The following is a 72089-nucleotide window of genomic DNA, read 5'->3' as shown; positions in this document are numbered from 1 at the left end:
TGTTCCATGTGTCTGTACTGTAAGTCTGTTGTTCCATGTGTCTGTACTGTCTGTTGTTCCATGTGTCTGTACTGTCTGTCAGTCTGTTGTTCCATGTGTCTGTACTGTAAGTCTGTTGTTCCATGTGTCTGTACTGTCTGTTGTTCCATGTGTCTGTACTGTCTGTTAGTCTGTTGTTCCATGTGTCTGTACTGTAAGTCTGTTGTTCCATGTGTCTGTACTGTCTGTTAGTCTGTTGTTCCATGTGTCTGTACTGTCTGTTGTTCCATGTGTCTGTACTGTCTGTAAGTCTGTTGTTCCATGTGTCTGTACTGTAAGTCTGTTGTTCCATGTGTCTGTACTGTCTGTTAGTCTGTTGTTCCATGTGTCTGTACTGTCTGTTGTTCCATGTGTCTGTACTGTCTGTAAGTCTGTTGTTCCATGTGTCTGTACTGTAAGTCTGTTGTTCCATGTGTCTGTACTGTCTGTTAGTCTGTTGTTCCATGTGTCTGTACTGTCTGTTGTTCCATGTGTCTGTACTGTCTGTTAGTCTGTTGTTCCATGTGTCTGTACTGTCAGTCTGTTGTTCCATGTGTCTGTACTGTCTGTTAGTCTGTTGTTCCATGTGTCTGTACTGTCAGTCTGTTGTTCCATGTGTCTGTCTGTACTGTACTGCTGTGTTTGTCTGTTAGTGTCTGTTGTCCTGTTCCATGTGTCCGGTGGTTAGAGAACATGTCCTCCCTGACCTCTGACCCCTTTGTGTACATATGAACATGCGAACATGCGAACATGCGAACATGAGCACATGAGCACATGAGCACATGAGAACATGAGAACATGAGCACATGAGAACATGAGAACATGAGCACATGAGCACATGTGAACATGTGAACATGCGAACATGCGAACATGAGAACATGTGAACATGTGAACATGCGTGTGCGTCTCAAAGCGACCCTGGAGCAGATGAAGTGTTCATGTGTCTCACCTCCTGTTTGTAGCCGCTGGCCTTCACCGCTCCCAGGATCAGCAGAGCGCCCACGATCTGATCAGAGACAAACCACCTGATGTTATTGATCAGAGACAAACCACCTGATGTTATTGATCAGAGACAAACCACCTGATGTTATTGATCAGAGACAAACCACCTGATGTTATTAATCAGACACAAATAACCTTACATTATTGATCAGACACAAACCACCTGACATTATTACTTTGATCCGACACAAATCTTAATTTATCTAACCCAACTTAACAAAATAAAAGCCACAGGAAATGTTTTTGTCCATCAGCCACAATGACTGGTCCATCCAGTAACTTGCCAGCCACTTTAACCGTTTCTCCAGCCAACTAGAACAGGACACCATTTTTTTATTATTTAATAAAAGTAAATAATAAACCCTAAATAGGATCAAATCTACATATTATGGTTGAATTTCACACATTACAACTGTGCTAATGAACTCGGTAATTTCTGCTCTATTGTATTTGCATCAGTGTGTGCTGGTTCTATTCTGTACTTTACTGTGCTTCTGCTTTTACAGTCATTCTCACACTGTATCACTAGAGGGAGTCCAGGCTCTAATAAACAGACAAACCTTCAGCTGGAGGGAGATCAGCTCAGCAACAAAACCTCCTTCTCAAAGCAGCAACTCACCGTTCTTCTGTCCTTTTCTACTTGGTTCTGCTCTTGTAAATCTTGTTGGATTATCTAGCAGGATTCTACTCTATTGCAGATCTTTACACCTGATAATGCGACGCATGGAAAATCCACTTCAACATGAATCTGTCCATGGAGACGTTGTATCTTTATTGATCTATTTGCTATAACATTTTCGTAATTACTAATTATGTTATCTTCATTACTCTGATTTCTATATGCTATTCTGTGCTGCAACAACCCAGTTCCCCCATGGATAGTATTCAAATTTAATGTAATTCAATTTCAATTCAATTTCAATTTCACATTTGGCAGACGCTTTTATCCAAAGCGACTTACACATGAGATTTGCATACAACACAAGCAAGTTTCGTATTCGTATTCGCATTCGTATGTAATGTAATGTAATCTAATTTAATCTAATCTGGTGCCACAGCTGTTGTTTGAGTTGCATTCATGGATGTTTGGCAGCTGTCGTTTTAATGTGTTCTCCTTCCCTTTGAAAGGAGGTTTGTGCTGCAAAGTAAAGTTCACAACATGAGAGAGTTGAGGAAGCCCTGGTTACTAACCGTAACCCTGCTGTAAACTGTGCTGAACTGCTGTAAAATGTTCCTCAAACAGGAGCGGTCTGCTCAAATTCTCTTTTTTCTACTTCTTAGCATTGTGTTACTGTCCTTCATGTTTGTACTTTGTTTGACACACACACACACACACACATCCACACACACACATCCCGTGGAGCTGAAAAGATCTTTCTGCAGTGAAGGTGAAGGTGAAACATTTGACCTTCAGCGAAACAAACTTCAACAATCTTCAACCTGAAATTTAATCTGTTTCTCCGCTGGTGTTTTTTGGCTTTATTCCATGTTCTGTTCCAGGAAGCCACTGTTTACTCAAGTCGGGAACAATGGATCTGTTTAGGAAAAATGCTTCAAACGTCATGCGTCATTCTTTTTTCAATGTTTTATCCACTTTCAATTTTATTCCACTTCTATCAATTGACACTTTACTATTGAAATATTTATATCCTCTTAAAATCATTCAACATAACTCCAAATGCTTATGTCCAAACACAAAAAGGTAAAACTGTTGAAATAAAAAAAAAAAGCTTAAATTAATGCCACATGAAGAACTGATGTGAATTCTGTTTTGGTGAATTTGCCCTTAAAGAGTTCAGTCTGTTTTAATTAATCAGCAGTTTCACCCAGTTCACTTGTCTCCTTTTTAACATCTTTGTTTTTAATTCTCTCTCTTTGAGCTTCACATTTTCTTTGACTCCTTTTTTCTAATCTCTTTTTTTGTGTTTTATCTGTTGTTGCAAATAAACTTCACTGAACCAAACTACTTTCAACTCAAAAAGTCTACATTTTTCCACGTCCTGCTCTTACACAAGTCTGTGCATCTGGAGGTTAAAATACTCAAAATATGGATTTTTAACCATCATTAGTCAACTATCTTAATGCAAGCTACTCTACTAGAGTGTGTGCCTTATAATTGGATTTGCAAAGAAACTGAAATAATAAAAACAGAAATAAATAGTTTTTCCACTTACCCCAAACAATACATTGAAGAAAATAAAAAGGCATTTCAGGCATCCATTGATTTTTCCCATCTTCCGTCTAATTAGTGACTATTACAATTGATTGGAAAGTGTGTAGGTAAAGTCCACTATCTGCTGTAGTCAACCAACGGCTGCTGTGACAAACTACATGCAGACTGCAGCTATATGTGCTGCACGTAGGATTCTGACTGCAGAACTGCAGCACATAGAAGAGTTTTCTCTTTTCAGACCTCTTTCACACAAGATGGACTCCAGCAGACTTAATGATGATGATAACCAATAATAACCAGGATCATAAGTGGATTTGTAACAGTAACCAATAGTAACTAAGGCCTTGTTGCATTAAAGTGTTTTTTCTCCCGCTCTTTTTGTGTGTTTCACTCTTTTTGCAGTGTTTCACGTTCAAATTACAGTTCCAAGCCACAAACCCGTCTCAACGTGCGTTCATGTAGGCGATCAGTAAATCTGCAATCGTTCTCATCCCCCTGCCTCGTTTTGGTTAATGCTCTCAAGATGCAAACTAAAGGTGACGCTATGGACTTTAGGCTACTTTACTATCTGTAAGCTATCCAAAATACTTTTAATAATCATAATTATTTTACAATTTATATGGTTTCTACCCATCATCCAATGTTGATTATGAAAAAATCCAATTAAAACTGTTAATGGCCAAAGCACAATTCGCATTTGCCTATTATTATTATGTCCTTTGTTTTTATGTTTTATTGTTTTTTACTATTTGATGGTCTTATTTTAACTATTTTACTCCTGTGAAGCACTTTGACTTTGCTCTGTGAAAGGTGCTATATAAACAAACTTTACTTACTTACTGACTTACCCTTAAGAAAACATAAATCCACCAGGGAAAAGTAATTTGATCGGCTCATTAGGCCATAAATTCTCCACACCTGCTGAATGATTAATGCTAGAGTTACAGTTACTAACCCTAACTAACTCTTCAGAGGAAGACCACACCATCACTGAGGTGTCTGGACTAAACAAGAGCATTTTATTTGGTAAATATTCAGAGGGCCGATGAAACAGAGAAGCTTCAGTTGGAGAAGAAGCTTGCTTTACTCCCAGACAGGATGATGATGTTACTGCCCTTCTTTATTTGAGTGATACAGTTTTTTTTCATTAGCCTATAGTCTGTTTTTTTTTTTAACTAATTTCGATTTTAATTAAAAGAATGTCACTTTTCATTTAGAAAACACTGTAAACACAAGAACAAGAACAAGAGAAGCATAATAAACACAAACTTAGGCAAGGAAAGAATTGGATGTGGACAATGTGTATTTGAGAACTGGATGTGCAAGAACTAATAATAACCCAAATCTTAATTGGACTTGTGGGAAATGGAGCGGATATTTGGACGTAAATTTGTAACATTTCTGACCTGCACTCAACAACTACCTCTGAAGGCACCTAACCTCCAGTTATTCCAGTAGAAAGCAGTCGAAGACTGTGTTGTACTGGTAATATGACCATGTAGCAGGATGGTGCAGAAAAAGAGAATGATGCTCAAAAAACAGAAGTCAAGGTTGAAAATCAGTGCAAAGTTCTGTGTGCAATAATCAGACCGCTACAACAGTGAAGGAATCATTTTCTCAACTTCCACAACTTGCAAACATCAAACTGTTTCCAGTGTTTCTGCTGCAGTGGAGCTCAGCAACAACATCAGCTGCTGATACAGAAAATTACAGTAACAGCATTTAACATAACTGGATAGAAAGAATAACAATAGCCTAAATTCCATGTAAAACAGTGGTTCCCTAACTTGAAGGAGCCCCAAACCCTATACATCCACATTGACCTATCCACATTGACCTAGACACATTAACCTATCCACATTAACCTATACACCTATACACATTAACCTATACACATTGACCTAGACACATTAACCTATCCACATTAACCTATACACATTGAACTATACACACTGACCTATCCACATTGACCTATACACATTGCCCTAGACACATTAACCTATACACATTGACCTATACACATTGAACTATACACACTGACCTATCCACATTAACCTATACACATTGAACTATACACACTGACCTGTACACCTATACACATTAACCTAGACACATTAATCTAGACACATTGACCTAGACACACTGACCTATACATATTGACTGATACACACTTTACACATGGTTAGATATTCTTTCTTATAATACTCTAGAAATTAAACTATTTCTCATTTGGCTGTGGAACCCCTGAAACCCTCAGAGGGACCCCTGGAGGTCCCTGGACCACACCTTTGGAACCACCGCTCTGTTTAGAACAATGATGTATCAGAGGAAACAAGCACTGCAAATGCACTAGAACTTCTGAATGAATTTGATTGATTGAATTTCTGTTGCAGCCATCTTAGCTTTTCAACAGAGATTACACCAGGAGCCGTCCTTTCTATACACTCTAGTTCTATCATCGTTTACTACAAGCCTTGCAGTGAGCGAAGGGCCCCCTCATGCGTGTGTGTGTGTGTGTGGGGGGGGGGGGGCTCCTTCCTTCCTTCCTGCTCCAACCCTCTTGGCTCTCCACAGCTACCAAGTCTGAAGGCCAATAAAATGTTCTTTGTCTTCACTGACACCGCCACTCCAAAATATAAAGTAAAAAAACATCCTCCAGATGCTCAAACAGTGAAAGTGACTGCATGGTGATTATTCTGGGATGTTGGACAAGTAAATTGTGAGTCTCTTGTCCTGAATGTCAGTATTGTTTGTTATTTGGATCCCATTAGCTTACTTCATAAGGTGCACTAAGAATTAAACAATACAGGACAGCACAGCATCAATTTACAAAAAGAAAATTAATGAAAGGCTTTATGGAGCAAAACAAAGTTACTAAACAGACTTAAAGTGGATACAAACAACTTCTCAACTTTCCCCCCGTTGTCCCCCTCTAGTGTTTCCAAGTGGTTTTGTTGTTTGCGCTGCTGTTGCAAAGACAACTGGATCTCTTTCTGTTAGAGTCTAGCTCTGTGCAACAGAACAAACCATCTGTCTGCTTATCAACTCCTTGATCAAAACACAATATAGTAACTTTCACCACTGCTCATTTTAGAAAGGCCACTGCAAGAAAACCTGTTCTTTGTTTAGATTATCAAACGGACAATGGATCATTTGTTTGTTTCTGTCTGCTAGCGTTAGCGTTAGCAACATGGCTAACGTTGCTAACGCTAGCTACGATAGCTAACGCTAGCAGCCAGAAACAAACATAGTTAGATGTTTGTTTCTTTTGTTCATAGATGTTTGTTTCTGGCTGGTCCTGGCTTCCTTGTAGCTCCTGGTTTGTTTTCTGGCTGCTAGCGGTAGCATTAGCAACATGGCTAACGCTACTGCTAGCAGCCAGAAACATTAGCAACATGGCTAACGCTACCACCAGCAGCCTGCTACTGTCCAAACTACTACTGTCCAAAGCAAGAAACAATCCCAATTTGAACTAGAAACCCCAATCTCAGTGCTATGATAGAGGGTAGTGTTTCCACTGTCACTGAGGTTGTTCCACCGTCCGCCATTTCCGCTACTGGGGATAGCTACCTTTTTTTTTTTTACTGGGGATAGCTACCGGACCTCTGTTGGTTGCGCAATGGATGACGCACTTCCTTTGTGCCGTAAGTCGAGCCTTCATTCTCCCAGGAGATCGAACCCGGTGGCAGACAGAGCTGCATAGTGAAAGCGAGGCTTATAGGAACCAATCTAAACGCCGATGGTGTCATTATTCTCTAGCTGTTACACTGTGCATCAACATTTACTTGATGATAAGTTAAAGCAAAAAAGTTGTCTATAGAGTCTTTAAAACAAAAGAAGCATTAAAATATTAGACATAGGAACAGTGGAATAATAATAAATAATTGACAGTTCATGGGGCTGGTGGGGGTTCAGGTTTGATAATGTTTATACTGCAGCAAAGCCTAAAAACCACCAGCATCACCCAGGCTTTAATGGTATTGATCGCCATGGTTACAGGCTGTCATGGGAGGCCACATTCATCACCAATGTGACCCTTTACTATTGAAGCCTTGTCCTGCTGGAGACGGTTAAGAACCACTTATCTACAGGATACTGGTCGGCTCCCAGTGAGCAGACTGTGATTGTATTGGAATGAATGAACTGTATGAAGAAGAGCTGGGAGCCAATCAAACCTTCCATTGAGAAATAAAGGTGAAGAAACGCCACAGAAGTGTTTTGGCTGAACTGGGTCGTCTATGGAATGTGTCGGTGTCTGCAGAGAACTGTTAAGGTTTATGAGTCTTATTGTTAAAGTGTTTATGAGAGGAAAACCTTGGCTTGTGAAAATCTACTGCATACCAGTCCCAGTCCCATCCCACTGAGCAAAAAAAAGACGTGATTTCAACGTTGCGTCTATGCTTTAGCTCTCATATAGCCCAGGATCATTACGGCTATGTATAGACCTATTTTAGACCAAGCAGTAAATACATTATTGCAATGAATAAACATCCAGACTGTTAAACCGCTGCTAGAGTCCGCACAGGTAATGTTTCGAGCGTGAGCTCTTCTTCAGGCTCAGAAGAGGGTTAGGGTTAGAAGAGCTCACGCTCAAAATGTTACATGTGGTGGTAATAAACACCATTGGAGCAATTTCTAGTGTGCAGACTCTATTTTGTAATAACTGAAAAAAGTGTTCAAAATGTGAATTGTACAAGAGATCTGCAACTTGAGTTGGTTGTATTGAGACTGTGGTGAGTCTGTGCATCATGGAAACATGGCAGTGGATGGTGAAGTGTACTGAGATGGTACATTTTAATGTTTTGAGCATGAGCTTGTCATGACCCGGCTCGTGAGCCATGACAAAGAAGGGAGATGCACAGTTTTAACCGAGAAAAGAATCACATTTATTAACAAAATACTAACAAATCCATACCAAAAAGGCATGAGATGTGTCAATCAGTACAATCAGTAGTGTCAGTGAGTGGATGTGTGAGAAATGTAGTGTAAGAAAGTGTTGTAAGGTGTAAACTAAAAGTTAACAAAACGGCGGAGCCAACCCAAAACAAAAAATGCTGCATCAGGGACTGGGGAGCGGTCCGATCTTAAATATCTTAAATACCCCTGAGACCGGCCATGTGCTCCCAGTTGCACTAATGTAGAAACTCTGCCTACCAGGGACCTGAGGGAAGAGACACACAGACAGGGAAATACACACAAACAGGCCCTGATAGAACAGGAGGGCCGTCAAAAAATCAAATCAAATCTAATCTAATCAAAAAAAATATTTATTTAAATTTGAAGATACTTCATAGGCTTGACTGTCTATTCAAAAAAAAAGATCTCCGCTCCTGCTCATTGACTTCTAGATGAGTTTCATTCAAAATCAAGAGATTTAGACCATTTTCTCACTTGTGAAACTCACTTCAGAAACAAGCCTCTGGTACCTCCTGCTCTCACATGTTTCTCACATGTTTCTCACATGTCTTAATATGCTCTCACTGTAGTGTCGCATTCTACAGATGAGATATCCTGCTTCTCTGTCTCCAGCACTTCTTACAATGAATGCAGATGTATATTCTCATGTGTATCTCTTTATTGAACCTGATGTGTTAATACAATATTGAGAACTGCTAAGTTTCTCCAGAGACAAATACAAAGTCATGTTGAGTAACAGATCTTTTCTAAGGGAATGACAGAATACTTCTGATTATTACGCTGAATTGATGTTCTTTGGCTGTCAAGATTAGAGCTGAATTTCAAAAGGACACCAAGACACTAGCAGGTAAAAGTGTGATTAATTAATTTATTAATTAATTAATGCTTTGTGGCAGCTCTTTTTGCATTTTGAATTGGTCCAGTTGAGAATAAATCAACATCAGGCCAAAGTGTTTCGCCCTCTGACCACTGCACCCAGTGGATGACAGCAACACTGATAAAGAGACAAGCCTTCAAAATATTTTCCATCTAGTCACTATAAATAGAACCCAGAGCAGCTCCAACAACAACACTTTGTCTTCTAAAACTCAACATCCTACTGCAACTTTCTCTTCTGGATATGTGTACAGACATGATTTTGAAGAAAGTTTTAATGGGTATGAACATATGAACATGGACCAAATGAAATAAAGTTTAGGAGTACGACTATGAAAGTCTTTGAAGACCATCTAAAGGGAGAGAGTGTAGGGAAATGGGCTTGTTGCTGGTGTGAATCCCCAGAGCAGCAAATCTGGGTAGGAAAGTCAGTAACAAAGCCTTTCCCCTCCCTCAAGCACTGTGAGGCCTCAAAGGGCAACGTTTGGCACAAAGTAGAATAATCCATTGCAGCTGTGGTGATCAGAGTCCTGCTCCTCACAGTCTGTATGTAACACAGTATCCACTAACTGTGTGCTGCTGCTATCAAAGCACATTACAGCCGTTGATCTATCTAACAATATATAGCCTTTGATGTGTTCTCACATCCATTCTATAGTAGTTTGTTCTATCACATCAGTTGCATTCTGGGTAGAAACCAAGACACTCACAAAAGTCCCAATAATAATAATAATAATAATGATAATAATAATAAACTTTATTTGTATAGCACCTTTCATACAAGAACGGCATGCATGAAAATAGACATAGAATGAGCATAACATAAGATGGAAAATAAAACCCACTGAATAATAATAAAAAATAAAGTTAAGAAATAGAGTACATAGAATGCATAAAATCAAGTAAAATACAACATTTTAAAAGAAGTGCAGCAGTGCATAAGTGAGAAGCAAGTGCAAAAAAAAAAAAGAGTTTAAGGCCTGTATCAGGAAAGTCATAGCTAGTTAAAGGCTAAAGTGAAGAGATACGTTTTTAGCTTTCTTTTAAAAATATTATTATCATGTAACACTATCTTGGCACAATCAGAGGTGATGTAGCACTTGCCTGTTCCAGCTCAGCCAATCAGTGTGGTTGGTGGTAGTTTTCTGTGGCTGTGCTTTTTTTTTAACGCCGGGGCTTAGGGTTAGATGTTAGGCTTGACGTAGGCAGAGTTAGCTGATATGAAGTGCAACAAAAAGGCAGCCAGCAGCTCCACAACAACCAGGGGAGTTGGTGAACAAAAGTATTAATAAGCAATGTAATTTATATTAAATCAAATAATGTCAGAAACAATAAAGAAACTCAGAGAGAGAGAGGATGTGTGCCTCTTTTGTCTTCCTCCAGCATCTTGTTATTGTTTTTAAGTCCAATAAAACTTGCAGCTGCTTGCCATCAGTAAACTAGCTTCACTGTTTGGTAGTAATAATAATATAATAATAATAATAAATGTATTTATATAGCACTTTTCTAAAAACGGTTTACAAAGTGCTTTACAGACCAGCATACAATCAGACAACACAGTACAGCAGCAATAAAGCAACAGCAAATAAAAGCAGTGAGAACTGTAAGACCAGTAAAAAAAAGCACAATAAAGTCAAATCAAAATAAGCTCAAGTAAAAGCATGTTTATAGAGGAATGTTTTTAAAAGGGACTTAAAAGTTGAGAGCGTTTTGGCTGATCTTATGAATAGAGTTAAGTCATTCCACAGTTTGGGCCCTCACAGCGAAGACCCGGTCTCCCTTTGAGACAAGTCGGGAGGTCGGTACCGAGAGAAAAGGCTTATCAGCTGTAGTGGATGCACCTTCATCATCATCATCATCATCACACATCTGGAAGGGCCTCGCATCCTGTGTGAATCTCTTCCCTGATAACAGATCAGGAAAGTGGTTGGATCGTAAAGGAGGTCACTGACCTCTTGGTAAATCACTCCATTTTCACTCTTCATGGATGGTACCAAGAAACAGATTCAGTAAACAACCATAAAACACCAACAGCCTGTCTCTGATAAGCCCCTAGGCTCCAGAGAGTCTGAAATGACAACCATTGGAATGTTGCCAAAATGAGAAGAAATCCGTGATACAGACTCATGAAAGTTTGGATATCACATTGTGATGGACTTTAATGTATGTCTGTAATTTTGTGTGTGACTGTGATGTTTTATATGATAGTTATTCATAGTATTCGTGTTGTGCATCTTTACATGGGACTTAGATGGCCATGTTTGATATTAAAATACTCAGTAATGTGTGCTGAATGCAATCAGGTTGATGTTATGACGGTAAAGTATATTGCATAGAACTGGGAGACAAAACCTAAGTTTTATGCATATGAAATGAGATTTTTCCCGCTGTAACACTACACACACTAACCCACACACACGCCCCCTCACACATCACAACAAAACCACATGCATACATGCCCAACGCGGATTTCACGCCTACGTGGTCATGAACACGTTACAGTGAATCTACACAACTTTGCCTTAAACTTTGTCTCGGAGACTTTGTCTCCGAGATTCGACTCAACATCAGCTCCACGAGCCAAGAAGAAGAATCTGCTTCACCCTCCAACTGGTGAAGTGAGTCTGCCTCATCTGCCTGACAAACACACACACAAACGCCTATCAAGCGTGTGTGTCCTGCGTCTGCTGCGACATCGCTATTCAGCTAAACCACAAATCTGACAATCATCGGATCCGCTGGTCGGCGAGAGCCTTGAGAGACCAGCACGTCATTCATCCAGAACTTCGAGTGGGTCAGCCTTGAGAGACCCACACACCACCGACTCGCCGAGTGTGCAGCCTGCTCCGCCCCGCTGTGACCCTGCCGAGTTCAACTCAGAATCATCATTGGATCTTCATCACCTACCAGGCCTGTTGAGCTGAGATTCTTCACAGCCTCCCAGACTCTGCGTGCCTCCTCCTCCTCCAGTCCCCGTCTGTGGCGTATGTATGATCATTGTCCGCTGGGCATCACGCATGCACTACACATAGTTATTCCATTACATGACACTCCACTTCATCCACTTAGTGTCTCCCTATGATTCGTAACTCAGCGCTCTGCAAGTCTGTGCATAATCAGATATACCTCCGTTATTGATTATTCAGCTTGTTCAGTGTTCAGGTATTATTGCCTTTGGTCCCACTTCTTAGCTGGGTCATATCCTCCAGCGTTCAATTTATATCACTGTGTGTTGATTACCTCATTACTATTATAAACGCATTTATTCATGTTACTCATTCACCACATTTCAATCGTATCTACCTCATATGCCTTTATTGATTTCACTGATTATTGAGTGTGCTTTGGTAGAAATAAATATATTCTTTCACATAAAGTCCTCTTTTGTGTTTATTGTCTGGGTTTAAATTCAAGCAAGCTCGGAATTCATTCCTTCAGATGAGACCAATTGATTTGTCTGCTATCTGGTGCCCCATTCTTTAAATTCTATTGAAACTAATTCTAAATTGTTTGATATCAGACACCATCAATACGTAACACCCACTACACAGCTGACCTGAGTGTGCAGACCGGAGTGTAGGGGGTTAAAGCTCAGAAATATAGGCTGGGGCCAGACCATTGACTGCTTTGTAGGTGATGAGTAAAATCTTAAAATCAGTCCTGAATTCTATAGGAGGCTAAAACAGGCTGATGTGGTCTCTCCTCTTGGGACCTGTTAACAGCCTAGCTGCTGCATTCTGGACCAACTGTAAACGGAGAGAGCTTTATGACTGATGCCCGAGTAAAGAGAGTGACAGTCCAGTCTAGAAGAGATAAAAGCATGGTGGATAAAATGACTTGATTTTTCTTATGTTCCTCAATTAAAAAAAACAAGACCGAACAACTTTTTTAACCTGAGCCTCAAAATGTAAATCAGAGTCAAAGAGAACACCAAGATTATGGGTGTAAGGCTTTACATTGGAGGATAGACAACCTAGGTCATTCTAGGGCCCTCTTTACACCTTGCATTAACATGCGTTTTGGGTGATCGGATTGCAATCGGATAGTTCTTGACCACATGAAAGTTCAGGTGTAAATGCACCCAAGACGCTTTGAGGACGGATTGTGATCTGATCGGCCAAACCACCTCCGGAGGTGGTCAGGGACGCATCGTGACCACACTGAACACAAGTGTAAATGCAATCGCGTTTTCAATCCACATACAACAACTACGTGGAGGAAATACGTAATCGCGTCGACTTTCGTCTTCGGCATTCCATCTTTTTTTTTTTTTTGGACCCACGCAAACGAGAGGAGGATGTGACGTTCGGTTGTTTGAGCTGGACAGAGTGATCAGATCTCAATCGGATCTCAATGTGGACACTGGAGACACATGTTAATACCAGGTGTAAATGTAATCAGGTTAAATCATATCTAGATACAATCTGGATACGAGACGCATGTTAATGCAAGGTGTAAAGAGGGCCTAGGTCTGTCTTTTCTGGGGCCCAGTCCTCGTGTTCATAGATCTGCCAAAAATAATCTCAAATGGACTCAGGACATTTCTCTTCCTGATTCCTGCTCATCTGTGTTAGGACTAAAGGTAGTGCCTTTGTCCATCTTAGTCCCGTTTCAGCACAACATTTAGCCAATTTATTTTTTAGAGTGCCTTTTTCTCTTTCAACACCACCTCCACTGGCTGGATGATATGCACAGTGGTATTTTAAGTCAATTCCCAAGAATTTGCTTACTGCCTGTAGAGCTTCATTTACAAAGTGTCTGCCATTGTCACAGCCAATTTTGTGTGGTATTCCCCATCTGGGAATTTCCCTTACCAGAGCTTTAGCTACTGCACTGGCGTCTTGTTTTGATGTGGGGAAGGCTTCCACTCATTTGGAGAACCTGATAACTATCACCACACAGTATTTCTTAACTTCACTCAGTGACAGTTGGATGAAATCAATTTGTAGGTGTTCAAATGGTTCTGATGGTGCTGGATGGCGTCATCTGCTGATCTCTCTCAGAGTTGTGTTTTACACAAACTAAGCATCGTTCACAATTTTTTTTGAGTAATTTGAGAAACCCTTTGTAAACCAATGTCTGTTTACTTCTTTCATCATTCCCCCTTTTGACACATGATCCACACCAAGTGTCAATTTAGCACAGAAAGGAAACAGACATTTGGGTAAACATGGTTTACCATCAGGGCTGAACCAAACCCCCCCTTCAACCTTTGAACCTGTTTTTTTCCACAGAGTTTTCTCTGCTTGTGTTGCTCTGCTTTGCAGATCTCTCAGGTCTGCGTCTGCTGTCACTTGCTGTGAAATACTGGCCAGCTGTGGGGATAACATTGTAACATTCAGCTCCGTTCAACAGAAATTTATTTTGGGAGTAGTACCGCTTCCAGTAAACCAGCTACCAGGGTGTGGTGTTTGATACTAGTCCCTGTAGATGTTAGAAATTTCCTATGTCTCCAGAATGCACCAAAATCATGTACTACACCAAATGCATATCTACTATCTGTGTAGATACTGACTGTTGTGTCCGTAACATATTTGCATGCTTCTTTGAGTGCCTTTAATTCTGCAGCTTGTGCTGAGAAATGGGAAGGAAGTGGTTCTGCTATCATAGTGTCATGTTGGGTAACCACAGCGAAACCTGCTTGATTTTTGTGTGTCAGTTGGCTTTGGGTTGGTTAGTGGAACTTCCTTCAGGTTAGGGTTAGGGGAGCAAACTTCCATTTTTGGTGCAACACAGTCATGTGGCTCTCCTTCATCTGCTGTGGGGAGAAGTGTAGCAGGATTTAGAACAGTGCATCTTTTTTCAGTGATGTTCGGCATGTCTAGTAATACAGTGTGATATCTCAGCCATTTTGCTGCTGACAGATGAGCTGTCTTTTGTTCAAGCAAAATGATAGAAACAGCATGTGATACTAACAGTGTTAAATCCTGATAGCCTACTAGGTCCCCAGAGGCTAAGACTGCTCTCAGACACCTTGGCAGGTCTGCTGCCACAGAGTCAAGTTTTGTTGAAAAGAATGCTACTGGTCTCATTTCCCGCCCGTGTTCTTGCAGCAACACTGATGTCATGTAGCCATTTTTCTCATCCACTGTCTGAGTGAATGGTCTGTTCATGTTTGGTAAGCCCAACATGGGCGTGGATTGTAATGCTTTTTTCGGATCCACAAATGCTTTTTCTGCGTCGTCAGTCCAAGTCAGTCATAAGCGGTCAGTCCCGCACCATGTGCTATTGCTGACAGAGGAGCTTCAATTTCTGCATAATTAGGTATCCACTGTCTACAATGAGAAGACATTCATAAAAAGGACATTACCTGTTTCTTTGTTTTGGAATATTTTGGATGGCTGTTACTCGTTTGGGAGAGAGGGATTTGCCCTCTGCAGTGATCACGTGTCCCAGGAAGGTCACTTCTGGCTGAACCAATTGTAATTTGCTTAAACTAGCCTTGTGACCATTATTAGCCAAGTGTTGCAACAGTTTTCTTGTGTCAATTTCACACGCCTCCTTTGTGGGCAAGCAAATCATCAAATCATCTACATATTGCAGCAAGGCACTTCCTCCCTTTTATGCAAATATAGCCGGCGATTCTGTGTAACCCTGAGCCAATCGGATCCACATATATGTGTTACCTTTTAAAGGAAAATGCAAACCAGTACTGGGATGTTTTGTGCACAGGAATACTGAAAAATGCATTTGCAAGGTCGACCACTGAAAACCATTTATTCTCTGGCGGCACTTGTGACAAAATGGTTTGTGGGTTCGGCACATTTGGAGCACGGGCAAACACCGCCTCATTTACTGCTTGTAAATCTTGAATGAATCTCCATTCATCAGGCTGGCCTGCATCTCTGATCTTTTTAACTGGAAAAATTGGTGTTCTGCCTCTTGTTTATATCTTGTTGTATATCACACTACTGACCATATATCACCCTACGGACTGAATGGTTGCTCTCTGTGGCCCTGACAGCCTTCCGCATGAAATAGACCGGAGAGAGAAGCTCCAGCCTTCCAACTGTTACAGTGGAACTCAGTGAGGTCAGTTGAGGACGCTGGTTGTACTGGGCAGCTCCCAGTGGCCAGTAGTGGAAGAATGCGGTTACACTGGGAAGGTACCAGCTCTGAAAGCTGTTGCCAAAATTTGCAAGACGTTCACAGGCAACTTGGCTGTTCAACACATCTTGTGTATATGAGCGTGTGTTTTTGTTATCCTCTCTGGGAGTGTGTTTTTCTACGTGTCAAGATACAGTATCTTTTCAACCAAGATAAAGCAAACAAAACATAATCCAGAATCCTAAATGGGACGGTGGGACTGTGAATCTGAGCTTGACCTAGGAAACAGTAGCTTAGTACTACACACAGGATCTCAGCAGTACTACTACTAAAACACGATAAGAACAGTAAAAGTTTGCAGGACAGTAGTTTACAGGTAACCACCCAGTTAGCTGGCTTCCTTTTATTGTTTTGCTGCTGCAGCTCTGTGAGAAACCTTGGGTGGACTGTATTATATAATTTCCTGTTCTCAGCCTGGCCGGCAGATGAACGATAGGCAGAATCTGATTAGCCGGGTTTGTTTACTGTTGACTGGGGTTAGGAGCTGTGCTTCTGTTTCTGTGCCTCTTAGTAAGCACTGACTCTGTCAGAGCCATTTTGAATTTCATGTGTCTTTCATGTTACTGCAGCTACACATTGCACAGAACCAGGTCCTGAATAGCAATGTTTAGAGCAAGGCACTGACACCGCCAGGGTTAGGGGTTTGATTCCCTGAGTGACTCAATGTTTAGAGCAAGGCACTGACACCGCCAGGGTTAGGGGTTTGATTCCCTGAGTGACTCAATGTTTAGAGCAAGGCACTAACAGCCATGTATGCACTCTGTGAGGCACTCTGGATAAAAGCTTTTGCCACTTGATACGCAACATGCAGAAGTTTTGCTCCGCCTCCCAGTGGATCAATGTTCTGCACTAAACACAAGGCTTTCATCTCTATGTGCATTCAAATACTGAGAAGTCTCTCCATAAAGATCCAGTGCAACAACTTTAATTCAGCAAGGAATAGCTTGTTTTGTATTTCTTTGGTGATTAACATCATTCTTTCAATTTTTGATGGTTCATCTAATTTGTAATGGCCTTTACTCTGCACTCAGCCAGTTTAGGGGGTAGAATAGAATGGCGATGACGCAGCAAGAAGGCCACACCTACAAAGTGCGGTACAAATTGAGTGTCAAAATGTGTCAAGCTTGTTAAGCATTTTGTGAGTTCCAGGTAATTAAATTATATGCAGTTGTTAGGTTAAGGGCAATTAACACCATATACATTTCACATCAATTATTAGAACACAGAAAAAGCAACCACAGAAAATGACAATTTTTTGCTTTGTCCATACAAATCAAGCGGGGTACATTTAGCACTTTGTGGTTGTGGCCCACATAAAATGTTGCACCATTCTTATCTATGGCTGCTTAGCATCACCCACTTTGTGTTCCATATCATGTCTGGCCCACGTTGCTATCAGTGTTAAATTATTTTTGGGGGAAGAAAAAAAGAAAAAAAAACAAGCCAAGGCTTTTCAGCACACAGTTCTGTCTCTGTCTCTGCCTTACTCGCTCACACAGACCAGTTCCCTCCTCCACTTAACTTCATTAGTGTGATAATATACATGTTCATGATGATGATCCAACAAACTGAATTATACAAATGGACTTGTCTAATGTAGACATCAGTGGGGCTCCTCTGCAGAGCGTTTGTATGTTTTCAACCAATCATGATTCTAAGCAGTGCTAGCCATTTGCTGCTGATTCAGTAACACAGTGTGAATGAAATCATTGTGTTTTTATTTTTCTTACTTGGATATAAAGTTTCCATGGTCATTTATGTGTTGAATGAGTTTCATAACCCTTTGACCCTTGAAACGTAACCCTAACCCTAATCCATTGTAGAATTTTAACAAGAAAAGCAACAAACTTAACGTAACCCTCACGGCAACAGCTCTCTCGTGATCATAGTGAGATCGAACAAGCCATTGCCATGGAGATACGCATTCCACATAACTGCAAACAACAAATATAAGCAAGTAAAAACAACTAGCAAGCAATTAAAGACAATGAATCAATATACAGGCTTCATGCCAGGGCAGGGTCAGGGTTAGGGACTATTAATTACATTACATACATATTTTGTGTTCCTGTCTAAATGGAGTTTAATCACTATTCAAGGTGACGGGCTGGGGCCTATCCCAGCATGCAATGGGTGGAAGGCAAGGAAACACCCTGGTCAAGAGTCCATCAATTGACAGCTGCTCTAAATAAAAGCCACTCCAAGAGATCAGGTGTTGATGACTTCTTCTGAGATGACTGGAATGTAGATCTGTAATCAGGAAGAAAGACAAGGACTGAATCTACCAAGAAAATTAAATCTGGTTTTTAGCTCTTTGTGGCCCAGGTCAGATCCTGTCATGCTTCCTAAGCAGAAAGAATAAACTCTATGAGCTCTGTTTACTTGAATCAACGGCACAAGGCGCAGTCAAAGGCACTTGCCATGAGCACACAGGGAATGGCGACAGATTTTTGGTAATTTCCTGGTCAGAGGAGTGCGGCACAGTTGTAAATGGGGTTGGATTAGGAGGAATACATTATCAGTAGGTGTGATGGCTGTGGTTCCAATCATAACCAATAAAATCACCTCTTTTCCTTCCCTGCAGCATCAAACTGTCAGAGTGTGTTTTGTCTATTTACAGAGAAATCAGATTCCATGTGGTTTCTCTCTGTTTCGACAAACAAGAGGGGTTTGGGTCTATGCCAATTAACCCTCTTTGGCAATCTGTTTTGTGTGTTTTGTTTTGTGTGATTGTGTTCACAATCTGATTTTAATGTGGACATGGTTAATGCATTTTAATGCCAGGTGTAAATGTAATGAAGGAGTAGATTCAGGAGATAAGGCAGGAGATAGCTCAGGGCTACCAGACCAGTTAAACTAGGGTTAGGGTTGGTTATTAGTTGCCTCAGCTAATGTGGCCCTTGGTAGACAAGGTACCTAAATCAAAAGGTTTAGAAGTTAGCTCCTATGATATGAAATGAGTTCCACAAACAAGTCCCATTGTGTTTTAGTGGTGTGGAGTTGTATCGGAAAGGAATTTTGGACAGAGGAATTCAAATGTGGAAGAGTAAGATTACAGAAGACACTGAGAGTCCAAGACCCAACAGGAGTGTAACACCTACAGCATCAGAGTCCAAAGACCCAACAGGAGTGTAACACCTACTGTATCAGTCTAAAGACCCAACAGTTAGGAGTGTAACACCTACAGCATCAGTCTAAAGACCCAACAGTTAATGTTATTTTACATTAGGTGACTATTAAATGAAGATGTCTGATGGCCCTGTAGATTTATGACATCACCCTAACTGTAACCCTCACGTCATTCATATTTTTTGTGGGTTAGTACCTCAGTCTTTTGACATCTGAATTGAGCTCCTATATAAATGCTTGCCCAGGATTATGGCACAAAGGATTGTTACATCACATGCAGTGTATTGGTGAATAAATTGTCTATATCTTATCTAAATGTAATTTGTATACAAGACACACGTATTGCTAGGTGGAATGGCGCTAGAGAGCTGAACATCTGATGTTTCCCACCTGTGTACAACCAGCCAATTATATTTATACACCAGTTAACATTTGGTCATGTAGTCATGGTTCGAGTTGTGCAATCAACAGTTTTCCTCATGTTTTTCCTATGAGATTTGCTGCTTTATTTCAGCCTTGAGTTTTTGAGGTTAATGCCCCACATCCTCCTCAAACCACCCACAAACATATAGCACCCCCCCCCTTCCTCCTCAAACCACCCACAAACATATAGCACCCCCCCCTTCCTCCTCAAACCACCCACAAACACATAGCACCCCCTCCCCACACCCCACCTACCCCGTATCCCACCACCAGGGAGGTGCTTAATTAATTTCTATGGAATATTTTGCTGTTGCCAATATCCATAGTTTCCATTTGCATATTTAACAACATATTTATTTTTCTCTGCAGGTCGCAACTTAACATGAAATCACAGTTTGAAAGAAATGGAGGACCCACTAGACCCACTAGCAAGGAGAAAGTTGGACAGAGGAAATCATATTTCCTCTTGAAGGAGTTGTCCTGTTCCTGAATAGGAGCTGCCAGAGACAGAAGGGCATAAAAACACAGAGAGGGGCACTTCCCTTTTCTATGGCATCAAACCAATAGTGTCACTTTTATTGTCACATGTTTATAGGACACTTGGGTTGGTTCCAGTTCTGTAGGTGAGAAGACCTAAGATCAGAATTCTCAAACATTTTATCATTGGACCAACCTTTGGTGAATGAGGTTGTACTGAAATGTTTTCATATTAAAGTATTCCTGATTTTGACCCTATAGAGCCAACTCAAGGCCCTCTGGGGTCCCTGGATCCCAGTATGGAACCACTGTTGTTGAGCAACACACTAACCAAGGCTCACACACCTCTGTCACCTACCTGCTGCAGGGTTAGTTTGTTGCATCATTGCTACCATCATGTGGCTGAAAAAGCCAATTGCACATAAAAATCATTTCACATTTGATTTAAAAAAAAAAAAAATGGTTATGCAGGTTGTTTTGTTTTAATAAGAGCTAACCCTTCTAACTTCCTGGACACATCAAATCCTGCCTGCCTCAGATGTATGAAAACATATTCTGATATACTAACCTGAATAAATCCAAGCCAAGGGACCCAAGTCTCAGGTCAGTATTGTGACATCTTCTGTTTTGCTCAGCTGACGAAGGACATTTTTTGGGACAGACTTCTCTAGACCCCCACCTGCCAAACCCACACCTGCTTAGGCCAAGTATCAAATCATTAATATTGGCACTGGAAGAAGGCACATTTGAATAAACATTTCATATACAGTATATATGAAAATGATTCATATGTTAGTATATGTAACCCTATTTATAACCCTATATTTGTTATGTTAATTATATAGTTTTTCAAAGGCCAGAACAACCACAACAACATATTCCAGCCATCTGTTTATGTTGCATCCCAGGATTTAGATAACGTTAACTAGTATCCAATAACAACAGCATAGTACACATAAACATGAGGGTTCTGCAGCTTTGCTAAGAGGCACTTCAGCAATTTTGGGCACTCTGTACCAGGGATTGAATCAACAACCTTTTAACTACTAAGCACTAGGGGTGGTACGATACACTCAGCTCACGGTTCGGTACAATACACGGTACAGGCTTCACGGTTCGATACAATGACGATATTTTTAACAAAGTTTAAATGGAAACAAATGACTGTAGAAGATTCTTTGCTTATTGCTTCGACATAAAATGTCAAAAAAACAATATTTTCAACTTGAAGTTTAACCTATTCCTACGAATAAAATAAATCAGCTTTTAACAACGGATGCTTGTCTAAATGAAACAAATTGTAAATTAAAATAAAATGTCCAAACAAGGATGTCCTCTTTACAATTTGTGCAAATGTCTGAACATGGTTGATCTAACATTCTCCAAACACTTTAGTTGGCCAGGCAGGCCACAAAACTTCAACTTAAATGAAAACAACAAATATGTTCAGACACTGATTTTCTAACCTAGGAGGACATGTTTTATTTTTTAAAGAAAATTAGCATGTCAGCATTTTCAGGCAGCAGCTCACACCTTTGACACACACTGCCAGAATTTGGTAGTGACAACCGAATTTATGAATGAGAATGAATTTGCATCTGTCTGGTCACACTGGAGCAGAGAGGAGTAAATTACCACTGTGTCTGTACAGATAATCTCTGTAACCATAGTAACGTTTACTTCAAACCAATATGGCAGCTACCACTGCCTGTGTTTTCAGTTTACTTGACACCACTAACACCAGTAACCAGAGGCGTCAATTATCCATAAGATCTTAATAAACCGCCACAGACAGCGGCATCATATTCTCTTTTTCCACCGCATGGACTTGATACTTTCAACCGCGACATTTGGGCCGAGACGCAGAACTGGAGGAACAACCGTTTAATATCTATGGGAACAACCGCAATGTTGAGGAAACAGACTGGATAGAAAATTTAAGAATGTCTCACAGCATTTACCTCCGTCTCTTTCAAAATAACGATGATAATGTTACCTAACGTAACGGGTGTATTTCCATTTCCTGTTGCACGCTACACACCTGGCTCATCCGGGTCTCGAGTGAACGTCGGTGAACGTTGGTGTCGATGATGTCATAACGCCAGTCAGGCAAACCAAACCAGTAGGATCTAGGATGCTGATTCCGCCCTCTGGCATTTAAAGTATGTAAATGAAAACAAAGAGTAGTCTACATTTTGGTGGCGCAGCTAATTGATAAGCTGTAGGCTACTTGATATCGCGAACCATTTTTCACCTACACGATGCCTATCATCACGTTTTTGGATCTCAAAATATCGTCCTACGATACATCGTTACATCCCTACTAAGCACCCTCCCCAGCTATCTTGTTAATTTGCTGCCCACTGACTACTTCAGCTTTGTTGTTTGTGCTGGCAGAGCAGCGGACAGGGGGTTACAAAAATTCAAAATTACATCAAAGACGTAGAGACTGAGAGTAAGTACAGGATGTGACAGAAACCACAGTAAGATGCAAACAGAGAGAGAAAGAAAGAGTCAGCTTCAAGACAATCGGTTTATTTCTCAGTCAAGTCAAACTTATTAATAAAGCGTTTTCAGCATGTTCCTTTACAGATAACAATGGACATAAATACAGATACAAACAAGAAAGGACAAACAGGCAGATATGATCCTCAAACGTCTGTGTCCACATCAAGTTCAAGGTTTGTAAATAAATATTTTGGTGTGAGTTTCTGCTCACACAGCAAACATTCACACACTTAAATATGTGGGAAGAAATTTGTACAAGTCCGATGATCATATCAGGCTCCTAAAAAACATAATTTGTAAAACGTTTACATTTGACATACGTAAATTACCTGCTGGTCACTTCATTGTACTGCAAGGTGGGCTGTATATGCATTGCATAATAATATTTACCTTAATTCGTTTAAAGAAAAATATTAATGACGTTGGTACCATTTTTTCCAACTGAGTTCAACCCTAAATGAAAATTAATAGCGTTGTTGAATTTTAAGTCTTAGTTAAAGGATAAAGCTGGTGTTTTTCAATGCATTTCTTACCATCAACAAATGCTATGAAAATAACAAAATCAGCAATGAATTTGTTTTGCTAACAAATCCTCATCCATGTAGCCGGTGCCCAATGTAGCCATCTCCCAGCAGCCATAGAACTCCATTGTATTAAAAACGATTAAAAACCCGTCTCATCACCATGCACCGGGCCGGACCACTTTTTCCTCAAACAACTTAATAAGCCGGCTGTAAACACGTTTTCCATCTCAGGAAAGTAGTTCCGTAGCACAGAAAATAGTCCCCGGTGTAATGAAGAATTTGTTCCCATTTGAATTTGATATGGTAATAACTACAATAGACTGACTTTTAATGGTAACAGTTATCAATTTTTAAAATTGAAACTATGTCTTTGTGAGCTGTATTTAAAGGTTTTAGCTTACAGTTGGAGCCAATGATTTCTGGGTTGAAGGCTAAACGAAATGTGGGAAGTCAGAAAATAATGGGAGGAGAGCAAACGCATTGTTGATATTGTTATTTTCATGGATTTGTTGACAATAAGAAATGTATTTAAAAACACCAGCCGTATACTTTAAGTCTCTATATTAAGAGGCTAATTATTGGTAGTAGCTTTAGTGTGAGAAATGAAAGATTCATTATCAACCCAAAAGTGTTTTATATTAAAGACAGGATAAGATATGATATAAAACGTCTGCTACAATAAGCAAACAACTGTCATGCAACCATGGCTGCACTGGCTTTATTGGAACACATGGAAATTCTGCTTTTAGGAAAGAGTTTTTAGAGACTGGGATGAAGGTTTTGCTCATGTTGTTGAATGGCTGGTGAGCCGCCAGTGGTTCCCTTGTTAGATCTATGGAACCACTAGAGGACACTCTGCAATGCCCTAACCCTTCCTGTCCATACTATGTACACCTGTCCATAGCCAGCTATACCCATCCATATCTGTCTGTACCTGTCCATATCTGTACCTGTCCACCTCTATCCATACCATCCATACCTCTCCATACCATCCATACCTCTCCCGACCACCCATACCTCTCCATATCCGTCCATACTATCCCTACCTGTTAAGTTCAAGTTCATTTATTTAGAAATCCCTTCAACCCTACATCTCATCTCCCAACCTGCAGTATAGACATTTTGCAATTCTGAATTAATGAAATCTGAATACAAAAATCTTCTCAGATGTTTTTTCTTAGGACAAACTCGTCTCTTCTTGGCCATATTTCAATCTATATAGGGTTCCCTGACATCATGTGATCTACTGTGTCATGATTTCTTCTGGGTTTGAAGTCAGGACAGATCTCAGTTAGTTTAAGTGAAATGTATGTGTCACTATGGACTGTGATACTGTCAGTTGTCAATATGGCTCTAATGTCTCCAGGACTAATTCCTGGTTATTAAAGTGATTCTCATTCAGGAAAGTAGTCTCTACTGGTGTAAAAGGTCGGGGGTCAGAGGTCAGGTTATGGAGGGTTTAGATTGATATTTAACTCATAATCACCAACAGTAGTATATGTTAATGTCAGGGTGGAGGGTCGGGGGTCAGAGGTCAGGTTAGGGAGGGTTTAGGTTGATATTTAACTCTGTTGTAGTCATCGACAGTAGTTTCTACTGGCGGCGTTCTCCAGTACTCCTCCAGACCCAACACCAGGGACAGAGCGATGGCCGCCATCTGCAACACACACACACACACACACACACACACACACACACACACACACACACAACACACTGAGTCAGGAGAGAGAGAGAGACAGAAGAAGAGATAATGTGTGTGTGTGTGTAGTATATTAGTATTGTATGGTATGGTATAGTTTATTATTGTATGGTATTGTATGGTTTAGTATTGTATGGTATGGTATGGTTTGGTATGGTATGGTATGGTTTATTATTGTATGGTATTGTATGGTTTAGTATTGTATGGTATGGTATGGTTTGGTATGGTATGGTATGGTTTATTATTGTATGGTATTGTATGGTTTAGTATTGTATGGTATAGTTTAGTCTTGTATGGTATGGTTTAGTATGGTATGGTTTAGTATGGTATGGTATGGTATAGTTTGGTATGGTATGGTATGGTTTAGTATGTTATGGTATGGTTTAGTATGGTATTGTATGGTATGGTATGGTTTAGTATGGTATGGTATGGTTTAGTATGGTATGGTATGGTATGGTTTAGTATGGTATGGTATGGTTTAGTATGGTATTGTATGGTATGGTATGGTTTAGTATGGTATGGTATGGTTTAGTATGTTATGGTATGGTATAGTTTAGTCTTGTATGGTATGGTATGGTATGGTTTAGTATGGTATGTTATGGTTTAGTATGGTATGGTATGGTATGGTTTAGTATGGTATGGTATGGTTTAGTATGGTATGGTATGGTATGGTTTAGTATGGTATGGTATGGTATGGTATGGTTTAGTATGGTATGGTATGGTTTAGTATGGTATGGTATGGTATGGTTTAGTATGGTATGGTATGGTATGCTATGGTGTGATGCAGTTTGGTATCTGGAGAAATAATCTGACAGAGGGCTGAAGGTGCTCCACCTCCACCTCAGCACCTCAAGGTGCAACTCAAAGCGCTTTTGTGATCATAGTAGTAGCAGAAGTGACAGTAGAACATCTTCATCCTCCACCTCAGCACCCCAAGGTGCAACATGGGACTTCAGGTTGTTTGTGTCAGCTGCTATCAGACTGTACAAAGTCTCCAGTCTCAGTGAATTAGGGAGAAGCTGATGCTGGGTTCCTCGGCTTTGGACAAATTCTAGTTAAGAGAGCGTTCAATTTAAAAAGTACCATGCACATTGTCATTCTGTACATAGGGTTCCACTATACTGTAATGCACATACCCAAATCATGTCTGTCCGTATTATATCTATTTTTAATACATATTTTATATATGTATGCTACTGCTGCTACTACTACTACAACTACTACTGCTACTACGACGCATACTACTACTGCTACCACTTCTATCACTACTACTAGTTCTACTGCAACTACTACCACTACCTAGTGCATGTAGAAACACCAAGTCAAAGGGACTGTTGCTAGGACAGCAAGCACACTTAAATTTTCTTCAGAAAATGTAGCCTTTTCTAGTTCATGTTAAAATATTAGAAAACGCACCAACATGTTGCGGCCCCACCCGGCCGGTGGGGCCACAAAGGTCCAGCGTTTTTCATGTTGATTTCAGGTTGATCATCGAGCTTTGGCACAATGTGCTCTTGGGTTAGGGTTAGGGTTAGCCATGTAACCACATGTGTAAAAACATGTTTTTTTCATTTGCCTATTGGTAGCAGTCTAGATCTGGCTTGGGTTCGGTTTACACCAGGTATGACTAGGATTAGTGTTAGACCAGTGGCCAGTTGCATAAAGATAGACCTGGTCTTAGACTTAAATGTGACCTTAAGTCAAACTTGCTATTCCTACTACTTCTTGATCTTCTAGATCTCTAATGGGTTGTTTCTGTCTCTGAAGACTCTCTCTTCTTCATGCTATTTCCAAAACCCAAAGATTTGCCATCTTTCATGAAATAGCTTCAGTATTTAAACTTCCCACTCTGACAGTTAGGCCGACCCGTTGCCATAACAACAAAATTCTTAACTCAAGATTAGCCGGGGGGGAGGGGATAACTTTCCTACCTCAAAATAAGTCATAATATTTAGGTAACAGACAGTCTTAATTAGCCTAGTCCAACCTGAGAATCTAAGACCAGTCTCAGGCTTAGACTAGTCTTAAACTAGCTTTATGCAACTGGCCCCATGATGGGCCTGATTCTAAATTCTAGTGGAAATGCTGGCCTTGGCGACAACCCTAACTCTAGCCTAACCCAGCAGTGTGTGTGTGTTGAAGCGTACCATCACAGTGGCGAAGGCTGATATGACTCCTATACTGACTTTGATGAGGAAGCTCATGTGTCTCTTCAGGATTGGACCGCAGGGCTGCCAAGGACAAAAGTCAAAAGTCAATATTCTACTGAGTTAATAAACCATATATTTTAGATCTTCTATTGATCTATACATTTTTCTTATACCCTCCACAGTGAGGTCAGAGGTCATGTCAGCTACAGAACAGACCAGCTGGTTTTTTCAAGGACAGTTCAGAAGGGTGGATGCTTGAACTTGGGTCTCCCTACTTACTATTCCACCTTGCTGCCCAAATCAATATTCAGTTAATTAACCCGATAAACACGGATCGGCCGCCCGCAGCCTAATTTGCATCATGCTGGTGAGATGGCTCTAAAATCGAAACCATAATAGCTAGCATCATAATTATTTTTGCATCTGAAAGCTTCAGTCTTCACTGCAAGCCCAAACACACAAGTTTTTTTCACTGTCTAAACAAACTGCGTAAAATTGTAAAGTTGTACGTCGCAGATCGGGTATGTTCTAGAGATCTAATGTTGTATCTACTTCTGTATATGTCATTGATGACATCATCACGTTGAGCCACGCCCGTGTCGCGCTTTGATGATGTCATTGTGCGACGTTCGAGATTCTCAAAACACAGAAGTCCAACAGCAAGAAGAAGAAGAAGTCCACATGAAGAAGTCCAACAGCAAGAAGAAGAAGAAGAAGTCCACATGAAGAAGTCCAACAGCAAGAAGAAGAAGAAGAAGTCCACATGAAGAAGTCCAACAGCAAGAAGAAGAAGAAGAAGTCCACATGAAGAAGTCCAACAGCAAGAAGAAGAAGAAGAAGTCCACATGAAGAAGTCCAACAGCAGGCAGCCGGCTGTTCAGAGCGTCATGTTTGACCCACGAGAAAATCTGAGCTTTCAGAGGAGGCAGAGAGGAGGCGCAGAGGAGGCAGAGAGGAGGTGGAGAGGAGGCAGAGAGGAGACAGAGAGGAGGCAGAGAGGAGGTGGAGAGGAGGCAGAGAGGAGACAGAGAGGAGGCAGAGAGGAGGTGGAGAGGAGACAGAGAGGAGGTGGAGAGGAGACAGAGAGGAGGCGGAGAGGAGGCAGAGAGGAGGTGGAGAGGAGACAGAGAGGAGGTGGAGAGGAGACAGAGGAGGAGGTGGAGAGGAGGCGGAGAGGAGGCACAGAGGAGACAGAGAGGAGGCGGAGAGGAGGTGGAGAGGAGATGGAGAGGAGACAGAGAGGAGGTGGCGAGGAGACAGAGAGGAGGTGGAGAGGAGACAGAGAGGAGGTGGAGAGGAGACAGAGAGGAGGTGGAGAGGAGGTGGAGAGGAGGCGCAGAGGAGATGGAGAGGAGACAGAGAGGAGGTGGAGAGGAGACAGAGAGGAGGTGGAGAGGAGACAGAGAGGAGGCGGAGAGAGGACAGAGAGGAGTCGCAGAGGAGACAGAGAGGAGGCGGAGAGGAGGCGGAGAGAAGACAGAGGAGTCGCAGAGGAGACAGAGAGGAGGCAGAGAGGAGGCGCAGAGGAGACAGAGAGGAGGCGGAGAGGAGACAGAGAGGAGGTGCAGAGGAGACAGAGAGGAGGTGGAGAGGAGACAGAGGAGGAGGTGGAGAGGAGGCGGAGAGGAGGCACAGAGGAGACAGAGAGGAGGCGGAGAGGAGGTGGAGAGGAGATGGAGAGGAGACAGAGAGGAGGTGGCGAGGAGACAGAGAGGAGGTGGAGAGGAGACAGAGAGGAGGTGGAGAGTAGGTGGAGAGGAGGCGCAGAGGAGATGGAGAGGAGACAGAGAGGAGGTGGAGAGGAGACAGAGAGGAGGCGGAGAGAGGACAGAGAGGAGTCGCAGAGGAGACAGAGAGGAGGTGGAGAGGAGGCGGAGAGAAGACAGAGAGGAGTCGCAGAGGAGACAGAGAGGAGGCAGAGAGGAGGCGCAGAGGAGACAGAGAGGAGGTGGAGAGGAGACAGAGAGGAGGTGCAGAGGAGACAGAGAGGAGGCAGAGAGGAGACAGAGAGGAGAGGAGGTGGAGATGAGGTGGAGAGGAGGTGGAGAGGAGACAGAGAGGAGATGGAGAGGAGGTGGAGAGGAGACAGAGAGGAGATGGAGGTGGAGAGGAGGCGGAGAGGAGGTGGAGAGGAGGCGGAGAGGAGGTGGCGAGGAGACAGAGAGGAGGTGGAGAGGAGACAGAGAGGAGGTGGAGAGTAGGTGGAGAGGAGGCGCAGAGGAGATGGAGAGGAGACAGAGAGGAGGTGGAGAGGAGACAGAGAGGAGGCGGAGAGAGGACAGAGAGGAGTCGCAGAGGAGACAGAGAGGAGGTGGAGAGGAGGCGGAGAGAAGACAGAGAGGAGTCGCAGAGGAGACAGAGAGGAGGCAGAGAGGAGGCGCAGAGGAGACAGAGAGGAGGTGGAGAGGAGACAGAGAGGAGGTGCAGAGGAGACAGAGAGGAGGCAGAGAGGAGACAGAGAGGAGAGGAGGTGGAGATGAGGTGGAGAGGAGGTGGAGAGGAGACAGAGAGGAGATGGAGAGGAGGTGGAGAGGAGACAGAGAGGAGATGGAGGTGGAGAGGAGGCGGAGAGGAGGTGGAGAGGAGGCGGAGAGGAGGTGGAGGTGGAGAGGAGGCGGAGAGGAGGTGGAGGTGGAGAGGAGGTGGAGAGGAGGCGGAGAGGAGGTGGAGGTGGAGAGGAGGCAGAGAGGAGGTGGAGGTGGAGAGGGAGAGGAGGTGGAGAGGAGGCAGAGAGGAGGTGGAGAGGAGGTGGAGAGGAGGAGGAGGTGGAGAGGAGGTGGAGAGGAGGAGGAGGTGGAGAGGAGGTGGAGAGGAGGAGGAGGTGGAGAGGAGGTGGAGGTGGAGAGGAGGCGGAGAGGAGGTGGAGGTGGAGAGGAGGCGGAGAGGAGGTGGAGAGGAGGCAGAGAGGAGGTGGAGGTGGAGAGGAGGTGGAGGCAGAGAGGAGGTGGAGGCGGAGAGGAGGTGGAGGTGGAGAGGAGGCGGAGAGGAGGTGGAGAGGAGGCAGAGAGGAGGTGGAGGTGGAGAGGAGGTGGAGAGGAGGTGGAGAGGAGGCGGAGCAGGTAGCTGTCTTCCAGACATCGGTTCTCCTCCTCCTCGGGTCGGAGGACCAGCAGCAAACAAAACAAAACCACCTTTGCATCTCAGATGTAAAGTGTGATAAATATGTTTGGTGTGTTTATTTAGCAAAATTTGGTGGAAAAAAACATGTCTGATTTTTTTAATTTTTTAATTTATGACACAATTTAAATAATTTTTCCAGTTATTATGGTTTATTGTCTACATTGTTAACATTTGAAGAAAAAAAATGACATCACAGTAAGCAAAAGTACCAGTGTAAGCTCAGGACCATTTCTATTGCAGAGTATATTAATACAGCTGCACCCTGTAAGTGACGGAAAACAAATATTCAGGAGGGTTTATCAATAATAAAAACATGTGCAGTGATCAGTAAGCTGTGGAAGCCTGCTGGTCTGGTTACCTTGGAGTGAACCCAGATCTGAGGATCAGTGCCCAGCACACAGGGAGTCTCTGAGGAGGAGTTATCAGGCTGGGAGCTGAGAGGAGAAGAGAAGAAGGGAAGGAGCGTCTTTGGGACATAATCCAGACCAGAATCTGAAAAACTTTAACCGACGACAGTAAATTAGTCTCAGTGACATGAGTTCAGAGACATTAAAGGAACACTTCACCATTTTTTAACCATATCTCCATATATCGGTCCTCACTAACACATGCTATGAGACGGCATCATGTCTGTCTACTCACTCTGTGTCTCGGAGACAAAATTCATCGGCGGAGATTTCCAACTCACCAGAAACTACAACCGCTCTCGGTTTGTTGTCGTGCGCGCTTCCAGCTCTCTAAGTTATCTGTTTGCCAGTCTGCCTGTTTGCCAGCAGCCTTACGCCTGTTCTCCCTGTCTCCAGGAACGTCTGTTTGCCTGTTTGCCTCGTCTGTTTGCCAAGCCCCACCTGCCAGCTCTCACCCTGGGAATCACCTCCACCTTGCTGCCCACCCCTCGGACTTCCCTCCCCAAGACCCCAGCTCTAACAGCCAGTCATCTTCTCATCGTCACCGCTAGCAGAAAATAAAGACTTGACCTTACCTGCTTGTCCTTGTCTGCATTTGGGTTCAGCCTTGATTCGTGTCAAGTAGTTCTAACTTAGTAGTACAGTACATTCTGACACACAGTACATGGACAGTACATGCACTATACATATTGCATACTATTTAGTCTGGTTCCAGTTCTAGTCCAGGTTCTAGTTCTGGTTCTAGGCCAGGTTGCAGGGCTAAAAGCATCTTCTTTGGACATAATTACATTAACTAACTACAGAGGAAACTGTGACAAGGGGCCCTATTTAACGATCTGTAGCACATGGTCTAAAGCGCATGGTGCAGGTGCATTTAGGGCGTGAAGTCCACGACGCATAATCTGGGTGCAAAGTAAGGCGCACAGTGCAAAGGGGTTGTGCTAAGTCCCTTAATCATAGGTGTGTTTGGGCATAACATGAACTCAACCAATCAGAGTGTCGTCTCCCATTCCCTTTAAGAGCCAGGTGCGCTTGCACCTTGGCGCATTGCTATTTAAATGGTGGATCACTGAGCTTCTGCAGCCAAGCAAAGACCAACAGACCTAATGTAGCCTATAGGGAAAAACACCACAGCCTACCTTAAAACTTCATCTTTGGAAAAAAACATTGCAACGAAATCATCATCTGTGTATATTTAATATATTGAAGAAATGGCTACGCCTCCGTTTCCACGTATATATTGTATTTTAGAAATTCAGAATTTCTAAAATACAATATATACGGGGGATAGACCAGGTTTTTGTTGGTCAATGGCGTAAGCTCCAACAAACCTCATTTCAGACCAACACACCCATGGGTGCAAAGACGGGCGCAAGTACATTTGCTATTTAAACAACGTGGGCGCTGGGCTGAAAATGACAGCTGTGTTGGTCGGAAACTGAAATGACAGATAGAGCCAAGAGTCTCACCTGGAGGAGGGGAGAGGGGAGGGGGGGGGGCAGAAACAGGAGGCTGGAAGCTGCTCCTCCCAGTCTGCAAAGCTCCTCAGACCACAGCAGGCATCCTGACAGACAGACAGGCAGACAGACAGGAGACAGACAGTCAGACAGACAGGAGACAGACAGTCAGACAGACAGACAGACAGGAGACAGCCAGACAGACAGACAGTCAGACAGACAGACAGACAGACAGACAGACAGACAGACAGACAGACAGACAGACAGACAGTCAGACAGACAGACAGACAGACAGACAGACAGACAGACAGTCAGACAGACAGACTAAGCTATATGGGTTGGTGGATCCAAATAACTGTACAGGTCTATGATTCATACATTTCATTTCATCGGTTACATATTCATACTTCTATAGTGTAGAGAACACACTGACACACATGGTGCAGGACAACAGACTAACAGACTAACATAACAGTACAGTACAGACTGACACACAGTAGACTATACATATCAGTCTGCAGATAGACTCTATACATATAGACTCTATACATCATATAGACTCTAGTCTGCAGATAGACAGTAGATTATATATGTCAGATTATGTGTAAACTATACATTTACTCTATATCATTTAAATATACACATGAGCCATTAGATATTGAGGCCATGTCCGGATTGTCTGGATTCATTTCCTGTGTGTACATGACTAATAGGCTGATCAGTGAGAATCAGATTATCAGGGATTGATTACCGATGCCTGGAGTTTATTGAGTTCTGTCTGGAACTGAGGCTCTGCTCTGTAGAGGGGCGTGACATTCAAAAACATCTCCTCCAGAGCACTATCCATCTAAACAGTAGATTTAGCAGAGGTGAATGGAATAGAATAGAATAGAATAGAGGAAGGGATAGTATAGTGTCAAGAAGAAAAGGGAAGAGTAGATTAGAGGAGGGGAGAGGAGACGACAGTAGAGTGGAAATGATTAAAGAGAGAGAGAGACAGACAGAGAGAGAGGCAGAGAGAGAGAAAGAGACAGACAGACAGAGAGACAGACAGAGAGAGAGAGAGAGACAGAGACAGACAGAGAGAGAGAGAGAGAGAGAGAGACAGAGACAAAGATCCTTTATTTAAAACAAGTTGCAGTTTACTGATAAGTAATTTCTAATAGTTAAAATCAATCCTTTATCTGTTTTTTAGCATCCTGATAAGAAAACATTAACATTACATTAAGTCATTCAGTATAAGTGGCTTTACATTAAGTGACTTACATTAAGCCATTTGGCAGCAGCAGTCAAACAGAAGGCATCATCTAAGCCTTCAGTAGGAACTTTTACATTCTACTGTGTCCTTATTGTTATTTAGCCCATTGTCTGTTTTCTTGGTGGAGCATACATCCTTGCACAGGGTGTGGGGGGTGTGGGGGGTCGGGGGTGGAGAGGGCGGTTTGTATTTGTATTTGTATTTGTACGTGTCCATGTGTACCTGTCATTTTGTTTTAATTTGTTGTATTGTAGATGTATTTGTGCTTCAAGGACCCCCTTGAAAACCAGATGATTCATCTCAATGGGTTTATCCTTCAGTTAAGTTAAATAATAACTTTGTTTTTATCTGCTAACATAAATAGCCTTTGTTGTCAATTCGAAAAGTTGACATTTGTAAGTTTTTGACTATAGCCTACTATACCTCATCACCTATAAAGCCCTCCACAACCTGGCTCCCCTGTCTGACTGACTCCTTTTGTGTGGTTTTCCTCGTTCTCGTATCTCGCGTACGCGCAAACAAACTTTTCAACAGATCGTTTGGCTTCCGGAGACTTGCATCATGCCGGACGAGCATGGAGCCATTTTAGGGTTATTTTCCGTAATTTTTTTCAAGTCAAGTCAAGTTTAATTTTTGGGTGAACTATTCCTTTAATCAATGAGAGAGAGAGAGACAGAGAGACAGAGGGGAGAGAGAGAGAGAGAGAGAGAGAGAGAGAGAGGGAGACATGAGCAGACACTCTTAACATGAGCTCCTGAAAAAACACATTTTTGATTCCAAAATGGGACAGACTATTAAATAACCAAAACACAGTGACTTTTAAAAACGTAAGAGACTTGTTATTCTTCAAAAGTTAACTCCAAGAGTAGGGAAAACAAGAAAAACAAAGTTGAAGACTACCATACCAACTACTAACCCTGGACTACTACAAAAGCTAACCAAGAAGAGCTAACTTGCAAACCTGGACTAATTTCGACTAAAGTGAGCAATATTGACAACAAAACTACAATAACTGCATCTTTAAAGAACCCTACACAGAGGTAGGCTGTGAAGAAAACAAAATATTTTTTGAAAATCCCTTAGAAATCAGTTATTTTGAGCCAAGCTAAAGCTAAAGCTAGCCGTTACATTCTGGTTGCTATGGAAACCATGCTGCACAGAGCAGAGAGGTGAAGAGCGCACACGCCAAGAAGTACAAGGAGAAACTTCTCAAAGACAACCCTGATGTACTCTTTACCGACTTCATCTATCTCAACAATAAGAAGATAAAAACAATTTGATCTTCCACACTGCACAGATATCTACATGGAAATCTGCTGTCTGTAACCAATACACACTCACAGTTAAAGAAGGCATCGGTCGAGGTGGAAGAATCACGAGGCCCTCGATACAGACAAGCCAGTGTTAACTGTCTCCTATCACACCAAAGGAACTGTGCTGCTGCAGGGCAATGAGACTAAAGCCTGAAATCTTTTGACTTTTCCCTTGCTCAAAGCACAAGTGGAGAAAGAGAGGGACTGTGCCCCTGAAGCCTGTTCAGACTCTGAGGACAATAGTGATATCCGCCGAGGATGTGCTTCCTTACCTAATGTGCACCTTGCACATCATCCTGGGATCAGCCTGCACGACATGTATGATGGACTCCACCTGCATGATATGGGTGTGCGGACTCTTGCGAAGACCCTTAAAGATGCCCTGGGCCGCAACCCCTACACACCCAGCAATCTACCATCTGCAGGAAATCACCGCCCGCCACCCCCATACACCCCCATACACCCCTTTCCCACCTGGAAGACCCAACGACAATGCCGAGGCCCCTTCATTCCCGCGCCGCCGCACCCCCCCCATCAACTCCCCGTCCAAACACAGCTTCACACTTCCCAGCACCAAACCATAGGCAAGGTAAAGGTAAACCTCCAGTCACAAAACGCCCCACACAGCAAAGGCCTGAGAGCTTCGCTGCAGCTGTGGCCCGACCTGCTTGTACTGCCACACCTACACCCAGCCCCCCCGCACCCAGTGAACTAGGGGAAATAAAAGAGATGCTGCACACGCTGTGCACCAGGCTACTGCTGGGCCGATAAGAGACCAAAAAACAAGTCAAGTTACTTTTAACTGTTAATCTCTGATGTTAAACTTAGAATTATTTGAACTGATGCAAGGATCTAATAATAACAATAAACCTACTACTACTAATAATAAATAATCAATATAGATATATTACTATATAAATTCATTAATGTCAAATTATTATTATTATTATTTTTTTAGTCTGTTCCATTAAGTTTTTCATTTCTTATGTTGCTGATAGAATTTTCTGTCGAGATAGGAAATAGCGTTTCTTCTTCTGTTCCTCTTAAGTATGGTGTCCCTCAAGGATCAATCCTGGGCCCATTACTTTTCTCCATCTATATGCTTCCTCTCGGCAATATCATCTGCAAATACAATATTATGCAGATGATACACAGTTATATATTCCCCTAAATCCTAGTGATTCGACCAGCATCAATATCCTTAAAAATTGCCTTTCCGATATTAAGGGCTGGATGTCTCAAAATTTCCTCCAACTCAATGACAGCAAATCAGAAATCATTATATTTGGGCCTCAAAGCTCAATCAACCTAATTCAGTGTAAACTTAGTAGCTGGTCAGCCAATATTAAACCTTTCGCTAGGAACCTGGGTGTGATTTTTGGTTCTGACCTCTGTTTCGAGGAACAAGTCAAAAGTGTGGTACAGTCCTGTTTCCTTCAGTTGAGGAACATATCAAAGATAAGGTCCTTTTTGTCCGTTGCTGACCTTGAGAAGGTTATCCATGCCTTCATTACATCTCGCTTAGACTACTGTAACTCTCTCTATTCCTGTCTAAGCCAAAAGTCCCTTTCTCGCCTGCAATTAGTGCAAAATGCAGCTGCAAGGCTTTTAACTAAGAGTAAAAGGCGGGACCATGTAACCCCCATTTTAGCTTCTCTTCACTGGCTTCCTATTAGTTTTAGAATTGATTTTAAGATTTTGGCGAAAAATTGGCGAAAAACGTACAGAGTTCTTCACCCAAAGAAGAGGAGTTCGGCAGGGTTGCAGCATGAGTCCAACATTATTTAACATTTATATTAATGAACTAGCGGTGCAGCTGGAACAATCTGCAGCCCCTGGACTCAGTCTACAAGATAAGGAAATCAAATTCCTGCTCTATGCAGACAACCCAGTGCTGCTGTCACCCACTGCACAGGGCCTAAAGCAGCACCTGGACCTGCTGGAGAACTACTGCCAGACCTGGGCCCTGGCAGTAAATGAGTGCTATCAGTGCACATTTGCTTTGGCAATATTGTTACACAACTGTCATGCCAATAAAGCTTATTGAATTGAATTGAATTGAATTGAATTGAATTGAATTGAGAGAGAGAGAGAGAGAGAGAGAGAGAGAGAGAGAGAGAGAGAGAGAGAGAGAGACAGTTACCTGAGCTTGAACCTGAACCAGCGGTGAGGCGACGACCATCAGAGCCACAAATTCCACAAACATCAGAGCAGAAAACTGGAGAGCAAATGACAGGTTAGCACTGCATCGCCGTGTGTGTGTGTGTGTGTGTGTGTGTGTGTGTGTGTGTGTGTGTATGTGTCTCACCACCAGCAGTAGAGGTTTGATGTCTGTAGTTGCAGCACAGATTCCCAGAACAGACAGAACCACTGTGACCGGACCAAACACCCTGAGAACCAACAAACCATGACTGCTGCTCCACTGGTCAAACTGGGAGAGAGAGAGAGAGACAGAGAGAGAGAGAGAGAGAGAGAGAGACAGACAGAGAGAGAGAGAGAGAGAGAGAGACAGACAGAGAGAGAGAGAGAGAGAGAGAGAAGCAAAGGGCTGATACAATCGAGTGTAATCGAGCAATCGAGTGCAGATTCACAGAACTCCTGAGGCCGCTGTTTAAAGAACGGACCACAGAAAGAACCACAGAAGTGCAAATACTGCAAACTGCATCTTCATCTCGGTATGTAAAACGCAGGATTATTCAACTACCAGTGTGTCAAAGGAGTACACTGACAGCTGACGGACGTAGTGTGTGTGTACCGCTAGCGAAATCTGCTGCTAGCTAGCACCGGCTTGTTTATAGCCAAAGTAGCTAGCTAGTGCTCCAAGACTTTCGCCGGGTCGTATCTCTCCAAGAATCCGGACTTCTCTTGCCTGTGTCAGTCGTGGTCTGCCACTTGAGAGACTGACATCCTCCTCCCTCACAATAATCGGATTGTATCTGGATCAGACACAATGCCCTGTGAAGACTGCCAGCTGCTCCAGAAGGCGAACAGAAGCATAACTAACCTCAAGGACATCCATAGACTCTCGGATGAGCTGAAAAAGAAAGATGGTCTCTTGTCCAGCTTCATTAACACCGCCTCTACTCAGGCTAAAAAGATATCAGCGATGAACTCGGCTATATCCGACACCATTCTGTGGGATCCAGTAACCCGTCCGCGACCCTCCTCCTGCTCGACTCCCAATCACCCGGCTACCTGGACCGAGGTAGTGGTCAGGGGCCGCAAGAAGAAGAATGGTCACCAGGCAGTCTCACCACTTCCCCTCAATCTTTCAAATCCCTTCGCGATTTTACAGAGCGAAGCACCGATGCATCCAGCGGATCCCTCCGTGGATGCAGCCATCGCCCCACGCTCTGCTGCTGGCCAAGGCAGGAGAGCAGCAGCAAAGACCCCCCCACAGAACAGAGCCGGCAACAATGACAACAGAAATTACATTGTTTAAGTCAGACCAGCATGTAAGGAGGAGCTGGGCGGAGGCGGGTTGCAAGCAGCTTGCAGAGGAAGCAGCAAGGGTAGGCAGACTGAAGCAGCTTTAAATAAGGCGCCATGTATGAGATTTGCCAATTGCATGCATAGGAGGGAATCAGCTGAGCGATCAGCTGATGTGGGCTGGCTCGAGATGCAATTGAATGCATAAGGGCTGGCTTTGAGATCAGCTGCTGTCAGCTGATGTAAGCTGGGTTTGTGTGCTGAGCTTGACTTCGTGGCCTGCCTGAACTAACGCTATGCTCAAATTGTTTTCACCTAGCAGTTAGCTGTTCTTACAGATCAGCTCCTGGATACAAACACAGTCAGCCAGAAGAGCTTTCCTCTCAGTTAAAATCTAGATTTGGTAAAACATACATCACAATAAAAATGTGGCTTAAAATTTGAAAATCTGTACTAATCTCAATTTTATTATGTGGAAGTGAGGTGTGGGGACCCATATCAGACTTATAGGGTTTCTACGGGAACCATAGACCATATATAGACATAGATCCTCTGTTTCCACAGGAACACACAACTATTAAACATAAATATAGGCTTTGTAATCATAAGATTTCCTGCTGTCCTTAAATATGTTTATGAAAGCATGACTTAAAATAACATAAATAAACATTTTTATTACAGGACCAATGCTCAATTGAAAAATAAACTGATAAATGTTTTTTAATTGTGAATGTTTAATGTACTTTCTTCAGTCAGTGCAGAAGAAATAAGTAGTCTAAAACAAAAATATAATTACAAATAGTAATAAATATAATACCAAATGCATATTTTAGTCTTCTCAGAGCAAGACTGGATCTCTCTCCTGAGTACTACTGCACTCACAGAACTGAGATCCAATAATGATGGAAAAATAAATCAGTTTAAATAATGATGTCACATGGTCATGGTAATGAAGCCCCTAAAATGATCTCCTCAGCTAAGACTTTGTATTTAGCGTTATACAGTAGTTTCAGCTGTAACGCTTCAGTTGAGTCCATCGTTACCATGGCAACCGTTCGCTGCACGTTGCGCAGAGGTTCGGCAGAGATCGCTGTTATTTTGAAACATCAACACAACAAAAAAACTCACAACTCCCCTTGCAATTTCACACACACTTCAGTTCTTAAGGAGGGTGATAACCACATTCTATGACCAAACTCTGAAACCCTGAAACCCTGAAAAATTCAGGTAGTGATACTGAATTTGAGAGCGGATTCGGTTAGTTCGAGGAGTGTGAACTAGAACGGGACCGGACAGCTGGTTGTTGTGTGATGTTAAAGGTCCCATATTATGCTCTTTTTAGCTGTTTCTCAGTGGTCTTTAAAATAAGGTTATGAATTTTGTTGCAAAAAAACACACAAATCCAGGCTCTATGGGGCCTCTCCATCCTCTCTGTTTCTCCCCTCATTAACTATGCGCTGTTCTGAGTGGGCGGCGATGCTCTGATAATGAGGCGCTGCTCTGATTGGCTGCCTGATCGGCTGGGCGGGGGGGGACCAACATGGCAGCTGTTTGTAGAAGAAAACTCTGTGACAGAACATGTAAAACCTACATTTTTGAGGCGGAATCTGTCAACCGAACAAGAGGAGGCAGCTGCCAAGGTTTTACAGACACGGTTACAGCAGGATGTCTCTGACTGGTAGGTTGAAATTTCACTGTTTTCCTACTTTCTCACCGTGTGTGTGTATGTGGTTGCGTCGGCTAACGTTATGTAGTCTTTCTGGATAGCCATAGCAGACAAATTTGTATCCCATAAAAACGATATCTAACGTTACCTGCCGGAGTGTCTCCCACGGTAACTGTACCGTATGGTTTGTTTGATTCGTTTTTAGCCTGACATTCACCGGTGCCGGTGGTTTGAGGCTGTCTAGTAAGCTCGTCAACACAGTAGGTGTCGGTAGCTTTTAGCTGGCTACTTGGATAGCTGCTGTAATGTTCCATGAAGTGTCTTCCAATTGCTGTTGTACTGGCTAGCGATAGGAAACAAATCCACACCAGACATTATGTAGTTGTTACATTCAATTACATCAAATTGATGTGAAGACGCAAAAGAAGAACTCATCTGCAGTGGATACAAATATTGTCAGACACCGGCAAACATATGGTTATGTCCCATGCTATCTACCATTTGGACATGGTCGTAATTTATGCCAGTGTTATTCAGCTACAGCTCAACAGTTTTAGAACTGTAGCCGAAATCTACAAAAACTGCATCTCACGGAGGCCTGCTGGTCATTCCCCCTGTACATAACATCTTACCTCTTTTAGAGTTGACACCTTTGTTTGTCCTGTTTGTAAAGTACTCATATCTACTCTAAATTGTCTGTGCTAATAAACATATAATATAGATAAACGTAATTGTCAGTGTAATGTTCGTATAAAGCTTGCAAAATTCAATAACAGTTACCCTTTCTCATTCCTTAGGTTACCAGAAGAATGAATCAGCTTCAGGATCCACCTACATGCATGTTGATCATCCTGGTCTGGAGCCTGTATGTTTGAATGTGTTCTCACTACAGAATGCAATGAACATTTATAAAGAAGACTATGGGCCCTTACAGCTTAGAGGTAGAGAGCAGTAAGTTTCTTTTATGCATTCTGTGCATGAATGGATTTGAACATGTGACTTTGGATAATATTTTACATGACAATACATTTGAGTAAAATAACTGTGTGTTGTTATACTTAATTACACATCCATGTAGAAAAAACTTTAGCACACCTAAAAGTCTTTTAGTGACAGGGGTATAGGACAAAAGTTACTGAAAAAGTAATATAATCCCAACACACTGTTCAGTCATTGAAATGTAATAAAGCACCATGTAAGTATAGACACTGGCCCTCATTTATCAATCTAACGTAGAAACCAGCGCAGATCCGAGCGCAGAAATCATCTTAGGACAGGGTTCACGTGTGATTCATGAAACGTTCGTATCTCGCCAGTCACAGGGTAAGAATGATCGGGCGTTGATAAATGTGGAGGCTGAAAACAATCGTCATTTAAATATCACGCCCCTAAATATTCTCCGTTTAGAGGCCTCGCCCCCAGAGTTTACGACATGGAGAGGCGTAATACGTCCAAGAAGAGAAACTTCTCCGACCTCGAAATAGAAACTCTAACGTCCCAAGTCCAATTGACCCAATTAGTTCTATTTGGCCTGAAAAGTCATCAAAGGAAGTCGGAAAAATGCAGAATGGAAAGAAATCACTGCTGCGGTCAACAGCGATCAACAATCAAACTCCAGCTGAGGTTTGAATATTTAATTTATACATCTGTGATATTTATAGCCTATATATATAATAGTAGCCTAATATAAAGCTTGTATCGCAATTCTTTACATTTAGGTGAAGAAAAAATGGTCAGACCTCAAACAAGTAGGCTATCTCAAAATGAAAGAGAAATTAATCTTAATTAATCACCAGAAAACTGTTAACACCGTTAATTGCAAACAATATGAAAATACCTATTTATGTTAGGGATAGGCTATATGACACATAGTCGATGTAGGCCTTTACAAAATAGAATATTTTGCCATAGGCTACATATTTTTAAGTGATGAATATGTGGCTGCATATGCTTAGATGCCAGTCAGAATACTATATGGTCTAATAACAATTCTCCGACTCAGCCAGATTTACTCTGCTGCACCGCAAGTCCACACTGACTCCAAAACTTGCGAACACGAGTTGAGACTTGACGTGAGATTTGATCGTAGCCTCCGCTCACGTCCAAATTGATAAATGCCGAGCTTTGCGTGGAAATGACCGTACGCCCAGTTTTCTGTCGTACGTTCGTTTCATAAATGAGGGCCACTGTGTGTGGGATTATATACGTTTTTCCCTTTACACATCCATGTAAATTAAATGTGAAACCAATAAGTAACTACAGCACTGACTGTTCATACAGAATACAATAATTTTATTTTAGAAAAGGCATTAAAAATGCACATGTAGAAACATAACACACTGCTTATGCAGGGCCATAATGGGCTGCTGTTATGTTACAAAATCTACATCTGTGAGTGTACACAGGGTGTATCAATCACAAAAATGATTTATAATTTGATGTTTTTAGTTATCTCTTATGTATTCGTGGAAAACACCCAACTACAACCTGACCTCATGCCAGATAACCAAAACAACAAAAGAAGAGACTAAGTATTCAAATGAAATATATTGACAGTATGTGTACCCGCTTCTCAGTGTCTAGCCTACAGATCCTTTGTCAGCTAGTGCTGGGGCTTTCTAGGTCACAGGGTCAGAGTATTGATACCAGTGTGTGTGTGTGGTGCAAATGCTGTGAGCTCCATGATGCTGCCAGCTGTGTCGGGTTCAGACTGCCTCTTGACTGAACTGAGACACGTGGCTGCAATGACGTCCTCCTTGGCTGGCCTGTCAGACTGGGTGCACGGGTCTTCTGGGACGGGGATCTTCAAAACCTGGCCCACATGAGGTGCAGGGTCCTGAAAAACTTGATCAAAGATGAGGTCCATCAACTCATCAACGTAATCTGTGGAGTAGAAACACAGAAGTCATCAGTTGTTCCATTACAAAAGAATATACATTTTTGTAACGACTGTCTGAGATGTGCTGGCCCCATAGCAGGAAATAGCAATGTTTAATGCAACCAATTATCTCAAATATTTTTTAGGATATTGCATCATGAGTAATATCTACACCTTACAATATACTGCAATCCAGTAACATTACCACAAACTACAGCCTCAATAATTACCATGTAGTTGGTTCTAAACACAGTCTCAAGAAAAATAGGACATTACAACCTCGAGAAAGGTAGCATTTATTGTAGTCTCGTTGTTCAGGTTTTCTAGTTATTTTTTGCCAGAACCCCAGCTGATTACAAGACTAGAATTACCAGACTAGGTGCAAAGACAGAACGTGAAATATTACATCTCATCAGCCAGTAACTCCCTTCCATTCATTTGGCGTTAGAAGTGAAATGTGCGGCTGTCTAGTAAGGAGATGTGTCCGCAAAGTGAGCCAGAGGAACTAACCTTAGCTAACACTAACGCTAACACTAGATTAGCACGCCGCTAACGGCACTAGCCCCTAGCCTGAATCATAGTAGCTTTGTCCTTTCCGGACCTGGTTAACTAGACGATTGCTAACTGTTGTTGTCGTTGTGGCCAACAGGCTTCCTCGTAGTCACAGGCCTGCATCAAACTCCGTCCCTTCGGGACTGGAGCTAAATCGCTACCCGATGCTAATCGGACTGAAACACCATCAACTTCCGTATTCATTTGTCATTCTCAAGCTACGTTAGCGGACACATCTCTCCACACAAGGCAACTGATTTAGCAACAAAGCACCATAGACTGTGTTAAAAAAACAAACATGAAAACAATGTCGCAAACAAGCAAATGGAACATAACTTTACACACGTTAGCAAACCTCACATGTTGTCAAGCCCAGCTGACTGCACCCAACTGTAAATATCATCACAAAGTGGCGACACTTACCGATTGCACATTTGCTGTTGGGTCACATTCAGTTGGGATAAATCCATCTTCCATCTTCCAGGAGCAGTGTTGATATAAATCCTGCTTTGTATTGACACTCGTTTACGAAGCGGTCCGAGGTAAAGCGGTTAGCACAAACATGCAAATTTGGACTAAGTTTACTGTAGTCAGAACGTTATTGTAAAAAAAATCTTTTTATCTTCCGATGCTGAGAGGCAGTGTAGAGCTCTGTGTTCAGCCTTGAAGCCAAGAAAGGAACACTTAGCATGTTTTGCTCTTGCTTTTGACATCTGCTAAGCTGTAGCAGCGAAGGAAAACAATGGCGGCCGACAGCCCACAGAGAGCAGAGGGGAGTGGGAGTGGTTATCCACCTTGGAGGTCGGCGTATGCAAATCGCTCCCTTGTGACGTCACAAGGGGAGCCAAATCAAAACGGCTCGTTTTCTGGCCTGTGTTCCCAGGAAGGAGGCTAGGGCAACAATGCAGAGGTATTCACTTCTCACATTCTGGGGGTTGTTAGGTTGAAGGATGACTAAAGTATATGTGTATGGGCAAGGAAAAACGTGTTTTTCATAATATGGGACCTTTAAGGCTCAACACTCGTTATGTTGCGTAACATTATCATCCTTAATTTGAAAGAGACGGAGGTAAGTGTTGTGAGACATTCTCAATTTTTCTATCCAGTCTGTTTCCTCAACATTGCGGTTGTTCCAGTTCTGCGGCCTTCGGCTCAAATGTTGCAGTTAAAAGTATCAAGTTCCTGCGATGGAAAAAGAGAATATGATGCTGCTGTCAGTGGCGGTTTGTTAAGATCTGATGGATAAACTGACGCCTCTGGTTACTGGTGTTACTGGTGTCAAACTGAAAATACAGGCGAAGGTAGCCGCCATATTGGTCTGAAGTAAACGTTACTATGGTTACAGACATTATTTCCAGCCATCGTGAGATCGGAGGAGTGGTGGAGTGACTCCTGATACCCTACAGACACAGTCTAGTCATTTTACTTCAGTCTGCTCCAGTGTGTACCAGACATGCACAGTCACTCAATTCTGTTGTCACTACCAGATTCTGGTAGTGTGAACATTTAGTGACATTCAGTTATAAAAGCAGCCGGACAGACAGAGGTGAGTAGACGGCTAAATAGCCGGCTGCCGGTGCTTGGGGAACCCCCTGGTATACACATATATATATATATATATATATATACATACATATACATATATATATATATATATATATATATATATATATATATATATATATACATATATATATATATATATAATATATATATAATAGTATATTGTAATTACTATATTGCTATACACTGTCATGTCCACTGCACTAAACATGGTCTTCTACTGGGAGCTGCAGGGTTCGGGTTAGATAGGACACACACACACACACACACACACTGTGTTACCTCAGCAGGTTGTCTGTTGCCATAGCCGGAGGAAAACCCGACTCCCATCATCAGAACTCCAAACACCTGGACAACAGACAGGAGATCAGATCAGGAGACTTTAAAGGTAAGTAATGTAGGTGTGATTTAGAATAATTACATTATTTATTTTAAATATTGTTATTATTATTATTATTATTATTGTTGTTATTATTATTGTTATTATTATTATTATTATTATCATTATTATTTTATTGTCCCAAACCAAACTACATTCTCCAGAGTGCACATATTTTGATAATTCATCCTCATCTGTCAGAAAACTTCAGATCAGATCAGAGAGTTTCTGTAACACAAGCAAAGAATGGAAGACAGAAAGTTTGAAAATAATATAAAGAGAACAAATTATCATATTTGACTGTGTTCATGCTTCCTCATGGCTTCACAGTTTCCTCAAGTCTCTACAAACTGTGAGTCTGAATGTTAACTGCAGTAAATGACAGTAAATTAGAGTTTGTATAACGGCCAGAGAAAGAAACATTCCTCTGAAACAACAGTTCCCCAGAGAAAAACATTCCCATCAACTGTAAACCACATAGTGGGTCTAAATCACATACTTCAAACTGATAACGTTACATTCATAATGCTTCTGCATCATGAAAACCTTGTTTCCATCATGAGTTTTACTAAATACTCCCAATGGAGAAGAACGCAGTACTCTTTAATTTACCGTTTAATTCAGTATTTATAAAAAGTAAAAAGAAGTCTAAGCAAAGCAGGGAATACAGCAACACATGAGAAAAGGTGGTCAAGAGAAATTAATACAATTTTATTGTCTGTGAAATTGAGTTGTAAGAAGTGATTTTTGTTAATTTAGCGGCCTGAACTCCAAAGTCAGAACCGACCGCCTCTTCTTGTTTTTCATCTAGACTTTGGAAAAGCCGTTAAGATCCTGCTTGAGGACTTTGTGGAGCGATGTGGCTCATATGGGGTTTAAAGACCCTCAGACTAAATTCAATTAAAAACAAAGCGCATGGTCATTATTGAAATAAGACATAGAGATAAAGATATAAGATGGAAGATAAAAGGTTTTCATTTGCTGGTAGCAATAAACTGGTGACACCTTGGAGACTTTCAGTCAGCTGGGAGTGAAACAACATACAGAAACAAAACGCATGCGTTTCATTCCAAAATGAAATCTACTTGAAGAATGTGAAGCATGAAAGTAAAACCGCAAGGAGAGCAATGTGATACGACCGATCGATCGGACAGATCAATATGCCGAGTCTGAAAAATTTAACTTTTAACGATTTAACTTTGACTGTTGAAAGCAGCGGCTCAAGCACAGTGATGCTGAATTCATATTTTGTGTTTTTGTTGAATGAAGCCACAAACAAGAACAGAAGAACCATCTCCAGTGTCTTTCTCAGTTCATTGATGAATTACTATTTGCCACCTGGATCCTTTTACTGACAAAAATGATATACAATGTTTTTAAATATTGAACTAAAATACAGAACACCAGGAAACATGTATCTCAAAATGTATATATAGCATTTTGGAATGAAATCCTTTTAATTACTGATTATAGATGAAATCATTACATCACCTGTGATCTGTCCTCCTAAACTGTTTCTGGTGTATTAAGATTTAACCAGAACAACACAGTGTGTTATAAACTGTTGTAATATGTAATAACAGATAACAGAACACAGTGTTATAAACTGTTGTAATATGTAATAACAGATAACAGAACACAGTGTTATAAACTGTTGTAATATGTAATAACAGATAACTGAACAGTGTGTTATAAACTGTTGTAATATGTAATAACAGATAACAGAACAGTGTGTTATAAACTGTTGTAATATGTAATAACAGATAACAGAACAGTGTGTTATAAACTGTTGTAATATGTAATAACAGATAACAGAACAGTGTGTTATAAACTGTTGTAATATGTAATAACAGATGTGTGTCTGTCATCTTACCAGCAGCAGCACAGTGAAGCTGATGGACAATCCTCGCATGTAGCTCCTGCACTTCGCCATGACTTTGACTGATCAGGAGCTCACTCCCATACACTGGACTAGACTAGAATAGACTAGACTAGAATAGAATAGAATAGAATAGAATAGAGTAGAGTAGAGTAGAGTAGAGTAGAGTAGAGTAGAGTAGAGTAGAGCAGAGCAGAGTAGAAGAGTAAAGAACAGTGTCTCTGTGTCTCTCCGTCCCTCCAGACTGACCAGATGTGATTCACGTTGTTTAAAGATGATCTCAGTCTGTTTGGGCTGCAGACGAGAACATGACCAAGTTAGGAAGATCAGACTGGAATACCAAGAACAGACCAGAGCCAGGGAGGGAGGGATGAAGAAGAGAGAGAGGGGGGGGGGGGAGGGAGAGAGAGAGAGAGAGAGAGGGGGGAGGGATGAAGAAGAGAGAGAGAGAGAGAGAGGGGGGAGAGAAAGAGAGGGGGAGAGGGAGAGAGAGGGATGAAGAAGAGAGGGGAGGGGGGGGGGAGAGAGGGAGGGAGGGATGAAGAAGAGAGGGAGGGAGATAAAGGGAGTGAGAGAGGGATGAAGAAAAGAGATAGAGAGGGAGGGATGAAGAAGAGAGAGGGAGAAGAGAGTGAGGAAGAGGAGAGGGAGGCAGGGAAAACAGGGAAAGGTGAGGAGAGAAAGACAGGAATGGTGGGAGAGACTGGAGAGGAGAGGGAGAAATGGATGGATGGAGAGAAGAGTAAGAAAAAAGGACAGGGGCAGATGATAGAGAGATCAGGGAAAAGGGAATAAAAAAGGAGAGATGAGAGAAGAAGATTGAAAGGAGTGGGAAGGAGAGAGGCAAGGAAGATGAAGAAGGATGGAGGGATGGAGAAAAAGAGGGAGGGAGGGGAGATGTGTGGAGGGAAGAAGGAAAGGATGGATGGAAAGAGGAAAAGAAAAAGGAGAGATGAGTGCAAGAGTGGAGAGGAGAGGAAAGAGGGAGGACAGAATGAAATGAGAAGGGAGGGATAAGAGGGAGGATGAGAGAAGTGAGGGATAGATGAGAGGATGGAGGGAAGATAAATGGAGAAACGGAAAAGAAAGAAGAGGGTAGAAATAGGAAAAGTAGAAACAAAAGAGTAGAATAGATAGAAGAGACGAGAGAAGAAGAGAAATTAGAAGAAAGAATAGAAAGATACCAGAGAAAAAGAAGAATGAGAGGGATGGAGAGAAGATGTAAAAGGAAGAATAAAAAATAGAATTGAACAGAATGAGAAATAAGTAGAGTAGAACATTATAGCTGAACAGAATAAAATAGAATCCAAAAGAATAGAATGAGAAGAGAAGAACAACAGAAAATAGAGCAGAACAGAATAGAACAAGAATTACAACAACCACAGAAGTAAATAGAATAGAAGAGAAGAGAGGAGAATTGAGTAGAGGGTAGAAGACACTAGTTTGAAGACTCAAATGGGGGAAAAACAATATAAGAGAACAAAATAGAATAGAAAAGAAAAAAACAGAATAGATTTGAATAGAACAGAATAGATTTGAATAGAACAGATGGGAACGTTGTCTGTGTAAACACCGATCTGCTATAATTAACCACAGCTCCCTGTTGACTTTAAAGACTTAAAATAACATTCTCTCTCCCTCTCTAACACACACCAACACACACACCAACACACACACACTCTCTCTCTCCTTTAGCTGGGTCACTCACCCTTTCTCTCAGTTCAATTCAACACATGGTTTACTGGCAGGAAGGTTGAGAACAAAGTTGAGAGTAAATACTTTATGTGTGTGTGTGTGTGTGTGTGCGTGTGTGTGTGTGTGTGTGAGAGAGAGAGAATTTTTTTGAATAATACTGTAAAACCGACTGTATAAACCTTCAGCTTACAAATCAAATCACAAACTGGTTCATAAATCGGGATGAGCAGCATTTTGTTTACAAGCAACACCACAAGAACATCAGTGATTCAAACCAGAGAAAAAAAGCGAATCAGAAAAGGTACCGTAACAAAAGGTACCGTAACAAAAGTGTAGTGTAGGCTCATGAATAAAACGCCGGACTCTTAACAAGTGCCGTTTACTTCAACAGGCTAACAGCAAAGCAAAACATATTCTCAGTAGCGGCATAGCATCGTACATTCAGTAGTAGCCATCTTGAATCTGTCTATACAAAGCATCTCAACTAGTACCTACTTTACAACAGTGCTGCCTAGTGGCAGAAAGTAGCACTAATATAAATGACGGAACACAACAAAAAGGTACTGTAACAAAATTAACTGTAACAAAACGCACTGTAACAAAATTAACTAACAAAATTAACTGTAACAAAATGTACTTTAACAAAATGCACTGTAACAAAACATACTGTTACAAAACGTACTGTAACAAAATGTACTTTAACAAAATGCACTGTAACAAAACATACTGTTACAAAATGTACTGTAACAAAACATACTGTTACAAAATGTACTGTAACAAAACATACTGTTACAAAATGAACTGTAACAAAACATGCTGTAACAACGTACTGTAACAAAATGAACTGTAACAAAACATGCTGTAACAACGTACTGTAACAAAATGAACTGTAACAAAACGCACTGAAACAAAACGTACTGTAACAAAATGTACTGTAACAAAATGAACTGTAACAAAACGCACTGTAACAAAACGTACTGTAACAAAATGTACTGTAACAAAATGAACTGTAACAAAACGCACTGAAACAAAACGTACTGTAACAAAATGTACTGTAACAAAACATGCTGTTACATATTGTTGTAAAAATCAAAAAGTTCAAATCAAATCAAATCCTTCACCAGCCCCTCACACACCTGTACAGGCTCCATCCTGTAGCAGGCTGCTCCACCTGAGGCTCCATCCTGTAGCAGGCTGCTCCACCTGAGGCTCCATCCTGTAGCAGACTGCTCCACCTTGAGGCTCCATCCTGTAGCAGGCTGCTCCACCTGAGGCTCCATCCTGTAGCAGACTGCTCCACCTTGAGGCTCCATCCTGTAGCAGACTGCTCCACCTTGAGGCGAACCTTCGCCAGCCCCTCACACACCTGTACAGGCTCGACGCAGCCAACACCTTGCGTCTCGTTTTTTCGTGTTAGCCAGATGGCTAGTTTTGCAGAACGAGATATAAAACTCATGAGTGTGTGGACACTCTTCTTTCTGGCTGAATATTTTGGACCAAACACAAAAGTCTCAAAAGAAAAACCCTCCCCAGACCCAAAAACCAGCCCTTTAACAAATCAAATAATCTAGGATACTCAATAAATAAATGTGCTAAAGTCTCAGACTGGCAACAAAAAAGACAGGCCTCCCTGTGACAAGGATCCAGGTGTGCTTTGTGTCTGTTTGTGGCTATCGCTGCATGTACTATCCTCCACTGGAGGTCAGCTGCCCGTTTTTCAATGGGCAGCTTGTACAGAGACCGCCAGCAGCCTTTCAGGGATTTATCTGGGCCAAACAACTCAGTCCACCTCAACGCTTTCATGCCTTCCAATGAATGTAAGTGTCTTACCTTTACCCACGTGTAGTAAGCTGCCTTTTTCCCCACGGTCTCAAACTCCCCCAGCTGTAGGGTTGTGAAGGAGAGGAAACGGTACTGTCCAACATTAGGGGCAACAGTCAAGGCTGGGAAAGCATACTCACCATTGTCTTCCCATTGACCAAAAGGAGCACAGTTCTCAACAAAAGCTTTCAGGGCCTCTGGTAGGGATTCTGGATAACAGCCTTGAAGACCTGATGTTCGCTGTTTGTCCCAGGACCTCAACGGATGTCTGTGTGCTCTTCAGTAGATGTTCTTTTTTTATCTTAACACATCCTGCCTCTGTCAGGGAAGATCTTAAGCTAGCTGATGACAGAGTCTTTGCTACAATGAAGCTGTTATGAAACAGTGGCTCTTCAAAAATCCACAGTCCAGGAGAAGCAGCAGGATCCCTAGTAGCTTTCAGGATTTCATGTGTGAGCCCACTGAGGTCGGTTTCTTCCCACTTCAGCAAAAACATTTGAAGTAACCCAAGCGACCAGCGTTTTTAAAAATTGTTTTAACTGTGTCCACCCACCTCAAGCCACACAAAACAGTCTTTGCGCTGTGTTAAGCCTGAAAGCTTTTATCCGAGAGGGAATGTCTATAAGGCCCTGTCCTCCCTCCTCCACTGGCAGGTATAAGGTAGGGGCACATATCCAGTGTTGTCCTGACCAAAAAAAATTCACTATGGTCCACTGGACTTCCTCCATTAGGCCCCTTGGTGGAGGTAAGACGACAAGTCTACGCCACAGCGTCGAGGCGACCGAGTTGTTAGCAACCAGAACCCGTCCCCAATATGACAACTCCCCTATAAACAACCTTCTCCATCACACACCCCCAGTTCTGTTTCTGGAAATCTTCTGTGCTGAATAGATCCCTAAAACTTTCAGCCCTCTCGTTCCCCACTGAAGACCTGCAGTCAGACTGGCACACTAAGGTTGGGGTTAGGGTTAGACTAACCCTCCCTCCACTGCCCCATCTGTAAAGCCTCACACTTTGCCCAGTTTACTTTAGCTGATGAGGCCTTTTCGTGTAGTCTAATGTCCTTAATGGCCTGTACGTCTCTCTGATCCCTGATAAAGATGTTAACATCATCTGCATATGCTGATACTAGGGGTTCAATGGCAAGACTGTAAAGTTGCCCAGAAATCGGACAACCTTGCCTTATCCCCCTCAATATAGGGATACAGAGAGACAGAGAGAGAGAGAGGGATTCTTCGATACTCTCCACACAGAGATCAGCCATTTCCAGGCCCAAGGAAACGTGCTGCTGTGTGGAGACCTAAATGCAAGGACCGGATGCAAACCTGACTTTGTTAACCAACAAGGCAACAACCATGTATTTGGTCAGACCCCTTTGTGCCTCACACCAACCATCACCAACCGCAACAGTCTTGACTGTGAAATAAATCAAAGTGGCAGGGAGGTAGTGCATCTTTGCCGGGCCTTAAGCCTGTACATTCTTAACGGTAGGGTCAGAGGTCAGAGGGGACTCTATGGGGAGGTTCACATATTCTTCAGCTCTTGGGTCTAGCGTAGTAGACTATGCTCTCACTGACATGGACCTCTCCGCTATCAGTGCATTCACTGTCAGGCAACAGTCTCCTCTCTCAGACCACAACCAAATAAACATATACTTAAAAATCTCAAATCAAGTCAAACCCCCCAAATTAGAGCCCAGTAAGTTATACAGCCTGCCCCAGACATACAGATGGGCTCAAGACAGTGGAGAAAAATTCTTCATGAGCCTATATTCTCCACCTGACCTTCAAATTATATATAATGAAACCCTGAAAAGATATAAATCCACAATTAGGAAGAAAAAACTAAATTACAACAACAAACGATTGGAGGAAATTGAAAATGCCTTAAATCAAAATCAATTTTGGGAAATGTGGAATAGCTTGGGCACCACAAAACCGCAAGCATCACCGATTCAAGATGCTGACATCTGGATAAATCATTTTGAAAATCTCTATAAAGATGTCCCACTAAATAAAATGAGTCAATATCTCATCAAAGAAAAACTAAAAATATTAGAATCAACAATTAAAAACAACCAAAACCCACTGGACTTCCCAATTACACGGGAAGAATTGGCCAAAAATATTAAATGCCTCCAAACAAAAAAAGCCTGCGGACCAGACAGAATTAGAAATGAAATGCTCAACTCCTGAACTGCAAGATGTGGTGCTAAAGCTATTCAGCATCGTACTGTGTTCTGGCTGTTTTCCTGGCAGCTGTTCTCAAGGCCTGATTTCTCCCATCTATAAATTTGGGGACAAAATGGACCCCAATAACTACCGTGGGATCTGTGTCAGTAGCTGCCTGGGTAAATTATTCTGTAGTATCCTTAATAAGAGAATACTAAATTTCCTTCACCAACATAATGTAATCAGTAAAAATCTAATTGGACCACAGATCATATATATACCCTCCACACGCTCATTCAAACACATGTACACCAAACGAAAAATGGACAAATATTCGCTTGTTTCATTGATTTCAAAAAAGCGTTTGATTCTATTTGGCAAGATGGACTCTATTACAGACTTCTTCAGTGTGGTATAGGGGGAAAGATCTATGATATTAATAATAATTGATTACATTTATATAGCGCTTTTCTAGGTACTCAAAGCGCTTCACATATCGGGGGGGGGGACTCAACTCATCCACCACCGATGTGAAGCACCTACCTGGGTGATGCACGGCAGCCAGTTTGCGCCACAACGCTCACCACACATCAGCTATCTCAGTGGAGAGTAGAGGACTGAAAGAGACAATTAGGTAATGAGGGATGATTAGGTGGCCATGATGGAAGGAAGGCCTGTTTGGGAATTTTGCCAGGGCACCGGGGTTCCACCCCTACTCTTGCGATGAGTGCCGATGGGATCTTTATTGACCACAGAGTCAGGACCTCGGTTTAACATCTCATCCGAAGGACGGTGCTCACTCACAGGACAGAGTCCCCGTCTCTGCCCTGGGGCATTGGGGATATTATTCATGAGACCAGAGGGAAGAGCACCTCCTACTGGTCCTCCAACACCACTTCCAGCACCAGGTGGTCTCACACACACACACACACACACACACACACACACCTAGACTGATATTCATCTTGATGCTTTGGCAATATTGTCTGTGAACTTTCATGCCAATAAAGCACATTGAATTGAATTGAATTGAATTGAGAGACAGAGAGAGAGAGAGAGAGAGTACAGACAGACAGACAGACAGACAGATGCAATTAAGAGAAAATTTTATAATTTCCAAATTCAAATTAAAATCTGTCTTAAAATATTTGATAGTGTGATCCAGCCCATTGCGCTTATGGTAGTGAAGTCTGGGATCCACTCAGTCATCACAGCTTCACCCGCTGGGACAAACAGAATCTTTACATGCTGAATTCTGCAGATACATTTTACACGTACACAGAAAAACACCAACAAATGCATGTAGAGCAGAATTAGGCAGACACCCACTGATAATTAACATTCAAAAGAGGGTACTCCAATTTTTTAATCACCTTAAATCCAGCCCCCTAGACAGCCTCCACTCCAAAGCCCTCCAAACCCAAGAGCTGAGCCCAGAAAAGAGTCCGCTATGTCAGCTGGTGCTGAGACTAACTGCCCCCCCTCAGCCACACCCAGACCAGGCTCACACCAACACTGCTGCACTAACACCAGTCAGAGTAAACCAAATTATAACACAATGTAAAGAAACCTATTTGGAACATTGGAAAGAAGAAACTAAAAGCCAAGGTAGATTACAGTGTTATCTGGCCCTAAACAGAGATTATGAATTGGCAGAATATCTCTCTACTGTCAGAGATAGGAAGCAGAGACAGATCCTCACCAGGTACAGGCTCAGTGACCACAAACCGGCAATCGAAACAGGAAGACACAAAAAATAATGGCAACCAAAAGAAAACAGAACATGTGGTCACTGTTGGACAGGTGAGGTCGAGACAGAGATGCACTTCCTCCTACAATGTAAAACATTTGATGAAATAAGGAACATTTACTTTAACATTTTACTTTAAAGTTGAACTCTGTAATCTCAGATTTCAAAGAGCTTAATGACCTCTCAAAATTAAAAATACTCCTAGGAGAAGGAGATAGGGCATATCTTGCTGCCCAATATGTATCAACATGCCACAACCTGAGGGACAGTGAGTGACCTAGACACACACACACACACACACACACACACACACACACACAGTATGATGTGATCTGTTGAAATGTGATTGGGGAGATGGTCACTGAATGAATGACTCTGTTCCTATAGGATCCATAACATTACTGATTACTGGGGATTCATTTCAATATGGCTGCTGTCCCTTCATTCTTCCCTAAACATAAACACCTCATCAGCTAACCCTCATGCATAGGATATACTATATATATATATAATTAATATGTATCAATCTTAATGTTGTGTTAATATTATTTTGTTTCATTGATTCTTGATGCTTTGGCAATATTGTTGTTGTGACATTCATGCCAATAAAGGAAATTTGAATTTGAATTTGAGAGAGAGAGAGAGAGAGAGAGAGAGGGTGAGAAAATTTACAAAATTTAAAAACATGAAGAAGGTTTTTTTTCTTTACTGCCTGATTCTCATAAACTGGCTGTGATCCTTGCAGAGGAAGATGACACCATGTTTATAGCTGGAAAATATATTTTAGTTTTACATCATTCAAGACAATGTGATTAACATTGTACAGCTACTGACTGTATATGTATGACTAGTTGTCTGGTTTCATGTCTGTATGTGGAGCAGCACAGAAATGTTTCCAGCAACACTTGTGTTGACATGGAAATAAAGTTGACCTTGATCTTGACTTCTGTCCCAAACTAACGGATGTCTGGAGAATTTCTACCGAACCGAAAAACAAACCACAGGTTGTCTTGTTTGTATGTTTTCAACCTGGGAGCCAATCAAATGGCTCTTCTGGCTCCAAGGTCTCGTTCCGACGAGAGGTTCTCCAGACCTCCGAGAGTTTGAGAAGGAGGTCTGGCTACAGAAAATAATATCACATGGTCAGGGTTAAAATTCTTACTTCATGCTGCACAAGCTTCTTAAAGAAATCTGATCCACCAGTCAAAAGTCTGGACCAGCTGACTGAATGTTCTGTTCTTCATTCTCTTAAAGCCATTTTGATCTAAAGGCTTCTGCTTAAATGCTTGAAATTAGTTTCTTAGACAAATATAAATAGTCAAGTTGATCCTATGTATGAATTTCTTTCCAAAGCCTTTGCCTTTCCATCAAGGCAAAGAATCTAAAATATGAGATCGTTTTGATGTCTTTAGTACTATAATAAAATGTGGAAAATATAAAAAATCAAGAAAAATGTGCGTCTACAAACTGTTGACTGGTACTGTACATTTTCTGCCTATTTTGGAACCTGTTAACTTCAATAATTTGGGAAAAGGCAGAGATGAAACTGCACTCACTGTGCGTTGGGTGGTTCTTTGAACTTTCGACTGACATTGGGCTAAATTATGCTTGAATTTTCATTTTGGGGGGAACTATTCCTTTGAGCACTTGGTTGACTAAAAGAGAACAGACTGGATCCTCAGGTCAGAGATGATGAACTTCAGGTAATGTTTTTTTTTTTCCTTGTGGAAATGAACAGTTTAAATATATTTGGAACAGAGATAGAGGAAGGAAGCTCCGAGTGTGAATTGATCCTGGCATTTGTCAGAAATGCAACATTAACTACTTGACCTTTGACATAGACAGAATTCTAGACGCTGCAGCCAGAGGTTCCCTTCATGATTTATTTTATTTGGACAGCTGGAACAGTGATAAAACGAGGCAGGAGGCAGACACTTAGAAGGGAGTGTGTCATTTTCAATGCATTGAGTTTACAGACAGACGAAATCCTGTTAGGTTTTATTTTTAGCATGATGCTGTGTCAGTAATGTGATGAAAATGACAAGTAATGTGGGCATTAAACCCACAAGACTCACAACAACCTACAGAACACAAGAATTAATTTATAAACTTGACAGCAAAGGACTCAAAATAGAAAAAAAATCCACAGATTTCCTTACAATTCCATAAAGGCTTGTTCAATAAGATTAAATCAAATCTACAACCAAACCTACAGAAAACAAAAACAATTACCAAAAACAATAACCTTTTATCTAATAATGTGTAAAGCATCAATGTATCTGTGCAGCAGTTCAAGTTACATTCTAGGCAGACGTCCGTTAGTGTGAATATTGTTAATATTGTATTTTTATTCCTGGCAGCAAGAGACAGAAATTAGTTCAAGGCCGTTGCAACATTCTAATTCAATCTAACTTAGACTTTTTTACCCTGATAAAGTATATGTGCATATTACTGATATACTGTATACATATATACTGTATATATTCTGAGAATGACAGCGTTGGGGAGTTAATTTATATCAAGCCATAAACCACAGAGATACACGGCCACTGTTGCAGACACCAATGTTTAGAATAATTTGTCTAACTTTTGCTCCTTGAGGCTGTCGTATGAACAGTTTGAATGAACTGTTTGAATGAACTGTTTGTATGAACTCAGTGTATGAACTCAGTCTGACAACACAGAGGGCAACACTGCCAGCTGTGACTAACAGGTTATAGTATTTTCTAGACTGATCATTTCAAGCCAGTTTTAAATTCATTTGTCAAATCCTTCCCCTGCTGAAGCACATGCTGCCAATTTCTACTGCAAAATGTTCAGAAACTGCAGATGTCAGTCAGCAGAGTTGTTGTGTTACAGTGTGGAGACTCTAGACTCTAGATCACAGACTGCTTCCAAATCATGTCTGTGATCAAGTTACTGTTTGTTGATCTGTTGCAGTTTGACTTCTGTATGTTCAGTATGTAGCTTCTGGCTATAGTTTTGGGATGATTCCAGGTTATCAAACATACAGTGTGTTACAGTGTGAGCATGAACAAAAATACTGACCAGACAGAGATTAAGCGCTGCAGATCTATTCACAACAGGAGGTTGATCAAACAGCTAATCTACCAAAACATCAGTGTGTTCCTTTAAGGATGGGGCTCAGGTGAAATTATTCTAGCATTGAGGTTAGGTGTATGTTCAGGGTTATTCTGGCATTGCTGATTGGCTGTTGCCAGGCAGAGGAGGCGTGGCCGTCCTTCAGGCTTTAGGCAGTGGTTGGTCCGTCCTTCCTGCCGATCTGGCAGTAGAGAGCCATAGCGAAGGCCATGCCGAAGATCTGCAGAGAGATGAAACACAACCAGTAAGCTAACAGGTTTATAGAAAGTGTAAACCGGTGTTTTGTCAACCAAGAACCTAATTTAACTACTATCATTTAAAAAGTCCCATCATTTAGTCTAATTTTGTGCTGGAAGTCATAGGTGTCAAATCTTTTCACAAGGTGGCTCTCGTGTTGGAAAGATGCTGTGGCACGAGATTTTGTTAGCGAGGCCACAGAAAGAGAGAGAGAATGAGAATGAGTGGGTGTGCATAGAGAGAGAGAGAGAGAGACAGAGAGAGAGACAGAGAGAGAGAGATTTCTTTATTCTTCTTTAATTGTATGTACATTTGTGTTTTTATTTCACACTTGCTTTGGCAATGTAAACGTATGTTTCCCATGCCAATAAAGCCCTTTTGAATTTAATTGAATTGAGAGAGAGAGACAGAGAGAGAGACAGAGACAGAGACAGAGAGACAGAGAGAGAGAGACAGAGAGAGACAGACAGAGAGAAAGGGGGGGAGAGTGAGTGTGTGTGTGTGTGTGTGTGTGTGTGTGTGTGTGTGTGTGTGTGTGTGTGTGTGTGTGTGTGTGTGTTACTGACCATGAGGATGGCAATTGCAAAGGCGATTCCAAGCACCACAACCATGTTTTTCTCCATGAAAGATATGATGAATGTCATACAAGGCTGCAGACAGACAGAATCACAGACTGTACATCACATTTTTATATTTTATATTTTGTTCATTTTGTTAATATGGAGTTTGGTTATGAGATATCCCACAAAGCAAAACATAGAATAGCTAAAGGTATTCTCATGGAATTTACAAAATTTACATTTAATGTATCTACACTGACTTCCAATGAGAATAAGCTTCAATTCCCATATCATCAACTTTAGATGCAACCAACAGTAAGGAGGTCAAGGGTTAGAGGTCACAGCACCAAGGTAATAGATGGAATAAATATTCCAGTGACCCTAAAATGATCGTGGATAGCATTCGCAGGTTTAATGCAGCTGCATGCACAAAACCTGCTGATTCAGTGGAACTGCCACACGCAGGAGACTTTTACTGAACTTGACCCAATTATTATGTATTTTGAAGAGTGCCAATGGTAGGGGGCAAAAATAGAGGAGCTGATAACTGAAGCGGATCGGTCCCATCCATTTATTAAACCAAAACGTGTGTAACTGTGCCTGGTATTTAACGGCCAGGGGAAACGGAAGCCATGACTGCTGTGTTATTTGTTGAAAGACAAAACAACGGGAGAAAAGAGGAAAACACCAAAACAATATATCTAACCCTAACCCTAACCCTGGGGATTGTAGTGCAATACACTGATATATCTGTTATATATATCACTATATCAGCGATGCTGTATCACTGAAGATTACAAACACTTATCGCACACAGCACTTAGAAACTTGAATGAAGATTCTAAACAATGGAAGTAGATGTGGCTCATTGACATAATTTTATAACTTATAAAGTGTAAATGTTTTCATTATGAATGTGAACACAGTTAATGAGCTTTCCACGCTGAGCTTTTTCAATGTGCAATGGAGATTATAAACAATGCTTGAAGTGAACGAGGCTCAGTTACATTAATGTATTATATAACTGAAACTATGAAAAATTTCATTTTGAAATATTATACAGTTGATCAGTGTGCCATAATGAGCATGTTGAACATGCACCCTGACCAGTGTCCTGGCTCTCCTGGTTCACCTGCGAACTTTGGAAAATGAAGGCAGCTGGGCGTGTACTTGAGCACCGTCTCAGATTTTCTGGGCTCACTGTTCGCAGATTAGCCTATCAAGAACACCAAAAGGCCTACTCAAAGTCCCTCAGAGAAGCACGCTCACAGTTTGACTCCAACATTATCAACAAAAATCCTGGCAACTCCAAGCAGCTTTTCTCCGCCATAAATCATCTCCTTAAGCCACAAACTCTTTCACACACCAAAACCACAGAGGGGCAGTGAAACAGTTTTATTGAGTTTTTCAGGGCAAAAGTCGGCACCACCCGCTCTCTTCTCTCCAGCTCCGCCTCTCTGCCTGTCCCAACTGTTGACCCACAGCCTGGGATTTCCCAGCATCTCTGCTGCTTCTCTGAAGTCTCACAGCGAGAGGTTGAGGACATCATCCTCAAGATGAAACCTTCCACCTGTGCCTTGGACCCTTTTCCCACGGACCTGGTAAAATCAAACATCTGTGCTCTATGTTCCCTGATCACCCAAGTCATAAACCACTTCCTCCAGGCTGGTCATGTCCCAATTACAGGCCCATTTCCAATCTCCCATTTCTGTCCAAGGTGCTGGAAAAAGTGGTTGCTGCTCAGCTTCAGGACTATCTAAATTCAACAACCTCTTTGAGAAGTTCCAGTCTGGCGCCCACAGCACTGAAACAGCTCTGGTCAGGGTTACAAACGACCTGCTGATGGCGGCTGATGCTGGCTCCCCATCTCTCCTGATCCTCCTTGATCTGACTGCAGCGTTTGACACTGTCGACCACGACATCCTCCTTAAGCGCCTCCATTGCACCATCAGACTCTCTGACTCTGTCCTGAACTGGTTTCAGTCCTACCTGTCTGGAAGAACTGAATATGTCCCTTTGGGAGGTGCAAAGTCCCGGACACACCCCGTCACCTGTGGTGTCCCTCAAGGGTCGGTCCTCAGCCCCATCCTGTTCTCCTTTACATACTCCTCCCAGCCGTGTCATTAGCTGGCATGGAATATCATTCCACTGCTACGCAGACGACACACAACTATACCTAAAAACTGTCCCAACCCCCTCTGCAGCCTTGTCGTCATCGTCGTCATCGTCGTCATCATCATCATCATCATCATCATCATCATCATCATCATCATCACTAACCACCTGCCTTGAGGAGATAAGGGCCTGGATGAAACACAACTTCCTGCAGCTAAACAGCTCCAAAACTGAGGCTATTCTAGTTGGCACCCCACACCAGGTCCAGTCATCTCCCATAACTCGCATCACATTTTCTGGCCAAGACATTCCCCTCTCCTCATCAGTATCCAACCTGGGCGTTAGGTTCGACCCTCACTTGACCTTTGACACCCACATCAAACATCTGTGCAAGACCTCCTTCTACCACCTCAGGAACATTTCCAGACTCCGTCCCACACTTAGCCTGTCAGACGCGGAGAAACTCGTCCCTGCCTTTGTCTCCTCAAGGCTGGACTATTGCAACGCACTTCTCATCTGGACTCCTAGCAGGAGCCTCCAGAAGCTCCAATACATCCAGAACAGTGCTGCTAGGATCCTGATGAGAGTGTGAAAACAGGAACATATCACACCCATCCTGCACTCACTACACTGGCTTCCTGTCTCCTTCAGGATCGAACACAAAATATCTCTGCTAACACATCAGTGCATCCACGGAAATGCCCCTCCCGACCTCCAGGAACTGCTCACACCACAAACCTCCACCTGTAACCTGCGATCCAGAAATAACAACCTTCTCCATCCCCCCAGGACCTTCTCCATCCCCCCAGGACTGAGCTCCGCACCGCGGGGGATCGGCCTTCTGCTCAGCTGCACCTGGTCTGTGGAATACTCTCCCTGACCAGCTGGGGGCGCCACAGACTCTCCATGCTTTTAAAGCGGCCTAAAAACCTTCCTTTGTAACAGAGCCTTTCCTTAACTTTGTGTTGGTTTTTTATCTCTTTGTTTTTATGCATTGTCTATAAACTTTTCCTTTTTAATCAGGCCTTTTTTCCTTTGTGTTGCTTTTAATGATCTTTGCTGTTGGTTCATTTTATCTGTTTTTATGCACCTGTTTTTTTACTCTGTAGTACTTTGAGACTTTACTTGTAATGAAAAGTGCATTACAAATTAAATGTATTATTATTATTATTATTAAGTCTTCTGTCACACACACACACAGTCTCACCGTGGTGTAGACCTGGCGGCCTCCGACAGCCTCGCAGGTTTGGCTCGTGTCCTTACAGTCGCAGGAGGAGGGAACAGAGCTGCCCCAGTCGGTCGGTCCGTTCACCAGACCACAACACTTCACCTGGGACAGAGAGCAGAGTTTCAGCTGGGACAGAGAGAGAAGAGTTTCAGCTGGGACAGAGAGAGAAGAGTTTCAGCTGGGACAGAGAGAAGAGTTTCAGCTGAGATAGAGAGAAGAGTTTCAGCTGGGACAGAGAGAGAAGAGTTTCAGCTGGGACAGAGAGAAGAGTTTCAGCTGAGATAGAGAGAAGAGTTTCAGCTGGGACAGAGAGAAGAGTTTCAGCTGGGACAAAGAGAAGAGTCTGGACCGTTAGGAGACAGGAATCTGTGTGTTTGTGTTACTGTAAGTCAGTAGCTGGAACATAAAGACAACAGCAGAATGTAGTTGTAGTGTGTGTGAGCATATACGGAATATCTGTGTTGTGTGTGTGTGTGTGTTCACCACCTCCTCCAGCTTCTGTAGGTCAGTTTGTACAGGTGTGTGTGTGTGTGTGTGTGTGTGTGTTCACCACCTCCTCCAGCTTCTGCAGGTCAGTCTGTACAGGTGTGTGTGTGTGTGTGTGTGTGTGTGTGTGTGTGTGTGTGTGTTCACCTCCTCCTCCAGCTTCTGCAGGTCAGTCTGGACGTCAACAGGTTGGTCCTTCAGTGGCACCAGTTTGTCCAGGTGCTCCTGAACCAGGTCTTTCGCCTGCAGGGTTAGATGGGTTAGACCCACACTCACAGCTCGCTTCACCTTCTGTACTAATGTGACTTAGAAGTGCCATGAAGACATCACTTCCTGCCTTACCTTGTTTGAATCTACAGCTCCCAGAATGCCTGCTGCCAGCAGGAGGATGAAGATGATGAGGAGACCGATGAAGAACTGGGGGAATAGAGGATGAAGACCCAGATTTTTGGTTTTATCTATGTAATAATTATAACAATAATAATAATACTACTACTAATAATAATAATAATAATAGGATAAAAGGATTGGCAATAAGAAAGTAAAAACATGTGTGTGTGTGTGTGTGTGTGTGTGTGTGTGTGTGTCTACCATTAGCAGCATGCAGCGGTTCTCTCGGATCGCTCCGCAGCAGCCCAGGAAGCCGAGAACCATGATGATCACTCCGATGGCGATCATCAGATCGATACCAGGAACCACTTTGCTTGTTATCTGAAGGAAGGCGGGGCAGAAAGAAGAGGGTGGGGCAGAAGGAAGAGGGTGGGGCAGAAAGAAGAGGGAGGGGCAGAAGGAAGAGGGCAGGGCAGAAGGAAGAGGGCAGGGTAGAAGGAAGGAGGAGGGGCAGAAGGAAGATAGTAGAAGGAAGAGGGCGGGGCAGAAGGAAGATGGCGGGGCATTACAACATTATACAGCTAATATCACTGTGTGACTGTCGACTGCAGCAAGTCACTACAGAGTTGAACTTTATTCTCTATAACTGAGATCTCTAAACCTCCACGAGGCATTTCACTGTAAAGCTCAACGATATTTTAACCTCTCACCTGCTGAAATAAAGAAATAAAAATAAATCTAAAACTCTTTACAACTAATATCACTGACTGCCACTACTGACACACTCAGCTTAATATAATTAAACTGTTGACCTGCAGCTTGATTTGTAATCCTGGGTTTCAACACCTTGTTTAGGAAGGTGATTAAACTGTAGATAAACTGTTTCACCTTTTGGATATATCTGGATAAATTTGGTTATTGAAGCAATATTACACGGTTAGGGTTAGCCCTAGTGCTAATTCAATAACACAAGGGAGGATTTGGTGAAAGACAGAAGGTGTTAATATCCTACCTTGTTTCCATCCTTTTCCACTTTCAGGTAGATGGAAACACCCAGGATGATACAACCACTCACCTGGGAAGAGAGACATGAATTTTAAATTACAAATCAATTAATTTGTAAGTAATAAGATAAAATGTGAGCGTGAGAAGCATCATATTAGAGAAAGATAATGAACATCATGAAACTCTGGTGACATCTAGAGGGAAGAACCTGCAGCAGCAGCTGAAAACAGGGAAACCTGTTTTTCGACTTCATTGTTTTTCAGTGAATGAAAGAATTACAGTTTCATTTTTCATGTTTAATGTTGAATCTTTGCCTCCTGTAATCCCACTGCAACAGTTCTAAAACCCATGTTCTCACTTCAGACAACAGATGTAAAGAACTGAGGGATTTCATTTCAAAATGAGATCTCCACTATTTGAAAAAACAAAGCAAAATAGACCAATAGTGAAAGGGAAGCACATTATGGGTTACTATTAATGTTAAGTCATTTTTAAACCTGCATTTATTATTATAGAATAGAATAATCTGTTTTTTAAATTTTGATTTATTTCAGGTGATAAATAATCTCAGATACATTGTTGGTGTTTTGCAATTTATTACTGATCACATACCTAAAAATCTGTAATGCAATCCACTGGACTGATCATAAGTTTGTTGGTCTGAAAACTGTGAAGCTCCTTTGCTTCGCTGCAGGATGCATTTCTTAGTTTTTAAAGTAACAATTAACAGTGAACAATTTTCCAAACTGGATTAATTGTTCTGTGGTCAGAAAAGAGTTTGGCTACAGAATGGAAAATAATTTACATTTTCATCATTTAGCCAAAATCCTTCCAATCAAGTCAAAAGCATCAGATCACCAACCTTACAAGCAACCAATAGGGTCAAAGGTCACAGCACCCAGACAATAGAAGAATGTAAATGAAATGAGTTTGGCCTGACAGTATTCCAGAGACTTACTCTGATCTTGTTCAGGTTCAGGAAAGACAAAAACACTAAAAACTGTGATGGGGAATTTGTTTATTCTATTTATGTCCATTGCTGCTCTGTAAAGGACTGTGTGACTAAGTTGTTTGTTAAAAGTGCTTTATAAATCAAATGTAATTTGTGATGGGATTTAAAAACTTTATATATAAGATATAATAACCAACTAATCCTCAGTAACATCTGAAGCAGGACATGAGCTGGTCTCCACAATACTGTGTGCATGGAAACAGATTTCTCTACAGCAGAAAGAGTCAAATGTATTATTCATCATTCAGACAATTAGCGTCACAAACCACTCCTACATGTTTCATTAGGGCAGATGGGTGGAGAGAGGGAAAATACATACTCAGAAACTTGTGATCAATTAAAATATTTGATAGTATCCATGGATGTAAGGAGGCACACACACACACACACACACGCACAAACATTCATTACCTTTGATAAGGTAATATGAACTGAAAGAGAAGTTGGACCACTGAGTCAGCAAAGAATAGGATGGGGTGGACAAAATAATGGAAAAACATGAAAACTTTAACATTAAATGAACTTGATCACATCTAAACGGGCAGCAACACAGGCAAGTCATGAAGATGCCCATTGGCACTGTGTCAGCTTTAAAAGGTGAGCAACACTTTCATATGAAAGTTTTCAAGGCAACATGAGGCAACGAACACAGAAACAAATAACTGAGTTCCAAAGAGACCAAATAGAGGTACAAAAATAATTTGTGGAAAATCAGCCAACAGACCAAATAGACAAACTGCATCGGCAAAGATGACCAGTGGTGGAAAGTGGAAACTTCCCAACAGGAACAGGTGGACACTAAAGTCCACAAAACACCAGGCGGACACTAAAGTCCACAAAACACCAGGCGGACACTAAAGTCCACAAAACACCAGGCGGACACTAAAGTCCACAAAACTACTTGACAGACAGACGTTCAATGGCACAAAGTACAGGGACTGACGTACACTGAATGACAAAACATGGTGGATCTGGACTGGTGTGGTTCCACCTACATGGAGTCAGCAGGTCTGATGTGTTAACATGGTGGATCTGGACTGGTGTGGTTCCACCTACATGGAGTCAGCAGGTCTGATGTGTTAACATGGTGGATCTGGACTGGTGTGGTTCCACCTACATGGAGTCAGCAGGTCTGATGTGTTAACATGGTGGATCTGGACTGGTGTGGTTCCACCTACATGGAGTCAGCAGGTCTGATGTGTTAACATGGTGGATCTGGACTGGTGTGGTTCCACCTACATGGAGTCAGCAGGTCTGCTGGTCGGACAGCAGACAGGAACATGAGGCCACGTTCCAGGAGCAGGAGAACCCTGCAGGCAGACTAAACCCTCATGATGTTCCATATTCCAAGGTGATGATGTGCTTTCAGAAGTCAGAAGGCACATTGACAGAAGCTGTTGGAGGAGAGATGTTACTGTTACTCATCCAGTCTTCCCATCCAAACACCTAGCCGGTCTGGGTCCTGTGCTGAAGGAGTGTAGACAGACCTGCTGCAGGTTTAGTTACTACATCCAGTTTTCCATTTGGAGTGTAGTATCTGTAGTATATCTATAGTATATCTGTAGCATGTATTACATCACATTTGCACAGTTTGAAACCCAGGGATTCAAATCTGTGTCACTGTACCTTTAAAACTCTCCCAGCAGTGACACATACACACACACACACACACAACACACAACACACACACACACACAACACACACACCAAACCTGCAGAACAACATAGCACTCAACAGCCAGTGCCTCTGAAGATGGACACACCCTCTCCATGTTCGCTCAGACTGTATCAATGTCGGGGAAATGATTACACATCAGGATTACAGCAATTCATTACAAAACTGTGACGTACGTATCAGTTACTACAAAAAATAGTTACCATCATCATATTATAATGAAGAAGGTGATTATCGGTCAGACATGTTTGAAAGAAAAAGGATGAAAAATTTGGTTTGTGGCATTATGGACAAAATCAAACAAAACTTTTTAAAGAACAGTAGGTGACTTTAGTCATCGGGTGACAAAATGAGAAAACTCTTTTTTTTTTAGAGATATTGGATGAGAAGCTTCAATTAAATGGATCTATAGTGATATACTATGGTTCACCAACTGAATCCTCTACATTTTAGATATTGAATGGTGAACTTCAGGTAATTATCTTTTTTGAAAATTGCTACATGTCTGGAATAACAAAGTTTCTTTGCTAATAGTTGTAGACAGCTGAGTGTTAGTTGATATGCCACCATGATCCAGGGTGAAACACTCCTTATTTGACAAAGGAGGGAGGCTGAAGTCCGCTCTACATAATTTAGTGCTACAATCACTAACCCAATATTCCTGTTCAAATATATTCTCTTGGAGGCCTTCTCTCATTCAATTTGAATTGAAAAGCAGTGACAATAAAACCATAGGATACACCACAAGATCAGATTACAGTGCCGCTGAACCCAGGAAAACAACTTCAGTAAAAGAATGGGAGTGACTGGTTGGATAAATATATTTCTGTCTGTGAGAACAAATACAGGATGATGTTTAGGGTTATAGTACTTTACATGAGAGAGAGAGAGAGAGAGAGAGAGAGGGAGAGAGAGAGACAGAGAGACAGAGAGAGACATTCTGGTCTCAGATTGGTTCAACACCAAACACAGCACCATGCTGGCACCAACAGCCTTAAGGAATCTAACTCGAACCTAAACAGCTTGTTTCCATACAGGTTTGGCTGCTCAGTCATTTGTACACAAACACACTGAGTTGAGAGAGAATCTTATCACTGCTGGTAAATTACCTGCAAGCCACTGCATGGATGGTGTGGATCTGTTGTTTTGAGGAAAATGTAATTAGATGCTGATGTTTCACCTTCCTGCTTGTGTTTGTTAAAGTTGAGCAAGGCGAGCGGAACATTCTCCGCTGCTGAGTCAGAGGGAGAGTCAGTCTGAAGAGAAGGTCTACTGATCTACTGGATTCACTGGAAATCCACCAGCTTAGTGGGGAGAGGGTGTCATAATGTGTGTGTGTGTGTGTGTGTGTGTGTGTGTGTGTGTGTGTGTGTGTGTGTGTGTATGTGTGTGTGTGTAAACCAGTTGTAGTGGTATGGGTGGATTCCTCAGTGATGCATCACGACTCATCGTCTCATAATGTCTGATGGTTAACACCCAGAAGGAAAACTAGTCTGGTCTTCCCACACAACCTCACAACCTCAACCCCCCCCCCACCCCCCCACCCCCCACACACACACACACATACACCCACACCCACACACAACACTCTCTGTTCCTGACCAAGGGTTAGGGTTATCTATTATTCATAGAGGATCTGAATGTGATGCACTTCCTGCTATTAGGCCTAAAGTGTACAGCCGTACCCACAGCTCATTGGTTATTTCTCATTTCTTGCAGGCATCTTTGGTTATAAAGGACTGCTGTTTGACAAGATGGCCGCCTACTGATGTAACCAAATACTGTGAATTAAAGTTCAGAGCAATTTCTCTTGAGAGCATCGTACCATCGCATTGTATCTACCAAGCTGCAGTTTTATCCAGCACATTATAGAGAAGCTTGCAGGAGGAGTTGGGTGTGGCTCCTGCTGTTGTTGGAAGAGGACTAAATCTTTTTTACTAAAAGTTAATGTTTTTTAACCTCTAGTGCTTAAAACTAAAAACAATTAGAAATCTCTGTGCTGTTGGCAACATGCAACAACATGCAGATGAGTAAAAGAAGCCAATCGTGGATAAAGAGGAGATTGATGGAGAGCTGTGACATCACAGAGGCCAGTTGTTATTTGTTCAATGACTTAAGTTGTCACAACAACAAATGCTGCACAATTACCAACGAGTGACCGGAGCTACAGCTAGCATAGCATTTACAACTTAAAGGTCACTCCATGAAGTTAAAAACTGGAGGCTTTACAGAGAAATTCTCCCTCAACATTAGGTAAACACTGAGTGGTTAGAATGAACTTAACATTGATTTACCATCATTTACTGGAATATATGGAGGATAGAAATAACCTCAGCATCACTCCAATAACAAGCAAACAGCAGCCTCTCAGCCTAGATGCTAGGATTTCATACAATATCATCAAAGGTCTTAGGCATGGGGAGCTAAAGTTGGTGTTTTTATTTCTTTAGATTATTTGATAGTTGACAGCAGCAAGGCAGGAAAGACAGAGGGGAGGAAACTGATTCAGACCCAGACTGCAGCTGCTGCTGAACACCAACTGAGCCACTCAAGTTCATATTTTTAAAGCCAAAGTATTGGGACAGATCACTAAAGTTCGTCGTTACACTGGTGTCATTGTTTTTAGGGTTAGGGTTATTATGTTTAATATGGAGGCCCATAAAGAACTAGATTCCAAAGCTGACAGTCGATTCTTTTGCCTTTTATTCATCTGTTGACAAATAACATTAAATAAATAAAATAATAATAATGATAAATAAAAAATAAAACAACCCTAACACTGGAGAGGAGTCAACACAAACAAAAAACTCACTTTAGCTCACTGCCCCAACACGTCTAGTGTGGATATTTAGCTCCAGAGCCAGACTCTGTCTTGAATATATTTACCTTTGTGTTTGCCCTATTTACATGTGGGATTGAAATCCCAACACAGTTAAAAAAACAAAAATGCATTTAGATTGGGCACCAGTCTAAAAAATTGCTTGCCCGGATGCAAGTCAAGTGTACATTTGTACACACAAACACGACACATCACCTGTAGAATCAAGCAATGGGAAGTCATATAAATGTTTTTTCCAGACTCACCCAGAAAAGGAAGTTGAAGAAGAAGAGAAGGTATTTGATGCATTTATTCACAGCCATGGCTTTTCTTTTCTTGTTTCTTTATGCTCTTGCCTTCTCCGTCGGTGCTGACAGCAGAATGTGGAGGAGAGGAGATGTAAAGGGTGTGGAGAGAGAGAGAGACTTCACTTCCTCAGGCTAGTAAACACAACAGCCTGCTCTACCTGTTTCTCCTCCCACTCTGGTTTCTTTCTTTCCTCCCCTCCCTCTCCTTCTCTCTTTCCTGCATCTAGTGGGTGAACGAAGCTCTGCCTCCCTCGCTTCAATGCAGATGGGCAACAAACCAATGTAGATAACAGAGAGGAATATAGAGAATATTATGGGAAGATAATTAAAAAGAGCAGAAAAATGTCATAATTAGCAGAATTACTCTTCTTCATGATCACAAAATACTGCCTTAAATGTTCTGATAAACAACATTGTGAGGCCATGTAGAGAGGCAGTTTTTTTTATTTTATTCTGTTGAACCATTATATAACCAGAAAAGCCTCACTCAATTACAGTAGGGACCGGGCCAGTAAAAACATCAATGATATGTACAAATATCATAACTTCATTCAGTATTGCACTGTATTTCTATTTTACTTATGGACATAGTGTATTTGTAATGACTGCTGAGGTGGAACTGTGGAGAAAAGGCCAGTCGGTCAGAGGATTTAACAGATTAAAGTTGAAGCTAAGCCTGAAGGCTAGCCTGACCGGGACTAGGCTAGTCTGGAATGAAGGTCAAGAACAGTAAAGACAAGATCATTAAAAGCAAGTCCATAAAAATATGTTTTAAGGAGTAATTTAAAAGACCTCAGTCCCTCATGCCACAGCATGGAGCCTGATGGCCCAGTCACCTCCTCCTTTCAGTCTGGACTTTGGACTTTGTAAATTATCAACAATATCCCCATATTTAATGATAGAACCCACAACTTAATCACAGGTCAAGGCGTAACTATGGAGGATTCATCTGGTGTGCACAGCTAAGCTGCCCACTGTCAACCTTCTTACATTTAAACCTATTAAAACCTACATCTGTTGCACCTGCTGAGATTCAGCATGCTGTGATGGATTAACTATAAAGATTATAAATATTTAATTTGCATACAGCTAATGGAACAGCTGGAGGCTCCAGCCTAAGATAACATCACAATGTAAACCAGGGGAAATGGAGAACTGGCTAAACAAATGACCAACAGAATACTGCAGGTTAAAGATTAACTTTACCTTTTGCTAGTTTGGGTTTTTACAGCATCATAAAAATACACAACAGTAAGACTGGGAACAGAACTTCTATCCAAACCATGTAGTCTTTGATCAGCCACCCAAAATCTAAATTTGAGTTTTCATTCTAATCAAACTGATAAAAATTAAATAACAAATTAGATCAAATCTGGTTAACATACAGTGGACAAGATGAGAAAAATAATTACCAAGAAAATAATGTGATTCTTGGTCCAACTGCAGTTGGTCAAATAACAGATCTTCAATAAGTTTATCAAGTGAACAATATAATAATAATAACAATAATAATAATAATAATAATAATAATAATAATAATAATAATGATAATAAATTATATTTGTTGAGCGGTTTTCTAGATACTCAAAGACGCTTTACAGACAATAACAATGAATAAGACAGAGAATAGCACATATCGAGTAGGGAAAAAGAGAAGACAGTTAAAATTAAAACTGCAAGCAGTGATGAGCGGGCCCTCGCAGCTGTGTGCAAGTCGGGGTGTGCCGCAGCCGCGGCGTTACCTGACGCCGACCGGTCAACGTGGCCCACACCATGAAAATTCCATGTAAATCCAATGATGATTGTCACGCAAGGCTTACTTCCTGGTGCCAGTAGGTGGCACAATGACTGTGACTCCCAATTGGCCTGTAGATGTCCTCAGGCCTGGACTCTTGTCCAGCATGTGAAATCTGGTGCAGATCGGACAGTGTAAACTCAAGTTAACACAGCTTCCTGTTTCATGGCGAAACATCGAAATTCGCCGCGCCACCATAGCAATGCCGTTCGACGAAAGCTCCTGATCCTCACAACAAAGCGTCATCATGGTCCTACGGCTGTTTTGCCACGCCAATGCGCAAGACCCATAAAATATATAATTTTTCACCACTTCTGACGCGTGTGTTTCGAAAAGTTTCACAACTTTTCGAGCACGTTTAGGCCCTCAAAAGTGCGATTTATTTGGCCTAAGAAAAAAAAAAGAGAAATTCCACGAACGAAATACAATAGGGCTTCACACAATGTCGTGCTCGGGCCCTAATAAAAGGCCAGGAAGCCAAAAGAGAGTTAGAGATTAAAAGCAGTTTTGAAAAGGTGTGTTCAAAGGGATTTCTTGAATGTGGAGAGTGAGGAAGAGTCTCTGATGTCCTTTGGGCGAGAGTTCCAGAGGGAGGGAGCCGCGATAGAGAAAGCCCTGTCGCCCCAGGTCCAGTGCTTGGTCCTGGTGGGGGGGGGGGAGTGAAGGAGCTCAGTCAGACAGGGGGAGCCAGGTTGTGGAGACTTTATAGGTGATGAGGAGGAGTTTGAATTGAATTTGCTGTGGGACAGGGAGCCAGTGGAGCTTTTGCAGGACGGGGGGTGATGTGGTCGCAGGTACAGGAGTGAGTGAGCAGACGAGCTGCAGAATTCTGGATGTGTTGAAATTTTCTGAGGATTTTGGATGATGTACCATAGAGGACGCTGTTGCAGTAATCCAGTCTGGAAGTGATGAATGCATGAATGAGTGTGTAACCCCCTGCGTTATTTTGTTCACAAATCCTAGGATATTTTCCGTTTTCTGTGTGTATGTAATATAGTGTTTAAATGTCTGTAACCATTTACATGGGGGAGTAGTGTAATTTACTGATGACAGTGAATGCAGCATAAGAAGTTC

The 72089-nt window shown here is 41.9% G+C and overlaps 3 protein-coding genes across 3 annotated transcripts in view; all 3 read right to left on the bottom strand.

The window, feature by feature from the left end:
- Window positions 1–3381, bottom strand: part of LOC139663738 (tetraspanin-8-like) — a 16063-nt gene extending 12682 nt beyond the window's left edge. Inside the window, exons 1-2 of the mRNA XM_071542463.1 lie at window positions 3195–3381; window positions 968–1024 (exon numbers count right to left, since the gene is read on the bottom strand). Coding sequence (XP_071398564.1) covers window positions 968–1024; window positions 3195–3254 — 117 coding nt within the window. The 5' untranslated portion in view covers window positions 3255–3381. The remainder of the gene's footprint in view (window positions 1–967; window positions 1025–3194) is intronic.
- Window positions 3382–24688: 21307 nt separating this feature from the next.
- On the bottom strand, window positions 24689–46961 carry LOC139663736 (23 kDa integral membrane protein-like). The gene is made up of 9 exons (XM_071542460.1): window positions 46902–46961; window positions 44912–44997; window positions 36870–36978; window positions 36705–36779; window positions 32742–32837; window positions 32003–32097; window positions 30485–30560; window positions 27004–27087; window positions 24689–24811 (listed from the first exon to the last, which is right to left on the bottom strand). The coding sequence occupies exons 1-9, from the start codon at window positions 46959–46961 to the stop codon at window positions 24689–24691; spliced, it is 804 nt and encodes a 267-aa protein (XP_071398561.1).
- A 9378-nt stretch (window positions 46962–56339) lies between these two features.
- On the bottom strand, window positions 56340–69342 carry LOC139663737 (tetraspanin-8-like). The gene is made up of 8 exons (XM_071542462.1): window positions 69179–69342; window positions 63415–63477; window positions 62664–62783; window positions 62415–62489; window positions 62220–62315; window positions 61566–61688; window positions 58250–58333; window positions 56340–57666 (listed from the first exon to the last, which is right to left on the bottom strand). The coding sequence occupies exons 1-8, from the start codon at window positions 69233–69235 to the stop codon at window positions 57595–57597; spliced, it is 690 nt and encodes a 229-aa protein (XP_071398563.1). The 5' UTR covers window positions 69236–69342; the 3' UTR covers window positions 56340–57594.
- Between the last annotated feature and the right edge of the window lie 2747 nt (window positions 69343–72089).

Source organism: Centroberyx affinis, unplaced genomic scaffold (genome assembly GCF_046629955.1).
Source record: "Centroberyx affinis isolate AG114_WGS23_722 - 3 ecotype Tasmania unplaced genomic scaffold, CSIRO-AGI_Caff_v1 ptg004109l_1, whole genome shotgun sequence".
Taxonomy (NCBI): Eukaryota; Metazoa; Chordata; class Actinopteri; order Beryciformes; family Berycidae; genus Centroberyx; species Centroberyx affinis.
Note: the sequence above shows the minus strand (reverse complement) of the source record. Positions and strands in the feature narration are given on the sequence as shown.

What these genes read in the sequence shown, in the direction of transcription:
- LOC139663737 (XM_071542462.1), bottom strand. Translation starts at nt 69,235, where the DNA reads ATGGCTGTGAATAAATGCATCAAATACCTTCTCTTCTTCTTCAACTTC. An exon ending in TCTTCAACTTCCTTTTCTGG is followed by an intron (nt 63,478 to 69,178) that starts GTGAGTCTGGAA and finishes CTCTCTTCCCAG; the next exon opens with GTGAGTGGTTGTATCATCCT. An exon ending in TTGCAATTGCCATCCTCATG is followed by an intron (nt 57,667 to 58,249) that starts GTCAGTAACACA and finishes ATCTCTCTGCAG; the next exon opens with ATCTTCGGCATGGCCTTCGC.
- LOC139663736 (XM_071542460.1), bottom strand. Translation starts at nt 46,961, where the DNA reads ATGGCGAAGTGCAGGAGCTACATGCGAGGATTGTCCATCAGCTTCACT. An exon ending in GCTTCACTGTGCTGCTGCTG is followed by an intron (nt 44,998 to 46,901) that starts GTAAGATGACAG and finishes TCTGTTGTCCAG; the next exon opens with GTGTTTGGAGTTCTGATGAT. An exon ending in TGGTTCAGGTTCAAGCTCAG is followed by an intron (nt 32,838 to 36,704) that starts GTAACTGTCTCT and finishes TCTACTGTTTAG; the next exon opens with ATGGATAGTGCTCTGGAGGA.